Below are 72,089 nucleotides of genomic sequence, written 5' to 3'. Positions count from 1 at the left end.
GAGGTCGCTAAGCGTCAGACATGACTGAGCGACTTCTCTTTCACTTTTCACTTTCCTGCACTGGAGAAGGAAATGGCAACCCACTCCAGTGTTCTTGCCTGGAGAATCCCAGGGATGGGGGAGCCTGGTTGGCTGCCGTCTATGGGGTCGCACAGAGTCGGGCATGACTGAAGTGACTTGGTAGCAGCAGCAGCATGTATACATGGAAGTGTTGGACTATAAAGAAAGCCAAGTGCTGAAGAACTTATGCTTTTCAACTCTGCTGTTGGAGAAGACTCTTGAGAGTCCCCTGGACTGCAAGGAGATAAAACCAGTCCATCCTAAAGGAAATCAGTCCAGAATATTCATTGGAAAGACTGATACTGAAGCTCAAACTCCAATACTTTAGCCATCTGATGTGAAGAACTGACTCATTTGAAAAGACCCTGATGCTGGGAAAGACTGAAGTTCAGAGGAAAAGGGGACGATGGTGGATGAGATGGTTGGATGGCTTCACAAACTTGATGGACATGAGTTTGAGTAAGCTTCGGGAGTTGGTGATGGACAGGGAAGACTGGCGTGCTGTGGCCCATGGGGTCACTAAAGAGTCAGATGTGACTGAGCAACTGAGCTGAACTTACATTTTTAGAGAGAGACAACTTTTTGACTCATCAGTCAGATGACCTAGGTTTCGACCACAGTCTGTCCTGTGAAACTATGGTCATGCCTTATAACCTTGATGTACTTCAGTTTCCACCACCACAAAAAGAAGGGCTGGTTTAGAATATTGCCACAGTACATTTTAAGTGTAAAGTTATAGGAATCTAAATCTGTCTCTTTGCTAATGCACAGTTGAAGATACTGTGACACTAATTTAAAACCCAGTTGAAGCTGGATATCCAGCTATTTACTGACACATATTAAAGATCAGGTATTCTCTGGTGACTCAGCGGTAAAGAGTCTGTTTGGCAATGTCTGAGATGCAGGTTCAGTCCCTGGGTCAGGAAGATCCCCTGGACAAGGAAATGGCAACCCACTTCAGTATTCTTCCCTAGAAAATGCCACGGACAGAGGAACCTGGAAGGCTACAGACCATGGGGTTGAAAAAGGTGAAAACAAATGTCATAGTAAGCTGTGACATTGTGCATTCATATCAACTGCATTCTGAACCTTTTCTAGTGATTGTTTCCTTGAGAAGGAAAATCAAGTATTAGCTATCAGAATAAGAAAGCATGTTAGAGTAAATTTATACCTTTCATTTCTATTCCCCAATTTTTTTTGCCTTATAGTCTACATAATTCATTGTTTATTGTCTTAAGAAAACGTATTATTTTTTATTTTCTCTTCATTATTTCTTAGTTATCTCTTTCATATATTTCTTTTATTGCTCTACTATCTGGGTAAGTCTTATATCATCCTACAGAATATTTTTGTTCAAGTAATTGTTAATATCTTTATGAACTATGACATATATTTTTTCAAAATATTTTCATTTCAAATAGAATTTTAGCATATGAATCACTATATATTGCTATCTATTTATATATATTATCTTTTTAAATAAGGTATAAAATTACATAGATTTTCAGTACTTATTTAGAAAACAAAAAACTGAATTATCAACATTTGATTATCTCAGGAATATTTGTCATTTAATAGAAACATGACATATTCCGGGTTGCTTTTTAGTTTCTTTGTGAAATGTGTTGATTTTATTTATTTATTTTTTTTGGTAAGTATACAGTAAAGTACTAATAAATTGTGTTTCATTTTTGAAAAGCACCTTGAGGAAGTGTTGTCAATTTTTTATATGTGAAGCATTAAATGAAATTTCAGTTATTATCTAATCATAATATTCATCTTAGTGAAAATAGATAGTCAATGCTCAATTTAACATGGCTTTACAGCTGACCTCTCATAAGAGTATTATGGCATAACTCCTAATTCTTTTTAAACCCAATATTTATTTTCAAAGATTATTCATTAGGAGCGGTAGAGAATATAGCCTTTCCTTGGCAAAGGGTAATGACTGAAAGGCTATCACAAATGAGAAGACTATTAAATGTGTGTTGTTCTTCTTTTTTGCCATTTACCTTATTCTTTAGTAAGTGAAATCATTAAAACATCATTTACATTTCCCAATTCAGATGCAAATTGTATGGCAGACATATGGTATGGCAGCAAATTTAGCAGTTAGTAGAGAGATGAAGTGTTATGGATTTCAGTTTAAGAGATTAAATATGTCTGGAAGGTCAAGTTATATTATATTTTCATAAAACAAGTGGATAGTACCATTTAGTAAAATCTAAACAGGTATGCTTCTAAAGAAAAAAATAAATAAAAGTTACAGAAATGTCTTCTCCCCTCTTCATGAAAATGGAAATAATTTCTTTGTGTATAAAATGTAAATAGCTGTCACATTTTTTTCTGTTAATTTTGATTTAAAAACTTCTTTTAGCAAGCTAAAGGAGATTTTACAATTTTTTTTGTTAGAAAAAGTTATTTCCTATCTTAGCAAATTGAAGGGTAGGGTATAAACTTAAAGCAATTTTGAATTAATTAGCTTGAAAATAATGGCTTAGAAATCTTTCTTACACATTAAGTAATTTCAGGCTTTCTTAAGCTGAGAAATTAGGGAATCAAAGTCAAAGTGAACATTTTTCAAATAACAGTTTCATACAATCTTTTCCATTTCATATAATATATTACAGCCTTTTAAGCCATTTTAAAACTCACTAGAAATTTAATATAATCACTGTGAATTATAATTAGAACTTTAAAAGTTAAATGAATATTTTAATGACTTCAACATTTATTAATTTAAAATAACAACTACAATGTCAACAGGCAGGCAGTTATATAAACAACACTTTCTAATGATCTGGAACAAGAGAGCCCTTTTGGTTAATCAACTCCTTACGGCTCATATCTTGGTATGATATGAAGATTTTAGACAAACAGGTTTGTATTTGGAAATCTTCTTGTTTTCAGTCCCCCAAAATATTCTAGTTAAATAACAGTTTACAAATTTACAATTTTGGGGACAATTCAAAACCTAGGTCATTTAACTGATGAGTCAAAAAGTTGCCTCTCTCTAAATGTAAGTTCAGCTCAATTGCTCAGTCACATCTGACTCTTTGTGACCCCATGGTCCACAGCACGCCAGTCTTCCCTGTCCATCACCAACTCCCGAAGCTTACTCAAACTCATGTCCATCGAGCTGGTGATGCCATCCAACCATCTCATCCAGCATCGTCCCCTTCAAGATGTCTTCAAGATGACAAAGCAAAGAAAAGGCAGAGGAGGAAAAACCATAATACAGATAGATTTAATAGGAAACATCTAGCAAAATATAGGACATAAAATTTAGCATAACTAACACAAATGGAAAGTGAGAAAAAATATGAAAATATTAGATGCTCAGTCATGTCCAATTCTTTGTGACCCCATGGACTATGGCCTGCAGGCTGCTCTGTCCATGAGATTCTCCAGGCAAGAATAGTGGAGTGGGTTGCCATTTTCTCCTTCAGAAGATCTTCCTGACCCTAAAAAAATGGACTAATTGCTCAAATCATAAGGCAACTTTCAAATTATATACACAAATAAGTCATGCATAATCTGCTTAGAAGAGATATACCTTAAAAATAAAGAAACAGACAATTCCTAATAAGAACACGTGCAAGATGTACATGGTTTACTAAATTTCATTGTTTTTTAGGTATGCTTTTACAACAAAATGAAAGAATGACTTTTCATCAATTATTCTAATAACTATTGTTTTTTATAGGTGACAGTTTCAAATATTCAAATGGGATATTTAGTAGTTTTATAAGCTTAATTTAAGAGGTCAAGAATAAAATCTTAAAATAAATATCACATTTATTATGCAATTATGTTTTGTGTTAGTATTCAAAAGAAAGAATGAACCAAGTATTAGTGTGCTATTTCAATGGGAGCAATGGGCACTGAAGGTTATTTTTTTGTATAATTGTTCTTAGAGGTGTTGTAATATAAACTCATTTCTTTTGGCACCAATACAGAAGAAAAGGAGTCTTGTTTAGGGAGATAATGATATGAAGATATGAATAGCTCATGAGTGTATAAAAAGCTGGAGTCTGGGTAAAGAGGGTATAACAGGAGGACACAGTAAAGAATCAAAAGGTAGACAGAGGATGAGATCAACTTTATTGTGCTAAGAACAGTGAAGTGAAAATCATAAGAAACTGTGAAAAATTCTTAAAGAGATGGGAATATCAGACCACCTTACCTATCTCCTGAGAAGCCTGTATGCCAGTCAAGAAGCAATTGTTAGAACTGGACATGGGACAACTAATAGTTCAAAGCTGAGAAAGGAGTATGACAAGGCTGTTTATTGCCACCCTGCTTATTATCTTATATGCAGAGGACATTATACAAAATGCTAGACTGGATGAATCACAAGGTGGAATCAAGATTACCAGAAGAAATATCAACAGTATCAGATATGCAGATGATACCACTCTAATGACAGAAAGTGAAGAGGAACTAAAGAGCCCAAGAATCTGGCTTAAAACTCAACATTCAAAAAGCTAATACCATAGCATCCAGTCCCATCACTTCATGGCAAATAGGAAGGGAAAAAGTGGAAGCGGTGGCAGTAACAGATTTTATTTTCTTGGACTCCAGAATCCTGTGGATGGTAACTGCAGCCACAAAATTAAAAGATGCTTGCTTGTTGGAAGGAAAGTTATGACAAACCTAGACAGTGTATTAAAAAGCAGAGATATCACTTTGCAGGCAAAGTTCTGTATACTCAAAGCTTCGGTTTTTCCCATAGTCATGTACAGATGTGAGAGTTGGGCCATAAAGAAGGCTGAGCACCAAAGAATTGATACTTTCAAACTGTGGTGCTGGAAAAGAGTCTTGAGAGTCCCTTGGACTACAAGGAGATCAAATAGGTTGATCCTAAAGGAAATCAACCCTCAATATTAATTGAAAGAACTGGTGCTGAAGCTGAAGCTCTGATACTTTGGCCACCTGATGTAAAGAGTCGATTCATTGGAAAAAGACTGATGCCAGGAAAGATTGAAGGCGAAAAGGAGTAGGGGGCAGAAGAGGATGAGATGGTTATATAGTATCAGTGACTCAATGGACATGAATCTGAGCAAATCAGGGAGGTAGTGAAGGTCAGGGAAGCCTGGTGTGCTGCAGTGCATGGGGTTGCAAAGAGTCAGACACCACTTAGCAACTGAACAACAGCATTAAAGGATGGCTGAATTAACTTTAAGATATATAGAGTTTTCTAATTCAAATTTAAGTTGCCAGTTTTTCTATGTTATGATTATCTTGAGAAACCTTCAGTGAATTCTGGTATACATATGGAAACCTTGAGTGAGAGAGAGTATGTATTTGTGTGTCTGTGTGTGTGTGGTGGGGTGTGGTAGTTTAATGTATGTATGAATGTATGTGGGAATATCTGCATATTTATTATATAAATAGGTTACATTATGTGTTTGCTTCTGGACACACACACACACACAAGAAAATACAGATGATTAATGCATTGAAGCAAGTTAACAGAAGCATGAATGGAAGGTTATCAATGAGCTTGGAAGTCACCAAAGTGACGTAAGACCCTTAGATTTTGAAGAAATCTTAGAATGCTATACAATTATTTGCAAGAATAATGGAAACTTCAGCCAGGTTTATCAAGCTATTAATGAATACAGTGATTTCCGTTGATATACAAGTGTTTGACTCATTGTTAGCAATTTATTTGCACTGTTTTGTTTTTCTGTTCATAATTTATTGATATTGAATCTCAAAACTATCAAAGAAAATTTAAACATGCAAATAAATGAAAAAACGTTTCACATTTGAGAGCAGATATGTCTTTAAGCAACTTTATCTTGGTATCTTTAGATCTCAGTTATCAAGACAATGGAAGTTTGCCTCTTGCTAACAGATTACTCTGTATGTGATGGGTTATGTTCATTGTGCTCATGGTGGCATGCATGGTCATTCAGAACCCCAGGCTAGTGGAAATATAATCTTCAACATTTAACTTCAAAGTTAATCAATGCCCAGGCAGCAGAAGCAGGAAGAACGGAATCATTAGATAATGTCTCTTATGGACTAGACCTGGGATGCTCTGAGAGTATATCTACCCATCATCAGGTATATATTACACCTAATTGTGAAGAGGCTAAACAATTTAGTGTAGTGCAGAAGAGAAAGAGAAAGCAGGGAGGAGAATTTTGTCAGCTATAATCTGCCCTGTGTTATCTAGACAATTACTTTACTTCTTTCGAACTGAAAAATGCATCCCCTCCCAGAGACTGTCCAGTGTTTCAAAAGTTCACTGTTACTTGTGGAGGGGGACAGCAAGGGTAATTTTTATATACTATTCACATAATAAAGGGATTCCCAGGTGGCACTAGTGATAAAGAATACACCTGCCAATTCAGGAGGGCCAAGGGATGTGGGTTTGATTCCTGGGCTGCGAAGATCCTCTGGAGTAAGAAATGGCAAGCTGCTCCAGTATTCTTGCCTGGAAAATTCTATGGATAGAGGTGCCTGGTGAGCTACCATCCATTAGGTCTCAAAGACTCAGACATTATGGAGTGACTGAGCATACACACACACATACGTTCATATCATAGAGGTTTTTGAAAAATGTACAAGTAAGACAACTCACCAAAAAAGATATACAGATGACAAATGAAAACGATGCTCCACATCATAATCATTAGGAAAATGCCAAATTGTTAGATTTTAGGTTAAAATATAAAACACTGACAGCACCAATTGCTGTGAAGCATGTGGAACATCAGAAACATTTATTCATTGCTGGTAAGAATACAAAATGCTAGAGTTATATGGACAGACAGTTTGGTAGTTTCTTACAAAGCTGAATTAAATATAGGCTTACCGTAAGATCCAGCAGTAGAACTTCTAGGTTACTCAAATGAGTTGAAAGCTTATGTTTACACAAAAGCCTTCATATGAATGTTTATAGCAGTGTTTTAAGTAATTGGAAAGCAAGAATATTTTCCTTCAGTAGGTAAATGGATAAACAAACTGTAGTGCTTCTATGCAATGCAATATTATTAAACACTTTAAAAGAGAGAGAGAGAGAGAGAGAGAGAGAGAGAGGAGAGAGAGAGAGAGCTATCAAGCTACATACACACACACTCTGAAGAAACCTTAAATGCATATTGAGAAGTCAAAGAAACCAGCCTGAAAGGACTATAAGTTGCGTTACTCCAACTATATGATATTCTGGAAAAGGCAAAAGTATAAACAAAGTGCACAGATAAGGGTAGCCAAAGGTTAAGGAGAATATTGGAGGAAGGAATAGATGGAGCACAGGACAATTTTAGGGAGGCAAAGTGATTTTGCATGGGATATATACATAGTATTAATAATTTGTTAAACCCCACAGACTTGTAGAACAAAGAACCCTAATGTCAATTATGTATTTTGATTTAATAATAGATGTCACAGTATTGGTTTATCACCTGTAACATGTGTTGTGTGGGTGCATGCTCAGTTGCTTTAGTCATGTCCAACTTTTTGCAGCCCTATAGACTGTAGCCCACTAAGCTCCTGTGTCCATGAGATTCTCTCAGGCAAGGATATTGGAGTGGGTTGCCATGCTCTCCTCCAGGGGAACTTCCTGACCCAAGGATCCAACCCATGTCTCCTGTGGCTGCTGCATTGCAGGTGGATTCTTTAGAGCTGAGCCACTGGAGAAGCACCACATGTGTTTCACTAATGCAAGATGTTATAAAAGAAATTATGTGCAGTGAGAGATACAGGAGGTCTGGAAATTTTCTCTACTATTATCTATTCAATTGTAAAACTACAGCTGCTCTAAAAAATAAACATCATTAAAATTTGCAAACATTCAAGACTACCCAGACTTTCTGACAGTTTACCCATGGACATTTCAAAATCTTTCTTGATAAAGGAGAATCTATAACTAAAGGTAGGAAATGGGAGATATATTCCAGGGAATTCTTGGTTGAGTTTGAAACAAGAGTCTCCCAGTTATGCTATATGAAAACAACTTTCTGGGAAAAACAAACAAACAAACAAGGAAAATCCATTCACAAGTTGTTCAACAGAAACTGCTTCATTCGTCCATAAATCAACAGATGTTCTAACAGCTTCTGCATTGTTGAGGAATCCTCAACAGTTCACCCACTTTAAATTAAGATTTCACCATCCTCAGTCTCAAAGCTTTTTTTTTCCTCCCTCAACTCTCTTATCTTCAATTGTAAAGAACACATAAAAATACAATGAAAATACAGTTAAGCAAACTAAACTATTACCAAATAAAAGAGACACCCTCTGGATTTCCATTTCAGGGGTATTTTTGTGGGAATGAGAATTACTTGATGGCCTCATAGGAAACAAACCTGTTATAAATGAGAGACATCCCTAATGGCCTTAGAAATTTCTAGGCAATAAGACGATCAATTAAATAAACTTAGATTTTAGCCCTCAATTGGGCTTCCCAGATGGTGCTAGTGGTAAAGAACCTGCCTGCCACTGCAGTAGACATGGGTTCGATCCCTGGATCTGGAAGATCCCCTGGAGGAAGGCCTGGCAACCCACTCCATTATTCTTGCCCAGAAAGACCCATGAACAGAGGAGCCCAGTGGGCGACAGTCCATGGGGTCACGCATGACTGAAGCAACTTAGAACAGCACACATGGCCCTCAATTATTTTCAGTGAAGCTTCTAATCCAAGGTCCTAGATAGATTAGTCAGTTGTCTTTTGTGTGATAACTCCAGGTCTTAACTATTCACAGATTTATCCTTACACCTAACACAGTACTTGAAACAGAGTAAGATTTTGGTGTAAGTTAAAAAAAAAAAAAAAAATTAGTCTCTCAGTTGTGTCCAACTCTTCATGACCCCATGGACTGTAGCTGCCTGGCGCTCTGTCCATGGCATTCTCCAGGCAAGAATATTGGAGAGGGTTGGCATTTTCTTCTCCAAAGGATCAGATTAAAGACTGCCCCGATTACATTTACTTCTTTCTTTGAAATGTTCATTTTAGAATTTGATTACTCTTGACACCAGTTTGTGAATAAGTGCCTGAGCATCAGCTCTCCAATCAGTGTGTTCATTATCTTCCCTCCTAAAGGGAAATCCTGACTCTGCATTTGAAGAACTGCAACAGTCATATTCCAGATTAGCAGTAATTCCCATCAGTTTCCATGTCATGAAATACGTAAGGATGTAAAGAGTTAAAGTTTCTTTTATCTAGGTATACTGTGTAATTTATTTGCTTTGCAAAGTCATTACTGTACAAAATAAAAAGTTAAATAACATGGTCTCTGCTACAAATCAGTGAATATGGGTATTTTTCTGTTCCTTGTAGTTATATAAGAGACCTTGAAAAATATGACTCAGTCCTCTGTCTTTAAGTAAATTAATAAATTAAATCAAGGTTTTTAATTTCAGCTTAAATTGATTTGGGAAATAAAAGATAACACTATGGGGATTATAAATTTTTCATACTTCATGCTTTCCTTGGTTTTGGGGCTATGTAAACAAACTTGCTCTAAATTTCTTCAAATCTGATTTTATCTATAGAGGTCATGAATACTGATAAAATAATAGCTCTTTTATTAATTCTAGCAATAATTTTAAATTTTTTTCTTGCGATGAATAATTAAATAAACAATATATGTAGTGATCAACCTGAGTGAAATATAATTTATTTCAGGTGTCGTATAATCGACATGTAATGTTATATTAGTTTCAAGTGTACAACATGATGATTCACTATATATATATATTACCAAATGATCATCATAATAAGTCTAATTAACAGTTAACATCCTAGATTTTTTTTTTTTCTTGTGGTGAGAACTTGACTGTCTTAGTAATTTTCAAATATACAAAACAGCAATATTAACTATAGTCACTACATTTTACTTTACATCCCCAGGACTTATTTATTTTACAATTTGAAGTTTGTACCTTTTGACTACTTCTACCCATTTAACACACCCCCCTGTCTCTGGTAACCACCCATCTGCTCTCTGAACCTATGAGTTTAGATTGTTTTGTTTTTTTGCTTTGAAATTTCTCATAATAGTGAGATCATATGTACCTGCCTTTTTCTAACTTACTTTACTTAGCATAATGTCTTCAAGATACACCCATGTTGTAGCAAATGGTAAGATTTCTTTCTGTTTTATGTCTGAGTAATATTTCATTGCATACATATTTATGTACATATATACACACATCATATGTTAATTCACTTATTCATCAATGGAGATGTAAGTTGCTTCTATGGACTAGAAAAAGAGGGGAGGAGCAATATAGGTGTAGGGAAATAAGAGTACTCACTATTGTGTATAAAATAAGCTACAAAGTTATACTATGCAACAAAGGAAATATAAAGTTCTTCACATCAAGTGGCCAAAGTATTGGAGCTCAGCTTCAGCATCAGTCCCTCCAATGAATATTCAGGACTGATTTCCTTTAGGATTGACTGATTTGATGTCCTTGCAGGCCTCTCAAGAGTCTTCTCCAACACCACAGTTCAAAGGCATCAATTCTTTGGCTCTCAGCTTCCTTTATTGTCCGACTCTCACATGCATACTTGACTAATGGAAAGGCCACAGCTTTCGGTAGATGGATCTTTGTCAGTAAAGTAATGTCTCTGCTTTTTAATATGTTTTTAATAGGTTGGTTATAGCTTTTCTTCCAAGGAGCAAGTATGTTTTAAATTTCATGGATGCTGCCTGCAGTCACCATCTGCAGTGATTTTGGAGCCAAAAAAAATAAGTCTCTCACTGTTTCCATTGTTTCCCCATCTATTTGCTAGGAAGTGATGGGACCAGATGCCATGATCTTCATTTTTTGAGTGTTGAGTTTTAAGCCAGTTTTTTTTTTTTTTTCACTCTCCTCTTTCACTTTCATCAGAGGCTCTTTAGTTCTTCTTCACTTTCTGCCATAAGGGTGGTGTCATCTGTATATCTGACGTTATTGATATTTCTCCTGGCAATCTTGATTCCAGCTTGTGTTTCTTCCAGTCCAGAGTTTCTCATGTAGTACTCTGTATGTAACTTAAATCAGCAGGGTGGCAACATACAGCCTTTACATACTCTTTTCCAATTTAGAACCAGTCTATTGCTGCTGTCTAGTTCTAGCTATTGCTTCTTGACTTGCACACAGATTTCTCAGGAGGCAGGTAAGGTGGTCTGGTAGTCCCAACTCTTGAAAAATTTTCCACAGTTTGTTGTGATTCATACAATCAAAGCCTTTAGCATAGTCAATAAAGCAAAAGTAGATGTTTCCCTGGGACTCTCTTGCTTTTTCTCTGATCCAAACGACGTTGGCAATTTGATCTCTGGCTCCTCTGCCTTTCCTAAATCCAGTGTGAACATCTGGAAGTTCTTGGTTCATGTACTGTTGACAACTCACTTGGAGAATTTTAATCACTACTTTGCAAGTGAGTGAGATGAGTGCAATTGTATAGTAGTTTGAACATTATTTGACATTGCCTTTCTTTGGGATTGGAATGAAAACTGACCTTTTCCAGTCCTGTGTCCACTGCTAAAGTTTTCCAAATTTGCTGGCATATTGAGTATAGCACTTTGACACCATCATCTTTAGGAATTGAAATAGCTCAGCTGGCATTCCATCACCTCCATTAGTTTTAATCCTAACGATTCTTCCTAAGGCCCACTTGACTTCACATTCCAGGATGTCTGGCTCTAGGTGAGTGATCACACCATCATGGCTATGTGGATCATTGAGATCTTTTTTGTACAGTTCTTCTGTGTATTCTTGCCACCTCTTCTTAATATCTTCTGCTTCTGTTAGGTCCTTGCCATTTCTGTCCTTTATTGTGTTCATCTATTGTTAGTAACCAATTGAAAATGTATATAAGGCCTTGATAAGACTAACGAGGGGGACACTCTCCATCCCCCTTATGGTGTCTATGTCAGAATCTTTCTCTGCCCTTTTTCACTTTACTAAATCTCCTGACACACAAAAGCTCTGAATGATTAAGTCTGGTCCCTCAGCCCAAAGCTAAATATTATTGGGAGATCACAGATTTAATATTGTTCACCATAGCTATCAATGCACAAGTTTTCTCCATTCCCCACTTTTTCAACAACGTGTTATTTCTCATCTTTTCCAAAAATAGTTATTCTAAAAGGTGTGAGGTGATATCTCATTGTGTTTTTTTATTTGCATGTCCCTAAAAGTTTAATGATTTTGTTCATCTTTCCATGTACCTATTGGCTGTCTGTATGTCTTTTAGAAATAAATGTCTATTCAAATCTACTGCTCGTTTTTAATCAATTTTTTAGCAATCAAATTGTATGCATTTTTTGTATATTTGGATATAAATTCATTATCTGATGTATGGTTTGCAAATATTTTCTCCCATTTGGTAGGTTGTATTTTCATTTTGTCAGTGGTTTCGTTTACTTTGAAGAAGCTTTTTAGTTTGTTGCAATTCCATTTGTTTACTTTCTCTTTGAATGCCTCTATTTTTGGTGTCAAATTTAAAAAAAAAAATCATCACCAAGACCAATGGAAAGAGCTTTTTGTTTTTTTTATTCCCTAGGAGTTTTATAGTTTTGTTTTATGTTCAAATCTTTAGTATTTTTAAATAATTTTTGTATATGGTCTAAAATAGTGATCTGGTTTTATTATTTTGCTGTCCAGTTTTCCTAACAATATTTATTGAGAGACTGTTATTTCCCCCATTATATATTCTTGGTTTCTTCGCTGTAAATTAATTGGCCATATATGTGTAGGTTTATTTCAGTATTCTCAGTTCTGTCCCATTAATCTGTATGTCTGTTTTTATGCTGATACCATACTGTTTTGATTACTATAGCATTACAATATAGTTTGAAATCAGGAAGTATGATGACTCCAGCTTTGTTCTTCATTTTCAAGTTTTTAAAAAATTTGAAAAAACAAAAACCACTTTTTAAGCATACACTTTACCGTCTGAGCCACCAGGGAAGTCCTTTTTCAAGTTGGCTTCAGATATTCAGGGTCTTTTGTGGTTTCATATGAATTTTAGGATTATTTGCTTTATTTCTTGGAAAAATGCCATTTGAAAGAAAAGCTATAAAAAGTGAGTTATTTATCTTAATATATTGTTTTAAGTGCCTATATTTATCTTAAACATATGGTTTTAATTAAACTGTGATCTAAGAAAGCATTAACAAGATGATGTTATATGGAAATGAATGTATTATATTACAATCTTATGTTTTTATATTAAATTGAATATATTTAACATTCTATAAAATGGAAATAGATGACAATCTTAAGTGAGGCAAGTATAAATAAACTGGAGATTATTGATACTATTACATTTCTCTTAGTTTTATTTTTTAATACCTGATAAACCAAAAGGTGAACATGAACTTCTCATGTCCAAAAAAAAGTGGCTAATGGACCTAAAAAGTTGAAACACAATAGCTTAAGGGAAATTATATTAACAAGTTAAAATTTTGTAAGTATGTTATAATTCAGATATTTCCCCAAATATTGTTACTCTTTATACTTTCCAGTTTAAATGCTGGTCTATTTGTAGTTTAAAATTTGTCATAAATTTGTCTGAAGTGTATATCCTTAAATTATACATAATTAGTAGATTTATCATAAGTGGGAAAAGGATTAATAGCATGTATGGAGAGTACCATATACAGTTTAAAGAAATGTTAGTATATTAAACATTTTAGAAACTGATATTTTCAGAATATTAGTAGATGAGAAGGGTTAGAAAAAGACAAAAATGTGGATATACATATAATGTTTAAATGTAAAAAAGGAAAAAGCAAATTCATCTTTTATTGCTGTTTTAGTGTTGGTGATATTATCATAAATATTATTAAGAAATTTTATGCTGATTTTCTTGCTATTGTCTTAGTTAATATTTTTAAAGAGCCTGTGTCTGGATGTCAATGGAGGACACAAAGTATATATATGCAATGGTGCTACCGATATTTTAACAAAACATTCTAAAATTCAACTATTCAAATGACTGTTTCTTCTAAAAATGCATTTAAATGATGTTGCTATTTCTAGAGAGGTATTTTTTGAATTGCCTTCCAAATCTCTAGCTCATTCTTTTGAACATCCTAAATGGTGCAAATAATTATGCCTTGAGAGAAGATTTTAAATTAGGTAAAAAACAGATTTCATTTTAAACATAGAGAATGAGATGAGTTATCAAACAGGAGAGTATAATTTGCTCAAAAGAAACAAATGTGAATACATAGTTATGAGGGTGTTTTTCTTCATATGCTTTATAAATTGGTTCCAAAAGCAGATATTTTAAAAATGATTTCCAAATATGGCAGGATAGCTAAAGTGAAGTATTTGGCCTTCCATGGCAATTGTTTTAAAGGACAAGACTTGTTTGTAGTGTAAGTTCTGTTTGTGAGTTAAAAATATTCTCCTCTAAAACCAGAATAAATATTTTACAAAAGTAAGAATATAAATTGCATTTTTCTTTAAGTGAAAAAATCTTCCTAGGTTTACCCAAGATGAACTAGATTCACAAAATGTTTTATATGTTACATAAATAATGAAGGTAAGATATTCTTTAGGTTAAGCATCCATTTTTAAATAAATAATTATTAAGTTTCTGACTATTGGAAAATATGTGTTTGGTATATACTAAATAAGAAAAAAAGTGTTACTGTTATTTGATGCATTAGTGGTACTTACATTCTAGTAGAGCAAAAAGAAAAGAAAAAAAGCCCATTGTTTTGAAGAGGAAAAATAAATAAATAAAAGCAAAACTAAGATGTGTATGACAAAAAGCAGGTAAATTTTTAAAATAAGTTATCCAAGTAGACCTCATTAACAAAAAGGTGACTGACCAAAGACCTGAAGGAGGTCATCAGAGTCCATAGGGATATGTTTAGGTAGTCCTTTCAAGGATGATAAAATAGTCCAAATCAAATCACTAAGGTTAGAGTATGTCTATCATATTAATTAACAGAACAAAATGACTACTGTGGCTGAAGAGGAATATACCTTCACTATGAATCTGGGAATCATTGGCATATCTATGGTGGAGAAATAAAGCTTAGATTTTAAGGAAGGACAGTAAAAGTTACACATAAACCATTATATGTTAACCAGTGTCCCTCAAAGATGGGAGCACCTGCTCAACCATAAAGATAATATTCTCCCCCCGCCCCCATTCTTCTGATGCTATCAGTGTAACTTAACAGAATAATGTTCTTTCTCCGTTGTGTAGTGGGTCATGTTGCTGCTCTTCACTTTACATGTTCTTACCTACACTATGTATCCTTGGTGAACTTTATGAAAGATATCAGTATCTCATTTTGATGTAAGATCCTTTGCTTCAAAAATGTATATGACTGCACCTTTGATTTCTAAAAGAATAGTTCTTAAAGTTTTCTGAGAATCTGCTTCCCAGGTTATAGTGCTCAGTTTGGCTCAAGCTTTCCTTTTTTTTTTTTTCTTTTTAACTTCATAGTTAATTGAATTTTTGTCAATAAAGGCATTGAAATAATGATGAGTAAGATTGATAAGGGAAGGAGTGTAGATAGGAAAGTTGGTCCAGAAGTCTGCCAAGTGGCAGTAAAAATTCAAGCCTGAGATAAGGAAGATGAGATGATATCAACTACATGAGTTGAAAACGAAGTGAGGAGTCAAGTAGGAGCAGGTCAGGGAGAGGTGTTATTCTGCAAGCTATGTAGAAAGTGTATCAAGCGGGAAAGATTAACTAACTCTGTGAAAAGCTGTTGAAGATATATTTGTTTTTCCAAGCCATTCTTGGTTTATGTTTGTGTCTTTTTATAAGTGATTATGGTGCTCCTTTACACTCTCAAAAAAGTTTCCATTTGGATGGTGAATTATGTGAACGGCTATTGACAGATTGAGTAAAATGAAGACAATAACAGAGCAATGGATTTAATAATATGAAACCTAACGATGTCATTGACAAAAACAATTAAGTAGTCTAGTGGGGCAAACACCTGATTAGAGTGTATAAAAGAAATTAGAGATAACATGGACCAATTATTTTTTTAAAATAGGATAAGTAATAACATGCTATAATTTCACAAAGAGTGAATAACAAATGCTATCAGAGATAATAAGGAATTCCTTGAGAGATGTGTTTAAGAAATAGAGAATAAAATATTCAAAATAAGTGAAGGATCTGGCTTTATAAAGGAACATAGATAGTACATATGTTGTAAAATAAGGAGTATATGGCAGCACAAGATGAAAAATAAGTTGATGTAATTGAGAGTAAATTCCTAGGTAGATTGATAAGAAGTCTTGGGTCCCTGAGGAGGAGGAAGGGGTCTGGATTCTTGAGGAGAAGATAGAGTTCTGGAATTCTCAAGGAGGAGGAAAGGACAAACTCTTTTTTTTTTTCCTCTACATTTCTTAGTCTTAGTCACATAAAATGTTTTTTTCTTTAAGCCTCAAACTGATGATTGTACAATAAACAGCTCAGTTTAATTTGTACTAAGGGTTATATAACCATCCTGCTTGAGGACAGTTTCTCTTTCCTGAAAACCTTCTGATTAATCCTGTTATATTAAAATGTAAATTATGGGAGTGGATCTAGTCAGATCTTTACAACCATGAGACATTCTTTTGATTTATTGTAATAACTAATTAAAAAGTATATAACGCCCTTGCTAACCCTAGCAAGAGGGCTCTTCTCTGTCCCCCTTCTGATGTCTATGCTGGAAACTTTCTCTGTCCCTCTTTATACTTTAGTAAATCTCTGCTATACAAAAGCTAGTAAAGTAATGCTCAAAATTCTCCAAGTCAGGCTTCAGCAATAACTGAACCATGAAATTCAAGATGTTCAAGCTGGTTTTAGAAAAGGCGGAGGAACTAGAGATCAAATTGCCAACATCTGCTGGATCATGGAAAAAGCAAGAGAGTTCCAGAAAAACATCTGTTTCTGCTTTATTGACAATGCCAAAGCCTTTGACTGTGTGGATCACAATAAACTGTGGAAAATTCTGAAAGAGATGGGAATACCAGACCACCTGATCAGCCTCTTGAGAAACCTGTATGCAGGTCAGGAAGCAACAGATAGAACTGGACATGGAACAACAGGCTGGTTTCAAATAGGAAAAGGAGTATGTCAAGGCTGTATATTGTCACCCTGCTTATTTAACTTATATGTAGAATACATCACGAGAAATGCTGGGCTGGAGGAAGTACAAGGTGGAATCAAGATTGCCAGGAGAAATATCAATAACCTCAGATATGCAGATGACACCACCCTTTATGGCAGAAAGTGAAGAAGAACTAAAGAGCCTCTTGGTGAAAGTGAAAGAGGAGAGTGAAAAAGTTCGCTTAAAGGTTAACACTCAGAAAACTAAGATCATGGTATCTGGTCCCATCACTTCATGGCAAATAGATGGGGAAACATTGGAAACAGTGGCTGAATTTATATTTGGCAGCTCCAAAATCACTGCAGATGGTGACTGCAGCCATGAAATTTAAAAATGCTTACTCCTTGGAAGGAAAGTTATGACCAACCTAGATAGCATATTAAAAAGCAGAGACATTACTTTGTCAACAAAGGTCTGTCTAGTCAAGGATATGGTTATCCAGGAGTCAAGTATGGATGTGAAAGTTGGATTATAAAGAGGGCTGAGCACAGAAGAATTGATGCTTTTGAACTGTGGTGTTGGAGAAAACTCTAGAGAGTCTTTTGGACTGCAAGGAGATCCAACCAGTCCATCCTAAAGAATATCAGTCCTGGGTGTTCATTGGAAGGACTGATGTTGAAGCTGAAACTCCAATATTTCGGCCACCTGATGTGAAGAGCTGACTCATTTGAAAAGACTCTAATGTTGGGAAAGATTGAAGGCAGGAAGAGAAGGGGACAACAGAGGATGAGATACTTAGATGGCATCACCGATTCAATGGACATGAGTTTGGGTAAACTCCGGGAGTTGGTGATGGACAGAGAGGCCTGGTGTGCTGCGGTTCATGGTGTCCCAAAGAGTCGGACATGACTGAGCAACTGAACTGTACTGATACAAAAGCTCTTGAGTGATCAAGCCTGGTCCCTGGTCCCAAAGTTAAATCTTCCTCTTCAGAAATCACAAATCTGACACGGTTCACCATAAGCTATCATAATGATGATGTTTTATGGAAGTTCATTTCTGATTGCTTCCATTTTCTCAGTGAGATTAAAAGCAAAACCTTCCATTGAGTGAGAAGGTAGAGCAGGTGTTGCACATTTGAAGAGAGAGAGAAGATATCTGTGACATTGTCTTTTTGGTACAGGGGTTGGAAATCTACGGTCCATAGACAACTGTCCAGTTCAATTTTTACTAAAATGTAGCCTCACCCATTTCTTTTCGCATTGTGTATGACTCTGTCAAGCTACAATGGTAGAATTGAGTAGTTACAACAGAATATGTATGGTCTGAAAGCCAAAAATATTTATTATCTGGCCCTTTAAGAAAACATTTAGTAACTGCTGTCATAGAAAATTGGGCTTCCCAGGTGGTGCTAGTGGCAAAAACCCTCTTATCAGTTCAGGAGACATGAGACACAGGTGTGACCCCTGGATCAGGAATAACCCCTGGAAAAGGGCATGGCAACCCACTCCAGTATTTTTGCCTGGAAAAATCCCATGAACAGAGGTACCTGGTAGGCTATGGTCCATAGGGTGGCAAAGAGTCAGATAAGACTCAAGCAAATTAGCCCCCATGCATGCATGTCATAGAAAATGAAAGGAATGCCCGAGAGAGAGATTTCATGTGAATGGATAGCAGAACTGTGATTCATTAGGGTTAACTGATAAAAGTAAAGTGAAGCCACTTATGTGGTTGCAGCCATATTCATCTGCCTAGGTACAGATGTGGAGTAGTTCAAGCATTAAATTACTTGGATGTGGTTTTGTCAACTGAGAACAGCCAAGAGGAAAAAGAATTTAGGGCATGTGTAAGGGAATGATTATAATGATTAGTATTAAATTCAGCTTCAGTTCAGTTCAGTTCAGCTACTCACTCGTGTCCAACTCTTTGTGACCCCATGGTTTGCAGCATGCCAGACTTCCCTGCCCATCACCAACTCTCAAAGCTTGCTCAAATTCATGTGCATTGTGTCAGTGATGCCATCCAAATACAGCTTAATTCAATATAAGTGTGTGTGTGCTAAGCCCCTTCAGTCATGTCCAACTCTTTGTGACCCTATGCACTGTGGCTCACCAGGCTCCTCTGTCCATGGGATTCTTCAAGTAAGAATACTGGAGTGGGTTGCTATGCCCTTCTCCATGGGATCTTCCTGACCCAAGGATCAAACCCACGTCTCTTGCATTTCCTTCATTGACAAGTGTGTTCTTTACCACTAGTGCCACCTGTGAAGCCCAGAAACAGTACAAGGAGGGAAGAGGCATGGTTGAAAAATTAATTAATGTGCTTAGCTTGAATGAAAAGTGCTGGAAACAGGTGCAAATGAATTTTCTTGAAAGATTGGAAGCTGATGGTCTCTGAGATATGTGGAATTAACTTTTTAAACCAGATGTGCTTATCATTAATGAGGAGTTCTAGGGGATGACCTAGGGGAACAGAAGCTGAGGAAGGGTAAAAAAGTAAATGAAGGAGAAAATTTGAAGGAATCGAGACGTTAAAGTATGGAAGGCATCATCTGTTTGTTTATTTGAAGCACCAACAAAGAAAATGGAATGTCAGGAATTTGAGTAATTGAGAACTGGGAGTAGTTTCACAGATACCAGGCTCAGATCCTGAACTCCTTATTGCCAAAATCAGATTAAAACTGAAGAAAGTAGGGAAAACCACTAGACCATTCAGGTATGACCTAAATCAAATCCCTTATAATTATACAGTGGAAGCGACAGATAGATTCAAGAGATTAGATCTGATAGACAGAGTGCCTGAAGAACTATGGATGAATATTTCTGACATTGTATAGGAGACAGTGATCAAGACCATACCCAAGAAACAGAAATGCAAAAAAGAAAAAAATGGTTGTCTGAGAAGGCCTTACAAATAGCTGAGAAAAGGAGAGAAGCTAAAGGCAAAGGAGCAAAGGTAAAATACACCTGTCTGAATGCAGAGGTCCAAAGAAGAGCAAGGAGAGATAAGAAAGCCTCCCTAAGTGATCAATGCAAGAAATAGAGGAAAACAATAGAGTGGGGAGGGATTAGAGGTCTCTTAAAGAACATTAAAGACATCAAGGGAATATTTCTTGCAAAGATGGGCACAATAAAGGACAGAAATGGTATGGACCTAACAGAAGCAGAAGATATTAAGAAAAGGGTGCAAGAATACACAGAAGAACTGTACAAAAAAGATCTTCATGACCCAGATAATCATGATGGTGTGATCATTCATCTAGAGCCAGACATCCTGGAGTCTGAAGTCAAGCGGGCCTTAGGAAGCATCACTACGCACAAAGCTAGTGGAGGTGATGGAATTCCAGCTGAGCTATTTCAAGTCCTGAATAATGATGCTGTGAAAGTGCTACACTCAATATAGCAGCAAATTTGGAAAACTCAGCAGTGGCCACAAGACTGGAAAAGGTCAGTTTTCATTCCAATCCCAAAGAAAGGCAATGCCAAAGAATGCTCAAACTGCTACACAGTCATCTCACACGTTTGCAAAGTAATGCTCCAAATTCTCTAAACCAGGCTTCCACAGTACCTGAACCGAGAACTTCCAGATGTTCAAGCTGGGTTTAGAAAAGGCAGAGGAATCAGAGATCAAATTGCCAACATCCTTGGATCATAGGCAATGCAAGAGAATTCCATATAAACATCTCCTTTATTGACTATGCCAAAGCCTTTGACTGTGTGGATCACAACAAATTGTGGAAAATTCTTGATGAGATGGAAATACCAGACCATCTTACCTGCCTCCTGAGAAATCTGTATGCAGATCAAGAAGCAACAGTTAGAAATGGACATGGAACAATGGACTGATTCCACATTAGGAAAGGAATAGATCAAGACTGTGCTCTATATTGTCACCCTGCTTATTTATTTTTTGGCGGAGTACATCATGTGAAATGCTGGGCTGGAATAAGCACTAGCTGGAATCAACATTGCCAGGAGAAGTATCAATAGCTTCAGATATATAGATGACACCACCCTTATGGGAGAAAGTGAGGAGGAGATGAAGAGCCTCTTGATGACAGTGAAGGAGGAGAATGACAATGCTTGCTTAAAACTCAACATTCAAAAAACTAAGATCATGGCATCCAGTCCAATCACTTCATTGCAAATAGATGGGAAAACAATGGAAACAGTGACAGACTTTATTTTCTTGGCATCTCAAATCACTGCAAATGGTGACTACAGCCATGAAATTAAAAGACTCTTGCTCCTTGGAAGAAAAGCTATGACAGACTTATACAGCATATTAAAAAGCAGAGACATTACTTTGCAAACAAAGGTCCTCCGAGTCAAAGGTTTTTTTTTTTTTTTCCAGTAGTCATGTATTGATGTGAGAGCTAGACCATAAAGAAGGCTGAGTATCAAAAAATTGATGCTTTTGAACTGTGGTGTTGGAGAAGACTCTTGAGTGTGCCTTGGACAGTAGGATATCCAACCACTCAATCCTAAAGGAAATCAGTCCTGAATATTCATAGGAGGGACTGTTACTGAAGCTGAAGCTCCATTACTTTGGCCACCTGAATTGAAGAACTGACTCATTGGACAGGACCGTGATGATGGGAAAGATTGAGAGTAGGAGGAGAAGGGGACGACAGAGGCTGAGATAGTTGGATGGAATCACCGACTCGATGGACATTAGTTTGAGCAAGTTCTGGGAGTTGTTGATGGACAGGGAGGCCTGTCGTTCTGCAATCTATGGGGTCACAAACAGTAAGATGACTGAGCAAATGAACTGAACCAAACTGATGTGAGGAGGTTGATTATGTTAGATTGCAGCTGAAAGTTTTTAGAGAGAAGGAAGAGAGACGGTTTGAACGAAAAGCTAGTATAATGGTATAGAAGCTGTGGGAGAAATATCTGTCAAGACTAAGAGCAAAGAGAAACCAGTGTCCTCAGAGAGAACCAGGTTTCACTAAAGCAAGAAAGTAAAGGAAAGAATAGAAATGAGTCAGATCAAGTGTACTGGATGTAACTACACCAATGAAGGAAAAGATTTTAAACAAGGTTTTGGATAATCAGCAATCCCTTTCCTACTCCATATAATGAGAATTTTAAAATGCATATTAGGCTCTTGAGCAATTGCTGACACATGTAATGATTTGAAATAAATTTTTCATTTAAAGTTTTATAAATCTCTAAACTCTTTGTTTCCTTCAGGAAATTATAAATGAAATCTTTATCAGGTAAAGAATTTACTCAAAATCTATTTGTAGGGGATATTAAAAATGTTTTTTGCATTTTCCAAGTGTTTAAATGGGTAAACACTTAGCTCAGTTGGTAAAGAATCTGCCTGCAATGCAGGAGATCCTGGTTCGATTCCTGGGTTAGGAAGATCTGCTGGAGAAGAGATAGGCTACCCACTCCAGTATTCTTGGGTTTCCCTTGTGGCTCAGCGGTAAAGAATCTGCCTGTAATGTGGGAGACCTGGGTTTGATCCCTGGTTTGGGAAGATCCCCTGAAGAATGGAACAGGAAGGGAACAGCTACCCACTCCAGTATTCAGGCCTGGAGAATTCCATGGACTGTAGAGTTCATGGTATTACAAAGAGTCAGACACGACTGAGTGACTTTCACTTTCACGTTCAAGAGTTTAAATACATGATTCCTAAGAAACTTTTGAAATATTCTGATGACCAGTGTCATTCATTCAATACACCTACATATTTAACTGAAGTTTTTTCTAGGTGTTTATTACTGAGTCTATAGATTTATGGGTTATTTTTAAAGTGGTGCAACGTTTTATGTTTGTTGTCATCACTCAGAAGTATTTATTTGGGCAAATATATTCAAATTCATCATTTCCCCCAAATAGATTTGTCCTTTCTGGTTCTCCTGGCAACTCTGGTTTCTATATTCTCACACATCAATTTCCTATGCCAAAAAAGTTTAAAATGGATTGTCAAAATTTACATCTCAGGCTACAAATTGACTTTTTATCTGGGATCATTAGTCAAATCTGCTAAATTAACTCATATATCGATACTTGGTTAGGATAAGAACTTTATTCTGTGTCAAACTGATCTTGGAAGAAAAGCAATGAGTGGTCCTGAAGACAGATCTTAGCTTTCTGCCCAGAAACTGATCCTGGGTAACCTGGATAAAGCCAAGAATCCTAGCCACTAAATCACCAGGGCCTCAAGGCTAGAAGCAAAGTGTCCTGGCTCTTTCCTCCATTTGAAAGCAAGAATGTTTCCAGGAGGAAAAACTATAAAAGCAGGTACACAGTTTATTATTAGAGATACAGCATAATATATAGGAGAGTAGGCAGAAAAACTGTTTGATTATTTAGGGCAGAAGCAGGGCAGAGATACACACCAGAGAGAAAGGTATGCACATCCTCTCTAATGAGGAGGAGTGCAGTAAGTCAGAAACTAGGCAGAGAGCCACACCCCAAGAGGAGTGTCCTGAATAATGAGGGGTGCAGTGAAGAGGCGTTTACATTACTTTTATAAGACAGTCCATCTGGGACTTTATTTACATTTAGTCAATTACCTTGTTTCTTTCTCCACACCTGACTGATTCTTGGATGCTCCCATAGATGTGTGTGCAATTTTTTCCATAATGGATTCCACTATAGAGGTCTATGGGTGCATGTCTACAACTATTATGTGGTGGGGCCCTTTCCATTTTTGACCTTCAAGAAGGCTTCTTGTATGTGTGCAGGTAGAGAAGTCTTCCTTGACCTCAGGACCTTATCTCTTTAGCTGCTGCTGCTGCTGTGAAGCCGCTTCAGTCGTGTCCGAATCTGTGCAACTCCATAGATGGCAGCCCACTAGGCTCCTCTGTCCCTGGGATTCTCCAGGCAAGAAAACTGGAATGGGTTACCATTTCCTTCTCCAATGCATGCATACATGCTAAGTCGCTTCAAACATGTCTGATTCTGTGTAACCCTATGGACAGCAGCCCGCTAGGCTCCTCTGTCCATGGGATTCTCTAGGCAAGAATACTGGAGAGGGTTGCCATCTCCTACTTCTATCTCTTTAGCAGGGCTCAGCTTTTTCCACTAGCATTGTCCTTGCAGTGTCTGAGTGACAACAAGGCTTGAATTTTATTACACTGGCCATATACCAGGTGTTCAGCCCAGAGGCCCATCTATCTCCTACCTCAAAATCAGAGAACTAAATCTCTCAGCCAGAACTCAATCATTAAAGTATACCAAGTAAACTTATAGGTCAAAATGGAAGCAAAAATGAGAAAATACACTATGAAAGACATTTGGAGTTTTGCTATAACTCACTGAAGTTAAAATTATTTTGTGATATTAATTTTGTTTAAAAAAAAAAAAGAAAAAATATTCAAGCTATGCTCTCATGATGGCTCTGAGAGGTAACCTATCTTTTCAAAGCAATAAAAGTGCTGAAGCATCAGGGACAGACTCTCAGTGAAGAGATAAAATTTATGAATCAGGTAGATGATGTGATTGTTAAGGCTTGAAGGGAAAATTCTCCTGAAGGGCTTTTAAAGTTTAGTTTGGCTGCTAAATATGGAAAACCAAAAGTAGCTTTGCTTATTTCAGTTACAGAGGTAATAGCAGAATGAAATATGTCTATGTTCTATGGATATTATGGGCTAGACAATTGGAGAAATACCTACTGGATGCATAGAAGTGTAGGAATAAATGTTCTAGAGGATTAAGGCCTTTTTATATCCTGGGAAACCAGTCCCTCAAGTCAGTGTAATTTTATAAGAGAAAAATCTCAGACTTTAAGGGAAATGCTCAAGGTTATGTCTTTCATGATGCTGCTTAATGATTTGTTTCATGTCAATAGCTCATTGTAATCCCATACCCAGAGGCAAAACTAGAAATTTCTCCTCCTTACAACATCAATATTTTCAATTTTTAATTATTAACACTCCCAAATTTTGCACTCATAAAATAAATTACTGATCACAGCACACGAAAATGATGGTATTTGTCTGACATTGGCAAAAGGTACAGGTCAAGACTTCTAACTTGATATTTTGAAACTTGCCTTTGAAAAAAGAGAAAGAGTTATTTCTAGGACATATATTTACTTCTACGGGAGTTTTCAGAGAACTGCTAGTTGATTATATGGTCCTCTCAGGTATTACAGATGAGAAGTCCCAATGTAAAATCCTGAAACAGATATATACTTGATCTCTATTTCACTTATTCAAAATGTGTTCTCTCAAACATGTGACTTGTCCCATGCATGGTTATAGAAATGGATAAATATATAATAACTTTTAAATTTTGATATGAAATATTCTTATGGAAAGAGAAATATAATGCCATGCAAATTACACCCGAATCATTGTACTACTTAAAAGAAGAAACCACTTTTTATTGTTTTGATCATTCACAATTATTGCAGTTTGTTAATTATTTTCATCTAATACCTGTCTTTGATATTCTCATAGTTATTTGTCCCTTCATTTATATATTTTTGTTGTTGTTGTCATTGACATAGCATTTCACTAGGTTTCTATAAATTATTTGTTCTCTTCTGTAATATTTCATTAGCACAAACTTTATAGACTTCATAGTACTTCCATATGACTCAGACCTTTCCTCACAATCTATAACATGTCCCTTCTGACCTATTGTCTATTAATGTCAAACAACCTTTATGGATGAACAGATGAAGGACACTTGGTTTAATAGATAATTTCATCTTCCTTGATTTAACCATATGAAAATCATACCCAGTTGAAACTTTATGAAACATAGGAAAATACATGTGTGTATATATATATATATATATAAATCTATGAATTCTAATATTGTCTTAAAGTATATTATTTACCATTAACCTTCTGAAAAAATACTATTAGATTACCAAATCCTCATCCAAATACTCATAGCTAACTCAAGTCCACCACAAAAATATAGAAAACATATGTTCAAAAAAATTCACAGGTTTTTTATTAGTAGCAAAATTTTTATATTTAAAACACATTTTGTTTCCAGCCCATTAATTATGCTGTATCTCAAGCACCTAATATAATGACACACATAGTAGGAATTCAATGAATTTTTTTATGTAGAAAAATGTGAATGGCCACTCACTTTTAAGATTGTTAGTATTTTTTGAATAGCTGGATTAATGGAAGCTCTAACTGTTCTATATCCACCCGGTTTTGATTAGATATTTTAAGGGCTAGATTGCTTCTTCTCAAGGGGATATTTCATCACATCAGCTATATGGAGAAACTACTCACACTAATCTAAAATAAATTATCCTATTTAAAAGTTCTTTCATTAAAAGATCTGTAGTCAGAACCAACAGTGAGACTCAATTATAGAAACCAGTGGTATATCTCCACTGGGAGATATACTGAGTTGGAGGTAGACTTGAGCTCAATAAGAGATTTAGAATGTGTTGTTATAGCCATGACGACATTTTAATCAATCTCTCTAGGTTGCAGGATATGTATCCTTCTTTTGTCTACCCTTAGGGCCATGCAGAGTTCTAAGAAAAACTAATGAAATATAATACAAACTCAACAGGTGTTAAATGTCCTGTGACAGTAATTATCCTATATGTCATCCATTCTAAGATGCGATATACTTAACATTTTATTGTCTTCAGAACTGAATTGCTATTTACCATTAACAGCATTGTATACTTTCTATTGACCAGAAGATAGTCATGACTTAAATACCATCTATGCAGGCATCAATTTGGTCAGAGTTCACACTGTAGCCACTGCTATTGGCTTGCATGCATTATTGGCATTTGCGATGTTGAGTGTAATTTCCATTAAAATTATTCAAATAATTATTTAAAAAATGAAAAGTGTATTCACTGAATTTGCATTGAAACAAAAAGCTATTGAGAATGCAAACAGTTATGGAAAATAATAGAAGGTGATAAATTTTATTAATGAAACAAGTCAATTACAGTGATTTATGACACCCAAAAGAGGGAGATACAAGTACTTGAAACTATGTATATTTTGTTATTGAAATGAAATAAATGAGTTTGTAAGAAATTTCCAGTATCTCAGAATAGAGAGGAGGCATTTCAAAGCAAGTAGAAGTTAATTAGTTCAAAACATATGCCATACTGGACTACTTTTATATTTTAGAATCATTATTTACTTGCTTTTAATAATTGGAATATAAAGTGTGTCTTACAAGTGCATAGCTTGGATTCAGTGAAATCAAATTTAAAATTTAGTTAAAATTTATTGAGCATCCTGCCTATGCTAAACAAACTATGGCATTATTTATTTGTTTCAAGACAAATTTAAGGCATCTGTAAACATTGTATTTAATCTCCAAAACATAATTCAAATTAGGTGCTATCCTGCCCATTTTATATTTATGTAGAAAGGATTCCATAAATAGACTGTGCAAAGAGTATATACCAGAACTGGGAATGGGATCGAGTCCTTTTTGGCTCATAAACTTGTATAAACGTGAATTTATTTTAATTGAAATTAATGCCAATATGTACTATTCTAGTAGTCAAAATATAATGGTAAATTTAAGTGAAGAGTTTAGATGTTACTTATATACAGAAAGCACAAATACAGTCACACATACACATTCACGTACTTTCGTTGATACAGGCATTCAACATTTTCTGAAATAAAACATACTTTTGTATACTTTAGTATTTGGCATATTGTTTTGAATTTTGTATTTCTTCACTGATTTGGTTATATAGGAACCAACTATTGCCAATTTAATTCCATCAATTTGGTAAATTTTAATAATTTAAAAATTTTCAAAAGACAAGCCCATGACTAAATAGTTGGGGAAAATCTCTAAAACTGTTTTCTTGTATGTTCCTGTATTCTGGAAAAGTCAGAGTATCTTCTAAGGACATTAAAGTGGATCTCATTTAGATTTAGAAATAGAGTACTCATGCTAGATTAAATAACAGTGCCACTCAGATGCCTGGGAAGTTTTGCAGATTCAGCCTTTCCATGAAAGAAAACTGATTTTCATAAATGTTCACTTCTGATTAGAGCCAACTAGAAATCCCTTAGGGCCTCCATCTGAAGTGTACAGAAATTCCACAAAAGCCCAATGCTTACAATGTTCTGATGACAATTATATTCCTTGTGTACAATTCACTTCTTTTTTATCAAGAGTGATGATGTTATCTTGACTGTGTGTGCGGTGGGAAAAAATTATTTAAGGCCAAGGGGTATTTACTGGTTTACAGTTTAGTACTGGTCCTTCAATATAGCATTTGTGGTATTAAAATGAGAGCATTCTCATCCCCAAATAAATGCCATCAAGTTTATTGTGTTGTGTTCTAATTTTATGATTTCATGGTTCCCAAACACACAGGTTTTGTTTTGCATACTAGTTCAGATTTCCAAATCAATTAAACTTTGTGGAGGAAAGAACTGATTTCTTAATGCATAGACATGAAAGAACTGATTAGGTATGTGCAGACTACAATTTGTTCTAATGGTTTATCTTTGTTTCTAACAATTCTTGCTTCTGTATATTTCCACCTGTTAAATTACTCTATAATTTACTGTTTCCTGCTATTTGACAAGAAAACATTACAATCACAATATAAAGTAATTTAAAGCTATTACCAATCAATGAAATATGTCCTGATCTAAAATGAGATTGAAATAATTTATGGGAATTGTACAGTCAAATTAGAATGGAGATTATTCCACAGGGGGGAATCAACTTCTGCAAAACTGCAAGCATCATATATTTCCTAATAAGTTCTCACAGCTGAAACGTGTCATTATTGGAAGGCAGCACAGGAAATTTGATGCAATCAGAAGAATCTTACAAATAAATGCTGGCAAAAAAAGGATACTGTGGACCCATAATTCAGTAATGACTTTGCAGTTAATGTGAGATGAAGTTAATGCAACATTAAACCTAGGAGGCACATCAGCTTTAATACTGGTGGTAACTCACCACAAATAATGTTTTTTGACTGACTTATTATACTTTTAACCCTAGGAAACCTTTCCTAACAGTAGTTAGCAACTTAACAGTGGTGTCACCTCTGCCCACTGTGCATCAACACACAAAACTGAAATGTCCTAGAGAGGAAGCATTTTATTTCATTGTTGAAAAGCAATTAGTCAGTTCCTCTTTTTTCTGGCAAATGTAACCTCTGAGTTTGAAGGCTTCATGTGCAATGACAAGATTTGAATACATTTGCTCATTATTTTATGTTGAGAGCTCATGCATTGAATTTTACTTATTTATAAAGCAACACACATTCATCAAAAATATGACAATAATTGGGAAAGACAAAAATTTTAAGGAAATAAATTCTTAGGAACAGTTGGGTCTGATAGACATGTATTGTAACCTTCTTTTGTTTTCTTTATTCTCTACTCTCATTCTCCTTTCCCTCTGTTACTTGTTTTCACCTCCCACTTTAAGTGCCTGATGTTTTATCAGTCACCTTGTTAAAAGTAAAGAATTGAATTCCCCTACTAATTCTGACAAATGGACACTACACTATTGTGGATAAGAGATCAAGATTGTTAACTAGTCATATTCCTTGAATGTGGAGTTACTTAATTCACTAATTCTTTTTTTTTTTTTTTCAGCTTAGAACTGGACTCTTCCTACTTTCTATGAGATCTGTTAAATACAAGAAATGATCATGAGAGAATTAGTGGAATAAGGTGAGGGACAATACTTCAGTTCAGTTCAGTTCAGTCACTCAGTCATGTCCGACTCTCTGCGACCCCATGGATTGCAGCAAGTCGGGCCTCCCTGTCCATCACCAACTCCCGGAGTTCACTAAGACTCACGTCCATCAAGTCAGTAATGCCATCCAGCCATCTCATCCTGTCTTCCCCTTCTCCTCCTGCCCCCAATCCCTCCCAAGACAATACTTAAATAGGAACAAAAGGAGCCAAGGAGCTTCTTAGGAGAATGCAAGTTGTACCAAGTATGAAATTATTTTAAGCAATTACTTTCAAACTAATCTTAACTCCCTTGAAGAAATATTGTGACTTGGCTATTTCTATTTAAATTCAGATATAAAACTCTTTCTCCCATAAAATCTAGAATTAGAGTTAAATCAGAATATATATAATAGATATTACTTTATATTCCTGCACATTATCCTGGATTTTTTTTTTTCATTTAAAATTAAAACAAACAAAAAAACCCCCAAAACTTCAAGATATCCACTGGGAAAAGTGTACACTAATTTATTCCTCCTTTAACTGAGAAGACACTTATTGTGCTGCTAAAATATAGTTGGAAATAAAGACAAAGTGTGGCCTCTACATACAAGGAAATGCCACATGATAAGAATACAATGATATAACAAGCATAAAATCTGTTGTACATCTTCTTACAGAGTAATTTGAACTCTCATTTGCTTCATGTTTGAATAGACATATGTATGGTAGGTTATACCTTTATATCTTCTGATTTGTACATTAGCAGTGGAACTGTTGAGTAATGCCTTTGAATAATCACATAGGCACAGACTATTAGAAAACATTATATTTGTCATAAGTTTCTTCAGCTCAGTAAAGTTATTCATGCAATTATTAGAAGATGAAGATGGCCTGAGTGGACATAGCTCAAAGCCACTTTCAGTCTGCCACTGAATAAGCAAATAAACCCCTACCTAAATGACTCTAAGTCCTTCTAACTCATTGATTGTGAGGAAAATTAACAAAACTTACAAGTTCAGAACTATAGAGGAAAACAAAATTTATAGACTTCCATCCTCCTTTCTTATGATATAAATGTCAAGAAATTAATTTCCTTCATGGTAAATATCTCAGTCCCACTAGCCACAAAATTTATTTGCATATAAAGAATATTTAAATGTCTATATTGATTTCTGACCATAATGTTTGTAAAATAACACTGAAATGTTCTATTATTCTTTATTATTTGCCAAAGAATTACATCTATTTTTCTTTATCTTCCCAAGAACACTATCAAGCATATATTAATGTCATTCCCAATTAATACATGAAAAAAATAGGATATAGAATTAGAAAATTGCCCATACTCATGTATTCAATATTGGATGAATTAGGGCTGAGTTACAGATGTTACCAAAAGAATGTTTATGCCTCCCCTATTCACTGGGCTTCCCTTGTGGCTCAGACAGTAAAGAATCTGCAGAAACCCAGGTTCAATCGCTGGGTCAGGATGATCCCCTGGAGAAGGGGATGGCTACCCACTCCAGTATTCTTGCCTGGAAAATTCCATGGACAGAAGAGCCTGGCAAGCTACAGTCCATAAGGTCACAAAATATTGGACATGACTGAGCAACTAAAACTTGTGTTCATATGTTGAAATCCTAACCTCCAATGTCACAGTAGTAGGAGGCAGAACCTTTAGGAGATAATTGTAGCTGACCTTGGACAACACAACAGTTGTTGAGTGAACAACAACAACAACAAAAACACAAGTTTGTTTGTTTGTTTTTAATAACTACATACAGTGCTACATATCTGTGATTGTTTGAGTCTGAGATGCAGAACCATATGGAAGGCCTGCTGTAAAGCTACACTCAGCTTTTCCAACATGGAAAGGGTCAAAACCCCTAACTCAGCTGTTCAAGGGTCAATTGTATATTATGAAGATGGAGCTCTGATGAGCAAAATGTATATCCTGTAAGAGACATGACCACATTCCAGGATGTCTGGCTCTAGGTGAGTGCTCAAACCATTGTGATTATCTTGGTCATGAAGATTATTTTTGTACAGTTCTTCTGTGTATTCTTGCCACCTCTTCTTAACATCTTCTGCTTCTGTTAGGTCCATACCACTTCTGTCCTTTATCGAGCCCATCTTTGCATGAAATGTTCCCTTGGTATCTCTAACTTTCTTGAAGAGGTCTCTAGTCTTTCCCATTTTGTTGTTTTCCTCTATTTCTTTGCATTTATTGCTGAGGAAGGCTTTCTTATCCCTTCTTACTATTCTTTGGAACTCTGCATTCAGATGCTTATATCTTTCATTTTCTCTTTTGCTTTTCACTTCTCTTCTTTTCACATTTATTTGTAACACCTCCCCAGACAGCCATTTTGCTTTTTTGCATTTCTTTTCCATGGGGATGGTCTTGATCCCTGTCTCCTGTACAATATCATGAACCTCCATCCATAGTTCATCAGACATTCTATCTATCAGATCTAGTCCCTTAAATCTATTTCCCACTTCCACTGTATAATCATAAGGGGTTTGATTTAGGTCTTACCTGAATGGTCTAGCAGTTTTCCCTACTATCTTCAATTTAAGTCTGAATTTGGCAATAAGGAGTTCATGATCTGAGCCACAGTCAGCTCCTGGTCTTGTTTTTGCTGACTGGATAGAGCTTCTTCATCTTTGGCTGCAAAGAATATAATCAATCTGACTTTGGTGTTGACCATCTGATGATGTTCATGGGTAGAGTCTTCTCTTGTGTTGTTGGAAGAGGGTGTTTGCTATGACCAGTGCATTAGAGTCAGACCTCCTGGAATGTGAAGTCAAGTAGGCCTTAGAAAGCATCACTATGAACAAAGCTAGTGGAGGTAATGGAGTTCCAGTTGAGCTATTTCAAATCCTGAAAGATGATGCCGTGAAAGTGCTGCACTCAATATGCCAGCAAATTTGGAAAAATCAGCAGTGGCCACAGGACTGGAAAAAGTCAGTTTTCATTCCAATCCCAAAGAAAGGCAAGCCAAAGAATGCTCAAACTACTGCACAATTGCACTCATCTCACACGCTAATAAAGTAATGCTCAAAATTCTCCAAGCCAGGCTTCAGCAATCTGTGAACCGTGAAATTACAGATGATCAAGCTGAATTTAGAAAAGGCAGAGGAACCAGAGATCTAATTGTCAACATCCGCTGGATCATGGAAAAATTAAAAGAGTTCCAGAAAAACATCTCTTTCTGCTTTATTGAGTATACCAAAGCCTTTGACTGTGTGGATCATGATAAACTGTGGAAAATTCTGAAAGAGATGGGAATACAAGACCACCTGACCTGCCTCTTGAGAACCCTGTATGCAGGTCAGAAAGCAACAGTTAGAACTGGACATGGAACAACAGACTGGTTCCAAATAGGAAAAGGAGTACATCAAGGCTGTATATTGTCACCCTGCTTATTTAACTTATATGCAAAATACATCATGAGAAATGCTGGGCTGGAGGAAGCACAAGCTGGAATCAAGATTGCTGGGAGAAATATCAATAACTTCAGATATGTAGATGAATCCACCCTTATGGCAGAAAGTGAAGAAGAACTAAAGAGCCTCTTGATGAAAGTGAAAGAGGAGAGTGAAAGGGTTGGCTTAAAGCTCAACATTCAGAAAATTAAGATCATGGCATCTGGTCCCATCACTTCATGGGAAATAGATGGGGAAACAGTGGAAACAGTGTTAGGCTTTATTTTGCGGGGCTCCAAAATCACTGCAGATGATGATTGCAGCCATGAAATTAAAAGATACTTACTCCTTGGAAGGAAAGTTATGACCAACCTAGAGAGCATGTTAAAAAGCAGAGACATTACTTTGCCAACAAAGTTTCTTCTAGTCAAGGCTATGGTTTTTCCAGTGGTCAGGTATGATTGTGAGATTTGAACTGTGAAGAAAGCTGAGCGCCGAAGAATTAATGCTTTTGAACTGTGGTGTTGGAGAAGACTCTTGAGAGTTCCTTGGACTGCAAGGAGATCTAACCAGTCCATTTTAAAGGCGATCAGCCCTGGGTGTTCTTTGGAAGGAGTGATGCTGAAGCTGAAACTTCAGTACTTTGGCCACCTCATGTGAAGAGTTCACTCATTGGAAGACTCTGATGCTGGGAGAGATTGGAGGCAGGAGGAGCAGGGGATGACAGTGGATGAGATGGCTGGATGGCATCACCGACTCAATGGACGTAAGCTTGAGTGAACTCTGGGAGATGGTGATGGACAGGGAGGCCTGGCGTGCTGCAATTCATGGGTTGCAAAGAGTCGGACACGACTGAGCGACTGAACTGAACTGAACTGAACTGAACTGAACTGAAGAGACATGACGGATGATTTTTCAGTTGACCATGTGAAGATACTCCTAAAAGAAAGCCATGAGCAAACCTGGAGGTGTGTTCACATCATGCACCATGTCTGCCAGTACCTTGATGTTGGAGTTCCCAGTTCCCACTGTTCTTCAGAACAGTGATGAGAAAAATATTTTATTTATGTCATACAGTCTATGGTATTCTATCTTAGCAGCCCATACTAAGACAAGGACTGAGCTCCAAAAGTAATTTTGAATGTTGCCTATGTTAAACTTGTGATTATCTCATGTGTAAAGTAGGTAACACTTACATAGACTAAAATTTTACTTTAAAAGTTTGTAATATTTTCCAACTTCCTAGAGCATTTTATTTATTTATTTTTTTACCTATATTTACAACTATTTTCTCAGGAATACACTACTTATGCATAAAAGTGGAAATTACATTATAAAGACTCTATAGGCTCTAAAAAAAAAGCTGTCCATTCAATACTTCTATTTGGGTTTTGTTTACCTTCTGATATATAAGATAGAAGGGTAACACAAAATCAAGAAAAAATACTAGATCAAATCACAAATTTTCTTGGACAGAGAAAACATTTACTAAATTATTCTAGGTTGAACTATGCTTCATAATTTTCAGTGTAATCATGAGCATTTAAAAAGCATGTGAGAGAACATAATTCAATTCATTGTTTTTGAAAAGTTTACAGTATAATGCTGCTGCTACTAGTCACGTCCATCTCTTTGCTACTCTATGGATTGTAGCCCACCAGGCTCCTCTGTCCCTAGATTCTCCAGGCAAGAATGCTGGAATGGTTTCCCAGGTCCTCCTCCAGGGGATCTTTCCAATCCAGGGATCAAACCCACATCTCTTGAGTCTCCTGCTTTGGAAGATAGGTTCTTTACCACTAGTGCCTCTGGGGAAGCTCAAAAGTATAATGCACTCAAGTAAATGTTGTTATGATTGGAGGAAAATCCAAGCATTGTATCTGCATTCCATAATGGTTTCCTGCCTGTGTCTAGATTCAGTCTGCCATTTACTCACTGTGATCTTGGGCAAGATTCTTAACCTTTCTCTAATTACATCTTCTCATCTATTAAATGAAAAAAAAAAGGTATCATATGTTTTATAGCAATATTCTAGTAATTAAATAAGAAAATGCGTTTAAATTACTTAGGACTCTGTCACATGAAAGACATTAAGTATTCAGGGCAACAATTTCTACATCTATTATTACTAGAGTGCTACTTACTCTGTGTAATCCAAACCCTATTGAGTAATTCTCTGTTTTTCAAAATAGCCATGTAAAGTTGAAAGTGATTCTTGGAATATTTAAGATATTTATGCAGTATTAAATACTCATAGTTCCATTAAATTTTTTAATGAATGTGTAATCATGTTTTGAATATTTAATATTTTGCAGTTTTTTTTTCCACATATACATTATATATTTTTTATTTGACAAAATATGATTCTGAGAAGATATCTGAATAAAAAAGACCAGTGTATATTGGAAATAGTTTACATTTTTCATTGCTTAATACTCACCATTATTTCTTTTTTTTTTTTAATGCACAGATGGCACTTCCAATTATGTTGAGGTATTTATGTCTTACCACAAAAAATTCCTTGCTTGAGGTCAAGAGAAAGCATATATTCTGGCTTATACCTTTATGAATTCCATAATATCCTAATTTATAATGGACTACCTATTGATTTTTAAATATATCATTTCCCATTATAAAGCCTTAGCAATTTTAAGTTTAGCATATTATAAAAATTTAATGGGCATATTACCATTTCATCTACCAAATAAAGATAGAAATATTGAGTATTCTTATTGTATCTAAAGTCATTCCAAATACCTGCATAATTTGTTCAATGATAACTGCTTTATAGATCCAGTTCAGTTCAGTTCAGTTCAGTTGCTCAGTTATGTCTGACTCTTTGTGACCCCATGGACTGCAGCACGTCAGGCCTCTCACCAACTCCCGGAGTTCACCCAAACTCATGTGCATCGAGTTGGTGATGCCATCCAGCCATCTCATCCTCTGTCGCTCCCTTCTCATTCTGCCCCCCATTCCCTCCCAGCATCAGGGTCTTTTCCAATGAGTCAACTCTTTGCATGAGGTGGCCAAAGTACTGGAGTTTCAGCCTCAGCATCAGTCCTTCCAATGAACATCCAGGACTGGTCTCCTTTAGGATGGACTGGTTGGATTTCCTTGCAGTCCAAGGGACTTGCAAGAGTCCTCTCCAGCATCACAGTTCAAAAGCATCAATTCTTCACTGCTCAGCTTTCTTCACAGTCTAACTCTCACATCCATACATGACCACTGGGAAAACCATGGCCTTGACTAGACAGACCTTTATAGATTAGATAATATTTAAAACTAAGATCACACCTTTCTAGTTTAATAGGGATATTATATTTTAAAATTAAACTTCACATAACCAAACTGTGTCTTTTATATACATATATATATTTCATAATATTTCATATTATAAAGCACATAAAGTGGTGTGAATTAGCTTTCTATTATATGTTATGTTGATAGACTTAAATTCTAAATGTGACCTTAAAGTGCCAACAAAGTATAGGATTCCTTCAGTATCTGCAAGAGAATTGGTTCTAGGACAAGCCCATGGATATCAAAATCTGTATATGCTTAAGTTCATTACATAAAATGGCATCAGATTTGCATACAGCCTACCCACATCCTTCTGCATACTTTAGATCATGTCTTGATTACTTACATAATGTGATATAAATGTTACATAAATAGTTGCCAGGGTGCATCAAACTCAAATTTTACTCTTTAGAACTGTTTTTTTCTAGATATTTTCAGACCACAGTTAGCTGCATCTGCAGATTCGGAAACCACAGATATGGAAGACCAACTGTATTAGCTGTTACAGTGATATTCTAGCAATGATCATTTATATTCCTAGTTCTAGAATTTGCGTTTAAATTAACTTTTAGTGTAATTATAATAGAATATCATGTTTCAGTTCAGTCGCATCTGACTCTTTGCAACCCCATGGACTGCAGCACTCCAGGCCTCCCTGTCCATCACCAACTTCCAGAGTTTACTCAAACTCATGTCCATTGAGTCGGTGTTGCCATCCAACCATCTCATCTGCTGATCATGTTTAAAAATTGCATTTAAACTTTAAATTGTCTTACTATATATGTACCCCTGTGTATAATGAAAACTTACAACTGTCATTGTTATTTCCTGGTTATATTTCTCCTTTTATTTGACATTGTTAAGATTTTTTTTCTTTATAATTAATGTTTGGTAGTCCAACTGTGACCTATCTTGGTCTGGTTTTCATTATGTTCATTCTATATAAAGTTTGCTGAGATTCTTGGACCAGTTTGATATTTTTAATACAATTTGGAAAATTTCATCCAATATCTCTGTAGTTTTTGACCCCCACTTTTGTCTCTCATTTCCTTCTGGAATTCTAATTTCATATATGATTGCCCATTCAATACCCACAGATCATCGAGCTTTGTTTATCAACTAAGTTTTAGATAATTAGTATTGACTTATCTCCAAATTCACTTATTTTTTCTTCTATTGTTGGCAATATGGATATTCCCATACAATTAATGTTAATTTTAGATGGTGCAGTTATTAGTTTTAGAATTTCCATTTGGTTTAAGAGACTTTGTATCTTCCTCCAGTTTCCCCAAGTCCTCAATCCATTTTCTTTTTCATTTTTCCTGGAGGTTCTTTATTTATTATAATTACTTTAAAGTCTGTTTATGTTAATTATGCCATCTGGATTATCTGTTAGTCTGTTTCTACTGTTTTTTTTTTTTTTTTTACTATACATTATTATTTTACTTTTTAAAAAATATCTAGTATCTTTTTGTTGTGTATTGCACATTACAGATGATATATGTTGCAATTCTGGATTCTCTTAACTCTCTGTAGAATGTTGAGTTGAATTAAAACTAACCTTGACCTTGCAGAAGCTTGGTTTTAAATTTTCCTAGAGTGGATAGATTTCAACTTTGCTCATATTCCTAGGGTGAAAACTTAAGTCTTAGAATATGGTTCTTATCACTAAATTGTGGTCATATCCAGAGTTTAATGGAATTATTAAGTCAAACTCCTTTTACTTCTCAAGAACTGAACTTTAAAAAATCTGGACTTCCACTGTTGAGTAGCTGCTTAAATCATTTCACAACTTTAAAATCATTTATCCCTTTTTTTTTTTCCTCTGAGTGGGACTCTCACTTTATTCTTAGTTCAAACTGAGTGTAGTATGTACATAAATGTGAAAGGTCTTACTCTTTGGTTCCTACTTTGATTGAATATAAGCTCCTTTTTAGCTTTTGGCATCCTGAAATTCTGACTTCTGATCTCCCACATCAATAAGACTATGTCTTTCTTATTAAACTTTCTTTTCTCTATGCCTTAGGCTAAGTAGTTCCCTTATGGTGGAAACTGAATTAATAGATTAACATCATCCAGTGTGTTTCTTTCCTTTCTTGGGTTGAAGTTTCCCTAGTTTCTGTTTCTGATTTTTTCAAGTACCTGAAATATTGGCTCCTTCAGATTTCTTCTCTCTTCACTACTTCTGGAAATATACTTTAAATCTTCTGCATTTCCCATTTATTTATCTTTCAATATTAAATTCTGAGTAACTTCTTCAGATATATGCTTTGTCTCACTTTGATGTATCTAAACATTTATTTTTTAGGTTTCTTGCCTGTTATTAATCATTTTATGTGCATGCTAAGTCACTTCAGTCATGTTCGACTCTTCGTGATATTATGGGCTGTAGCCGTCCAGTCTCCTCTGTCCATGAGATTCTACAGGCAAGAATACTGGGATGGGTTGCCATGCCCTCCTCTAGGGAATCTTCCAGACCCAGGGATGGAATTCACATTTGCTATGTCTCCTGCATTGCAAGCAGATTCTTTACATCTAGTGCCACTTGGGAAACCCACTAATTATTTTAACCTCATTTATTTTAAAGTATTTTACACATAATTATTATATATCCTAAATCTAGTCATTCAGATACCTACAATGTTTATTCATCTGATTTTGTTTCATGTTTCTGGATCTCATTAATGATCTACTGTAAATGTGTGTGTGCAGTTTTTTGTTTTGTTTTGTTTTTATTTGCAACAGTATGCTCATGATTATTGAAATTATTTCTGTGCAAATATTTTAAAACTATAGTTGGAAAAAAGTTTTGCATTTATATTGTAGCTTGGGATTCTTAACACACCCAAATCATGTGAATTTACATTTATAAATTGATAGTGAATTTTTTTTTCCTGCTTAATCTAATGCCAGGTTTCAAGGCATACATATGGTGTATGTGTTTGGTCTCCACAGGTTCTTAACTTTTTACTGGATCATAAATACATTTATTTACTTTTTATGTAAACTATTTACTTGTTTTCATCTAGGTATCTGTTAAACAGAATATGTAGTTTATACAGTCAAGTGTTAGAAAGAAAAGTTTTTCATTATTTGTTGAATAGTTCCATGCTCCAAATTCATCCACATTCCATGTAGCTAAGTCAACAACAACAAAAAAAGGCAGAAATATTTTCAAATGTTAAAACGTCCTTTTTCCAGTAATAGCATCATCCTACAAAGTTACAAATTATACTAATCTTACGATAAAGATTTTTAAAGCACATTTAAACCAAAAATGTTAGACCAGGTAAAGAGAGGTAAAATGATATATATATATATATATATATTTTCATGAATAGAGTATATGTTGTGTACTTGTTGACTGGGCTTCTCAACTGGCTCAGTGGTTAAGAATTCATCTTCAATGCAGGAGACCTAGTTTCAATCCCTGGGTCTCAAGAGTCCCTGGAGAAGAAAATGACAACTCGCTGTAGTATTCTTCCTGGGAAATCCCATGGACAGAGGAGTCATTTTTAGTGACTAAACAAAACAAACAAACAAAAAACTAGTTGATTAGCATCAGTGCATACAGGGTAATATGGAGTAGGATTGGAAAATTTGGTATTAACTAAAAATAAGGCGATGGCACCCCACTCCAGTACTCTTGCCTGGAAAATCCCATGGACGGAGGAGCCTGGTGGGGACGCTAAGAGTCAGACACGACTGAGCGACTTCACTTTCACTTTTCATTTTCATGAATTGGAGAAGGAAATGGCAACCCACTCCAGTGTTCTTGCTTGGAGAATCCCATGGGGTCGCTAAGAGTCAGACACGACTGAGCGACTTCACTTTCACTTTTCACTTTCATGAATTGGAGAAGGAAATGGCAACCCACTCCAGTGTTCTTGCTTAGAGAATCCCAAGGACTGGGGAGCTTGATGGGCTGCCGTCTATGGGGTCGCACAGAATCGGACACGACTGAAGCAACTTAGCAGCAGCAGCAAAATAATATTAATTTATGGCCAAATCTCTAAATTTTTAAAGTTACAAATAAGACCAGTTGTAAATAAAAGCCCCAAAGTTCTGCTTCATCTAAATGTTGGAGAAATATTAGTTCTATATAAGAGTTACAGTGTGATTGGCCTAAAATTAAGATTAAAAAAATATTGTATATCTTGAGACCAGAAAGCATAGCTATTTTGTGATATTATCAGCCTTGTAGAAATTCCTGTTCATCATATCCTCTGTTTTCTTCACTGAAATGTTGGAAAGAACCAGAAACTTCAGTTATCAAACAAAAGAAATAATAGAGATGCCAAAGAAGGATTTCTACTTCTAGACAGGATGAAGAAAGTATTGAAAGATGGTTAATACCTTGATAATAATAAGAAAAATATGAAATATTTAAAATTGTATTTTTTTACAGAGTTAATAAAGAATGGTACATGCCAGGGAATTTCAATAACCTGAATTACAGACAAAAAGGAGTCCTTATAAGAAGACAGTGAGCTCTGGCAGCTTTTACACTTTATGTGGGTTTTTAGCCTGGGCAAAGTTAGGCAGAGAAGCAGACCTGTCATAAATAGAAAGACTTTGCAGGTATGAGTAAACATCTGCCAAGTCATGAGAACTCCAGGCAATGACTCTTCTCTAACTCAAATAGTGACATTCTAAAAATGATGATAGTACCAATAATTGGATGTTGCTCATGGATAAATTTAACACATTTATAGCTGAAGGCCAAGAATCAGTTCAGTTTCATTCTTAGAGCAATCTGAATGATGATTACTGTCCCCAGTAGAGGAGAGGATAGAAAGTTTACTTGTTAGACCTAATGATTGTGAGTTATTTCCTACTGTCCTTTGACAGAGTGTATGGAATATAATATAAAAATATAAGAAAAAATTCCAGGAACCAAAGAAATTGGAACCATTAGAATCAAGAGAAAATCAACAGAAGCAGGTATTCAGATCATTCAATAACATAATTAACATGTGTGTATGTGCGCATTCTGAAATAAGCCCAAAATATTTCAAATTTGAATTCAGACTAACCACAGATATCCAGGAAGCTCAGTAGAGCCCAAGCATTAGAAATAGCTAGAAAACTATAAATTAAGCTCACTATATTGAAAATATTGGAAAACAAATGAACCACAAACCCTCACAGAATCAAGAATAAAAATACATAATATATGCAGGGGAAATAGACCCAGATGTGAATATCTTCTCAGATATCTTGCATTAGAAAATATTGAAATGGTATCTTTAAAGATCTAAGAGGAAAATGACCAATTCAGAACTTCGTTTTCTTCAAATTTTCTTTTTTTAATATATAAATACAGGCTAAATCAAGACAGTTTTAGTTTAAATAAAACTTAGATCATTTGTTACTAGTACACTTTCATTACAAAAAATGTAAAAGAGATTTTTTTCATACTGAAGAGAACAGGTACAGCTCGGAAGGTCTACAGGAAGGAATCAAGATTTTCACAAAGGGTAAAAATGTGTCAAAACCTGTTTTTTTCTATATTAAAAAATTGTCTACTTAATGATTAAATAATGACATGTACCAAGTTGTTTGTAATTTATGTAAAAGTTAAATACATGACAAAAATAAGACTAAAGAGTGGAAAGAGTTAAATAAATAAAACAAATAATTGAAGCTGAAAAATGGATAGACATATTGAAAAACTAAAAAATTGCTTGGTTAATCAAGAATAATGCAGGAAAAATGGAACAATAAAACAAAAACCAGATGAGACAAACAGTAAAGAATAATAAGACGATTAACTTAAACCTAAATACATTAATAAATATGGAAATGTAAATTGACTAAACATTCCATAGGATTATATGTTTGGATTAAAAAGCAAGACCAATCTATGTGCTTATTATTAGAGAAAGACTTTAAATATAAAATTACAGGTAGAATAAAATGATAAAGATGGAAAATATCTTACAGAAGTCCTATTCATAAGAATGATTCTATGTGAACATCAGATAAAGTAGATTTCAAGACAAAGAAAGTTAGCAGGGTAAAAGAATGAAACTTCACAAAGATAAAGTATCAATTCATTCAGAAAATATTAATATAATAATCTTTAATGTTTATTCACTGAACTGTTCAGTGCACTCAGTTGTGTCCGACTCTTTGCCACCCCATGGATGGCAGCATACTAACCTTCCCTGTCCATCAACAACTGGAGATGGCTCAACTCACGTCCATGGAGTCAGTGATGCCATCCAACAATGTCTTCCTCTGTCATCCCCTTCTCCTCTTGCCTTTGATCTTTCCCAGTATCAGGGTCTTTTCCAATGAGTCAGTTCTTTGCATCAGGTGGTCAAAGTATTGGATTTCAGCTTCAGCATCCATCCTTTAAATGAATATTCAGGACTAATTTCCTTTCAATTCTGTTCAGTTCAGTCACTCAGTTGTGTCTTGACTCTTTGCAACCCCATGAACTGCAGCATGCCAGGCCTCCCTGTCCATAACCAACAATCAGAGTCCATCCAAACCCATGTCCATTGGGTCCATGATGCCATCCAACCATCTCATACTCTATCTTCCCCTTCCCCTCCTGCCCTCAATCTTGCCCAGCATCAGATTATTTTCCAATGAGTCAGCTCTTCCATCAGGTGGCCAAAGTATTGGAGTTTGAGTTTCAACATCAGTCCTTCCAATGAACACCCAGGACTGATCTCCTTTAGGATGGACTGGTTGGATCTCCTTGCAGTCCAAGGGACTCTCAAGAGTCTTCTCCAACACCACAGTTCAAAAGCATCAATTCTTCTGTGCTCAGCTTTCTTTATAGTCCAACTCTAACATCCATACATGACCACTGGAAAAACCATAGCCTTGACTAGACGGACCTTTGTTGGCAAAGTAATGTCTCTGCTGTTTAAAATGTTGTCTAGGTTGGTCATAACTTTCCTGCCAAGGAATAAGAATCTTTTAATTTCATGGTTGCAATAACCATCTGCAGTGATTTTGGAGCCCCCCAAAATAAAGTCAGTCACTGTTTCGATTGTTTCCCCATCTATTTGCCATGAAGTGATAGGACCAGATGCCATGATCTTCGTTTTATGAATGTTGAGCTTTAAGCCAACTTTTTCACTCTCCTCTTTCACTTTCATCAAGAGGCTCTTTAGTTCTTCTTCACTTTCTGCCATAAGGGTGGTGTCATCTGCATATCTGAGGTTATTGATATTTCTCCTGGCAATCTTGATTCCAGATTGTGCTTCCTCCAGCCCAGCGTTTCTCATAAGGTATTTTGCATATAAGTTAAATAAGCAAGGTGACAATACTTGACGTACTACTTTCTTATTTGGAACCAGTCTGTTATTCTATGTCCAGTTCTAACTGTTGCTTTCTGACCTGCATACAGGTTTCTCAAAAGGCAGTTCAGGTGGTCTGGTATTCCCATCTCTCTCAGAATTTTTGACAGTATTGTGATCCACAGAGTCAAAGGCTTTGGCATAGTCAATAAAGCAGAAATAGATGTTTTTCTAGAACTTGCTTGCTTTTTCCATGATCCATCAGATGTTGGCAACTTGATCTCTGGTTCCTCTGCCTTTTCTAAATCCATCTTGAACATCTGGAAGTTCATGGTTCACGTATTGCTGAAGCCTGGCCTGGAGAATTTTGAGCATTACGTTACTAGCATGTGAGATAAGTGCAATTGTGCAGTAGTTTGAGCATTCTTTGGTTTTGCCTTTCTTTGGGATTGGAATGAAAACTGACCTTTTCCAGTCCTGTGGCCAGTGCTGAGTTTTCCAAATTGGGTGGCATATTGTGTGCAGCACTGTCACAGCATCATCATTCAGGATTTGAAATAGCCCAACTGGAATTCCATTACCTCTACTAGCTTTGTTCGTTGTGATGCTTCCTAAGGCCCACTTGACTTCACATTTCAGGATGTCTGGCTGTAGGTGTGTGATCACACCATCGTCATTATCCGGGTCGTGGAGATCTTTTTTGTACTGTTCTTCTGTTTATTCTTGCCACCTCTTCTTCATATCTTCTGCTTCTGTTAGGTCCTTTATTGAGCCCATCTTTGCATGAAAATTTCCCTTGGTATCTCTAATTTTCTTGAAGAGATCTCTAGTCTTTCTCATTCTATTGTTTTCCTCGATTTCCTTTAGGATGCACTTAAAGGGTCTCCTCTCAGTCCAAGGGACTCTCAATTCTTCTTCAAACCCACAGTTCAAAAGTATAATTTCTTTGGCACTCAGCTTTCTTTATAGTCCAACTCTTATATCCATACATGACTACTGGAAAAACCATAGCTCTTACTAGACACACCTTTTTTGGCAAAGTAATGTCTCTGCTTTTTAATATGCTATCTAGTTTTGTCATAGCTTTCCCTTCCAAGGAGTAAGCATCTTTTAATTTTGTGGCTGCTGTCACCATCAGCAGTGATTTTGGAGCCCAAGAAAATAAAGTCTCTCACTGTTTCCCTTGTTTCCCCATCTATTTGCCATGAAGCAATGGGACTTGATGCCATGATCTTTGTTTTTTTTACTGTTGGGTTTGTAAGCCAACTTATTCACTCTCCTCTTTCATTTTCATCAATATTTCTTCAACCTGTTATTCACTGATATCATAGATTAAATATGTGTAAAGGAAATGTTCCCTTGGTATCTCTAATTTCTTGGAAGAGATCTCTAGTCTTTCCCATTCTGTTGTTTTCCTCTATTTCTTTGCATTGATGGCTGAAGAAGGCTTTCTTATCTCTTCTTGCTATTCTTTGGAACTCTGCATTCAGATGCTTTTATATTCCCTTTTCTCCTTTGCTTTCTGCCTCTCTTCTTTTCACAGCTATTTGTAAGGCCTCCCCAGATAGCCATTTTGCTTTTTTGCATTTCTTTTCCATGGGGATGGTCTTGATCCCTGTCTCCTGTACAATGTCACAAACCTCATTCCATAGTTCATCAGGCACTCTATCTATCAGATCTAGATCCTTAAATCTCTTTCTCACTTCCACTGTATAATCATAAGGGATTTGATTTAGGTAATACCTGAATGGTCTAGCAGTTTTCCATATTTTCTTCAATTTAAGTCTGAATTTGGCAATAAGGAGTTCATGATCTGAGCCACAGTCAGCTCCCGGTCTTGTTTTTGTTGACTGTATAGAGCTTCTCCATCTTTGGCTGCAAAGAATATAACCAATCTGATTTCGGTGTTGACCATCTGGTGATGTCCATGTGTAAAGTCTTCTTTTGTGTTGTTGGAAGAGGGTGTTTGCTATGACCAGTGCATTTTCTTGGCAAAACTCTATTAGTCTTTGCCCTGCTTCATTCCGCATTCCAAGGCCAAATTTGCCTGTTACTCCAATCTAGATAGTATATTCAAAAGCAGAGACATTACTTTGCCGACTAAGGTCCGTTTAGTCAAGGCTATGGTTTTTCCTGTGGTCATGTATGGATGTGAGAGTTGGACTGTGAAGCAGGCTGAGCGCTGAAGAATTGATGCTTTTGAACTATGGTGTTGGAGAAGACTCTTGAGAGTCCCTTGGACTGCAAGGAGATCCAATCAGTCCATTCTGAAGGAGATCATCCCTGGGATTTCTTTGGAAGGAATGATGCTAAAGCTGAAGCTCCAGCACTTTGGCCACCTCATGTGAAGAGTTGACTCTTTGAAAAAGACTCTGATGCTGGGAGGAATTGGGGTCAGTAGGAGAAGGGGACGACCGAGGATGAGATGGCTGGATGGCATCACTGACTCGATGGACGTGAGTCTGAGTGAACTCCGGGAGACGGTGATGGACAGGGAGGCCTGGCGTGCTACGATTCATGGGGTCACAAAGAGTCGGACACGACTGAGCGACTGAACTGAACTGAACTGAACTGAAAGGAAATGTTGCCAGAAGAAATGAAACAAAAGTAGAAGTAAAATTGTTACCTAACTCGGGCCCAGCTGCTTGCCACTGGAAAATCAATACAAGTGAAAAAGAAATGTTGGTAGAAAAGAAAGTTGTTTTTAATGAGTACTGACAATCTGGGGAGTTAGTAGAGTCAGTATTCTCCAGAAACTACCTCCAAAAATTCTGCTCAGCCAAGAAAATTTTTAAAGTGAAAAAGAGGGAGAAAACTCAGTTAATCATTGAGACAGGGGTTCAGAGTTATCAGTATCCCTCGCTGGGTGCAGACCTGTTTGTAAGCTTTTGCAATTCTTGTGATTTGTTATTTACATACTATCTTGTTCACACAGTTTGTTTTGAGATTACTAAAGCGGAAACTATGGAAGAGATCTGGTCATGTGTTAATTACTTATTCTTCATTTATTCTTCTTTGATCTATGGGAAGAAACAGCACATTAGGCGTGGTATTGTGTGGTCAGAATACTTGAAAGCTGTGGTATGGCTGGAGATGAGTGGAGTAAAAGATGCCTGGTTTAAGGTTAGTAACAAGACAAAGGGGCCTCCTGAGAAAAGCTGCTTGCAAAATTAAGTTTTAAACACTCCTGTTTCAGGAACTAAATAAGGAGACATATATGAATAAAGCTGTAAAAATTCTGATATTATCAACTGCTTGACCTAATTGGCCATCTAAATATAGCTATGTGACACCATACTCAGCTTATGCAAATAAACTCTGTTTTCTTAACATAAATGGGAAACTAAATGACATAGATAGTATGAAAGACCCTAAAACAAATCTATTTAGACATTTCAAAGTATTTAAACCATACAGAATATATTCTTTGACCATAACTGAATTAAATTCAAAGCAATACAAAAGCTACCTAAAGCTTTTAAATTATATGGAAATTAAGTTCATTTTAAATAATCCATAGCTCCAGTAAGAAATAATAAGGCAAATTAGAAAACAATTCAAATTGACTTATAAATATAGCATTAGAAAATATATCTATCTACAAATGTATTTAGCTATGCGTTTATCCATACATCTATCTATATCAATGTTTAGAAAAAATATATATATTTTAGCTTTAAATCTTACAAGTTAAAATGCTAATACTAGAATATAAGGATTTAATATTTCAAATTAAGGTGCTAGAAATGAAAGATGAAATTAAGCTTAAAATAAGTAGAAAGGAGGAAATAATAAATTATGAATGGAAATCAATAAATTGTGCAAATTATATTCAAAAATTTAAAAAAAAATCTGTTTTAAAGATTAATGAACTTGATCCTGGACCAAAGCTAATTAAGATGAAAGAAGCATCAGAGTGAGAAAACTAGAAGCATCCAAAATGACTCCTTTTCCTAGGGCAATTACCTGGCTGTTGCAGGCCTTAGATCACTGAGGTGAGAATCTACACTTTAAATTCATGAATTAATTAATTTCGGGGGCTGATATTTTCAACTACAAATTGGCACTTGCCATAGGCACTTGAATCATGTGCTGCTGCAGCTGCTGACCTTCAACACCGCCTGAAAGGGGTTCAGGGTGGAGAGCACAAGTGAGTCAGTCACTCTGTGCTGGGGAAGGGGGAGGTGGCGAATTCAGATAGATAGTTTCAGGAACCCAATTTTATGAACCCAGTTCTTGTGGCCTCGGCTTTCCTGGTGGCTCAGAGGTTAAAGCATCTGCCCGCAATGCGGGAGACAGTGGTTTGATCCCTGTGTCGGGAAGATCTCCTGGAGAAGGAAATGGCAACCCACTCCAGTGTTCTTGCCTGGAGAATCCCATGGAGAGAGGAGCCTGGTAGGCTACAGTCCACGGGGTCACAAAGAGTCGGACACGACTGAGCGACTTCACTTTCACTTTTCTTATATATCCATATATCTGTGCTCTATGCTCAGTTGTTCGGTCGTGTCTGACTCTCTGTGACCCCATGGGCTGTAGCTCGCAGGCTCCTCTCTCTATGGGATTTCCTAGGCGAGAATGGGTTGGAGTGGATTTCCAATTCCAGTATAGATTTCTGAATCCAGTATTGCTTTCCCATACTGGAGTAGGTTGCCATGTCCTCCTCCAGGGGATCTCCCCAACCCAAGGATCGAACTCAGGACTCCCGCAGTGCAGGCAGATTCTTTACTGTCGGAATCACGAGGGAAGCCCAAGAGTATTGGTATGAGTAGCATATCCCTTCTCCAAGCGATCTTCTTGACCCATGATCTCCTGGATTGTAGATGGATTCTTTACCAGCTGAGAAACCAGGGAAGCCCTCCTGAAAGACATTTTCAGAAGCAAATTTTATGAACCCAATTCTCGTATCTCCTCATATCTAGAAAAGTACCAAAATCCTTCATGCTGATGGCTGTTCCACATGACTAACAAACATCAGGAGACCAGCAGAAACCTTCTGGAAAAATATGTGCTTGAGTGCAAGTATCCCCTCTCGTAAAATCACATATCTACTGACCTTCTCCTCAGCCTCCTTGGAGCAGTTTTTCAGAGCTATCTGGGGATGCAGTCCTCATTTTGCCCCACATAAAACTTAACTTGCAATTCTCACATTGTACATTTTATTTTAAATCAGCTGCATTTTAATTATTATGACTTTCCAAATGACCCAGTGGTAAAGAATTTGCCTGCCAATGCAGGATACCCAGGAGACATGGGTTCAAGCCCTAGGTTGGGAAGATCACCTGGAGAAGGAAATAACAACCCACTTAAGTATTCTTGCCTGGGAAATCCCCTGGACAGAGAAGCCTAATGAGTTACATTCCATGGGGTCTCAAAGGAGTCAGACACAACTTAGTGACTAAACAACAGCAAAATTTTAATTATTAAGGCTGTGTTTATGATTTAAGTTGACATAGAACTTTTAGTTTTCTCAAGAGGCAGGTTAGGTGGTCTGGTATTCCCATCTCTTTCAGAATTTTCCACAGTTTATTGTGATCCACACAGTCAAAGGCTTTGGCATAGTTAATAAAGCAGAAATACATGTTTTTCTGGAACTCTCTTGCTTTTTCCATGATCCAGCAGATGTTGGCAATTTGATCTCTGTTTCCTCTGCCTTTTCTAAAACCAGCTTGAACATCAGGAAGTTCACAGTTCACATATTGCTGAAGCCTGGATTGCAAAATTTTGAGCATTACTTTACTAGCATGTGAAATGAGTGCAATTGTGTGGTAGTTTGAGCATTCTTTGGTGTTGCCTATCTTTGGGATTGGAATGAAAACTGACCTTTTCCAGTCCTGTGGCCACTGCTGAGTTTTCCAAATTTGCTGGTATACTGAGTGCAGCACTTTCACAGCATCATCATTCAGGATTTGAAATAGCTCAACTGCAATTCCATCACCTCCAAATCTGTATGCAGGTCAGGAAGCAACAGTTAGAACTGGACATGGAACAACAGACTGGTTCCAAATAGGAAAGGGTGTACGTCAAGGCTGTATATTGTCATCCTGCTTATTTAACATCTATGCAGAGTACATCATGAGAAACACAAGCTGGAATCAAGATTGCCGGGAGAAATATCAATAACCTCAGATATGCAGATGACACCACCCTTATGGCAGAAAGTGAAGAGGAGCTAAAAAGCCTCTTGATGAAAGTGAAAGAGGAGAGTGAAAAAGTTGGCTTAAAGCTCAACATTCAGAAAACGAAGATCATGGCATCCGGTCCCATCACTTCATGGGAAATAGACGGGGAAACAGTGGAAACAGTGTCAAACTTTATATTTTTGGGCTCCAAAATCACTGCAAATGGTGACTGCAGCCATGAAATTAATATACGCTTACTCCTTGGAAGAAAAGTTATGACCCAACGTAGATAGCATATCAAAAGCAGAAACATTACTTTGCCGACTAAGGTCCATCTAGTCAAGACTATGGTTTTTCCTGTGGTCATGTATGGATGTGAGACTTGGACTGTGAAGCAGGCTGAGCATCGAAGAATTGATGCTTTTGAACTGCGGTGTTGGAGAAGACTCTTGAGAGTCCCTTGGACTGCAAGAAGATCCAACCAGTCCATTCTGAAGGAGATCAGCCCTGGGATTTCTTTGGAGGGAATGATGCTAAAGCTGAAACTCCAGTACTTTGGCTACCTCATGCAAAGAGTTGACTCATTGGAAAAGACTCTGATGCTGGGAGGGATTGGGGGCAGGAGGAGAAGGGGACAACAGAGGATGAGATGGCTGGATGGCATCACTGACTCGATGGACATGAGTCTGAGTGAACTCCGGGAGATGGTGATGAACAGGGAGGCCTGGCGTGCTGTGATTCATGGGGTCGCAAAGAGTTGGACATGACTGAGCAACTGAACTGAACTGACTGAGAACTTTTAGTTACCCAAAAAAAAAAAAAAAAAGAAAAGAAAACTCTACTAAAGTAATCTTGGAAATTTCTCCAGTTCTCTTCCAGTGTCAGGGTACATATTCCATAAGCAGGTTGAATGAGACAGCAAGAAACTCAAAGTTTCTTTTATTTTGCATCCTGTTGATTGCAAAAAAAAACAAAAAAGCTCAAACTAAAAGTTAAGAGTTAAACTTTATTCAGGAGGCTCAGAGAGAACTTAGCCTGAAAGACCTCTTCTCAGCTCTGAAGGACTGCTCAGAATAAGTAAAGGAGGAGACAGGATATATAGTCACTTTTCAGAACAAGCAAACAATATCAACAAAACAGGAAGTAGAAAATCAAAATATTACTGCTAATTAAAGAAAAAACAGACATCTGAAATTAAATTTAGCACTTTTCTATGTTTAGGAAGGTAAAAGAATCTGAGCCCATTGGGAACTCATGCACACCCGTGGTGGATTCATGTTGATGTATGGCAAAACCAATACAGTATTGTAAAGTAAAATATAAAAATAAATAAATAAATAATAGATGAAACCATTCCTTTGATATGCACCTTAAATATCTAGGGCCAGTATTCTGGTTTTTTGTTTTTTTTTTTTTTTAATTCTTTTAAAAATTTATTTATTTTAATTGGAGGCCAATTACTTTACAATATTGTAGCATTTTTTGCCATACATTGACATGAATCAGCCATGAGTGTACATGTGTCCCCCATCCTGAACCCCGGTCCCACCTCCCTCCCCATCCCATCCCTCTGGGTCATCCCAATGCACCAGGCCTGAGCACCCTGTCTCATGCATCAAACCTGGACTGGAGATCTGTTTCACATATGATAATATACATATTCCAGTGCTATTGTCTCAGATCATCCCACCCTCGCCTTCTCCCACAGACTCCAAAAGACTGTTTTATACATCTGTATCTCTTTTGCTGTCTCGCATACAGGGTTATCATTACCATCTTTCTAAATTCCATATATATGTGTTAGTATACTGTATTGGTGTTTTTCTTTCTGGCTTACTTCACTCTGTATAATCGGCTCCAGTTTCATCCACCTCATTAGAACTGATTCCAATGTATTCTTTTTAATGACTGAGTAATACTCCACTGTGTATATGTACCACTGCTTTCTCATCCACTCGTCTGCTGATGGACATCTAGGTTGCTTCCATGTCCTGGCTATTATAAACAGTGCTTGGATGAACATTGGGTACACGTGTCTCTTTCAATTCTGGTTTCCTTGGTTTGTATGCCCAGCAGTGGGGTTTCTGGGTCATGTGGCAGTTCTGTTTCCAGTATTGTGTTTTTCTCCCTTCTGAATCCCCTCAGGAGGCACAGTTGGGGGGTGACTGCTGCATCTTTTGTTTACTGATGTGGCAGGTGACATTTTCCATCTGCAGTCACACATGAGTCCTTAGGATTTAGTTTCAAGTAACAGTATTTTTCAGAGTGATATTCATATACACCAGGAATTTAGAATCTTCCACATAGAAAAATTTGAAGTTAAAAACAGAACTTTAAAATAATAAAGTCTCAGGTTGATGACTAATGTTTATGATTGATGAGAAAATAAATTTAGTATTTTATTTTTAACTAATAATTATTTTCAATGCTGTATTCAGTAAATTTTAATTTTAATCCAAAGCTTCAGTTCAATTTTTTTGATAAGTTAAACTGTTTCTCCTAGATAAGATGTCCAGAACATTTTGTATAGATTTCTTACCGTTTCATAGGCTACTGAGCTGAAATTGTTTAGCTGCAAATACCTTTATTATCCTGGACTATTTTTCTTTCCATAGCTACTTCCAGTCACCAGAAGTGGAGATTTCTTCTGACTTTTACACTCTTTAGTAGTTCTTTTAGATTTTTCCTTCCCTAGAGCTGACATTTTTGCTTGAGTTTAAGCTTTCTCACACATTCAGGCATTTCTAGAGAAGGAAATGTAGAACTTCTAGTGAAAGTATGATGATAGGTTCAAAAATTGGTTGCTGCTCAAAGACTAGAACAAGAGGAATGATTCTAAATCAGAACTAAGTCATTCAGAGATTCTTTCTCTGATCCCCTTCAGGTTTGTGTCTTAAAAGCCTGTAATTAACAACTGAATTAAAGTGCAAACATCTACTTGGGACTTTGAGAGCAGATAGCAGCCATGGTACTGGTGCCAGCAACTTTTGCAGTAACAGCATCGCCAGCAACTTTGGCTGCAGCATTAAACATGGCAAGCATTAGCACCCTCCACATTAAGCATTGTTGGTCAATGAGTTTGGCAGGTGTTCCCAGGATGCCCAGGAGGAAAGATTAACAGTGTGTTAAGAACATAAGCTTGGGAGTAGAGGTGGCTGGCATGCCAACAGGATTTCAATAAGACTCTACCAATTAAGAAATCTTAGCATTCTCTACACTCAAGTTACAATTTATCAGGAAGTCTTGAGCCAAGGAAATGTTTCCTGTTAACATTTGTGAACTTTATTTTTACTCTGTTAATGCTTGTGTTTTCACTACTTTGATGTGGTAACTCAGAAGCCAGAATATTCCAGTTCTCTATCCAGTGAACCTAGCCACCAAAACTTCTTTCTAGTCTCAAGGATAAAATTGCCCGGTCATCTTTGAAGAACTCTTGCCCACCAATAATTGAGATGCTTGCTAATTAATGGATTATGATTAATGAAAATACTTTTCTAAGAAAAGAATGTTGGCCTAAGGTTTCATTCCTATTAAGTAACACAATTCACACTTACTGTGGGTTTAGAATTATTAACGTAATTTTAAAACCTCATATGCTAGTTTTTAAAAAAGTTTATTTTTCAACCAAAATAAAGCTTTAAAAAAGATAATACATAGTGAAGTAAGCCAGAGAGAAAAACACCAATACAGTATACAAACACATATATATGGAATTTAGAAAGATGGCAATGATGACCCTGTATGCAAGACAGCAAAAAAGACACAGATGTGTATAGCGGACTTTTGGACTCAGAGGGAGAGGGTGGGATGATTTGGGAGAATGGCATTGAAACATGTATACTATTATGCAAGAATCGAATCGCCAGTCTATGTCGGATGCAGGATACAGCATGTTTGGGGCTGGTGCACAGGGATGACCCAGAGGGATGTTATGGGGAGGGAGGTGGGAGGGGGGTTCATGTTTGGGAATGCATGTACACCCGTGGTGGATTCATGTCAATGTATGGCAAAACCAATACAGTGTTGTAAAGTAAAATAAAGTAAAAATAAAAATTAAAAAAAATAAAAAAGATAATACAAAATATTTTAAAAGAAAACCTCAGGAGATTTTCAACAGTTTCATGGCAGCTAGAAAGTTTACTCCTATTACAAATCAGAGTCTGAATGATCTTACAATGAGTACTTGTGTCTAATTCATGAGCAAAAGCAGGATATGGTTGCAGGAGTCTGTGTGTGTGTGTTAGTTGCTCAGTTAGTTGACTCTTTGGGACCCCATGGGCTGTAGCTTGCCAGGCTCCTCCATCCATGGAATTTTCCAGGCAAGAATACTGGAATGGATTGACATTTCCTTCTTCAGGGGATCTTCCTTACCCAGGGATCAAACCCAGGTCTCCCACATTGCAGGTAGACTCTTTACTATCTGAGCCACCAGGAAAGCAGTAATTATGAGCTGAGTTTTCCATTTAGACCAGTATTCATATATTTGGATATGATCACTAAATAGTTTAAGAATATATAACACAAATTTTAATGATTTCAATGATTTCCAGGCTAGCCATTTGACTGTGGAAACAGAGTGTGTGCAAATGTATTTGAAATATTTTCACTAAAAGGTGGGTTGTGCAACTACCTTATGACATATACATCTGAAAGACAATTTTAATATCTGTTTCCACCACCATCCCCCAAGATTTAAGGGATGAAAATAGAATGGGTTAAGAATTTTATAGTTGATTCTTATGTTTCAAAGTCATCTAATACAAATTATGCAGGAATTTAGCAGTACATTCATTTTAAACATTAGGCCCCTCCAAGAATACATACAAGAATAAGGTACAAGATTCACATATTTCCTGAGGAAACAAATGGACAATTCTTCAGCTGTTATGAAGGTAAAGGACAATGTGTTTACATAAAAGCTGAAAGACCCTTACATTACTTTACATTAACTTTCAGCCATATTGAAGATCTTAAATAAGTACCTACTTTAAAATAAAGAAATTCAGATAAATGAAATGTATATGGCTGAGACAATTTGTTCTGTGTGAATTTTGAATACATTCCAAAGGACTATTTTTCACCTTCTTTTTTCAAATCTTACCCCTAGTGTGTTTGGAGTGTTCCTTTCATTTTATGCTTCTTTTCTATGGCATTCCAAGGCAGATGATCCTGTTTTTCCCACTGTCTTCAGTAGGACCTCTGTCCTTTGTAAATGATTCTTAACTTGATTCCTGAGATTTGTCAGCCTCTTCATTTTTGCTATGGTGATTCAGTAGAGCACAGGTATTTCGGTTTCCTCTTAGGTTAACTCCAGTGTAGTGGTCCAGATTCTTCATACTCCCCTCATTTTAGCATAGTTTCCTGAACAAAAGCTTTTATTATGTATTATCCAGAGAAACACCTTGTCTTGGGGGAGTGAAGGATTATAGTCAACAATCATTATTTATCCAGGTAATGATTCACATTGTTGTTGCTGAAGTTTGAGAAAAATCTTGAAGTCTGCACAGCAGATATGATCTTAGCTTGAGGCAGTATTTTGACTTCAAACATACTGCCCACTCCTGTGGAAAACTGGGCTACTCCTCTCAAATAAAGCTTGTTTCCACAGATGGAATATAAATGCATATGATTTACTAGTTTAGATTTGATGATGCTATTAAGATGTTCAGTTCTGTTCACAATTTAAGAATTTACAAGTATGTTGCATGCTGCATATTTTTCATAATAATAAATTGTAGATGTCTTTATTAATTATTCCTGTAAATTTTACATATTTCAGAGCCAAATCATTTTCTTGTTAGTCTTTACATCCCAGTCAATTAATAATTATGTACATGAAAGATGTTTAAATGAAAGCCAGAGGATCTGAATGCTAATCCTTGTTCTGCCATGACTAGTTAACTGTCTTGGGATAAGTCACTTCACCTCTTTGGAATTTGTTTTCCTCGTGTATAAATTGAATATCAGATTTGGATTCAATCTATTATGCCTTCCCATCTAAAAAATATTTTTTTTTCCATGAAAAAATAGGTAACCAGAGTCATAGATTTGCTAATCAAAGTTGTCTTTTCTCTCAGTGTTACATACAACCCCACACACATACCCTGTGTGTGTATGTGAATACTATGAACATTGAGCTAAGGCATCACTCAGATAATTATGAATACATATGAAATAGCTCGTAAATATATGAATGCACACTTATAAACTTAGAATTTTATAAATGGTCTTATATTGACCTAGCCTGCTCTGTTTTGGACCTCTGATTTGAATAATCTCTTTCTTATTCAGATATCCCAGCCACACTGAATTCCTGGCTGTTATTCCTTCACACTGAGCCCATATTAACCTGAAGAATTTTGAATTTCCCACTTCCTGAAATGTTCTTTTTCTAGATATCTATATTTTTGTTCCTTGTTTTTCTTTAGATCCCTGCTCTAATTTCACCTTATCCAAAAAGGCATCCTAATTAATCCTGTATAAAAATACATCCACCACATATATACATATACATGTTATGAATACACAGACAGAAGAAAGTAGGTAGTGACTTGAAAAACGTTATTTGGGTATCTTGAGGTAACGCACACAGAATCAATGATCGGCTTTTTCTTCTGTGTTTTAACTGCAGAACCATTGCACCAACTATGCATATTGTTCTTGGTAGAAGGAGCATTTATGTGAAACATCATTACTGTGCTGAGTTCAACTCTACAAATTCATTATATTTTAATTTCTCCGTCTGCTAAACCATGAAGTGATAGAAAATATATAAGTGGCAACTGCAGCAAGGGAGGGCTAGAACAAACCACCAGGGAGAGCTCAGAATGACATAAGTCTCCAGGAGGTTTTAGAGGCCAAGAATATGCAGCTTTCAGTAGAAAAACTCTGAGAGGCAAGAACTCCCCATGAACTCCCTAGGGTGAATGGGGGTCAGCATCCCTGGTGCCTGGACTCTTATCTTTAGAGAAGCTATTTCAAGTTCCAATTTAAAATACTAATAGAAAACCAGTGCAAAGGGTTACAAATATTAACATCAAAGGAAAGGAAAAAAGATTACTGAGAGAAGAAAGTTGATCTCTTTAACAAAAGCACTTTTCAATAAACTTTATTGGAAAGTTGAAGACAGTGTGTCTACTTGGAAATGAATCACATCTCAGCTGTGGCATCTCACACATCATGTTGATGTATCCAGGTTGCAGGCTATCTGAAAGCACATCAGTTGAAATCATGACATAAAAACAATCTCTCCCAAAAGTCACAGTAAGATTGCCTGTTTTTTAAGCAGAAACTTGTAAGGTTTAAAGAGTCTCCTCCTTTTTCATATTTCCTTTTGAATATTAAAAGACTGTCAATATAAAGAACAGAATTACTCAAAAGTACATATGCATTCAAGACAAACATATATAAATAAATAAATATTCTTAATTTAAAATGTAAGATTTTAGGAAATATCAGAGACATACGTAAAAAAAAAAAAAAAGATCCAAGTCACAAATCATATTTACCCTAATATTTATGTTTAATTAAAAGATAGAAGGAAAAGAATTGTGAGTTTAATCAAGAGATATGTATTTTTATATATGCATATGTTTATGTATATTTATGTGAATGTGTACTTAATCTAAATTAGGCTACTAATTAAATCTTCAGATAAAAAGGTGTATTCTAATTAATATCTTTGACATTAATAAGCAAGAAATTTGAGAGTGAAAGAGGTCTTTTACATTTATCCTTCCTAATATGCCTTCTAATTTGGTAAACCTTTTGCAAATGTGTGCATGAATATTCCTTTACACATTCATATCCAGAGCTAATCTTTTCTTTTCCACCTTTCCCTATAGTAACATAGTCTAAGTCATGATCATGGGTCGATGTCTTAGAATAGCTTCCTATATAATGTGTGTGTGTTATTAATATTAACCCACAGAGGAGGCATTCCTCACAGAGAGATCCTTTTAAATTGTCAGTTAGGTCAAGATTACCCTCCTCAGGGGCTCCCTCATAGCTCAGTTGGTAAAGAATCTGCCTGCATTGCAGGAGACCTCAGTTCGATCCCTGAGTTAGGAAGATTCCCTGGAGAAGGGAAAGGCTACCCACTCCAGTATTCCGGCCTGGAGAATTCCATGGACTGTATAGTCCATGGGGTCTCAAAGAGCTGGGCATGACTGAGGTACTTTCGCTTTCACTTTACCCTCCTCAGAATCTCAAAATCTCTAGTAGCTTCTCATTTCACTCATAATAATACTCATGAGCTTAGGATTTTATAAATGGTCCTAAACTCATCCCCCTCCCTGTTTGTTTTAGAACCTATGTCTCAATACTCTCCTCCTCATTAAGATACTCCAGCCACACTGGCCTCCAGTTATTAATCCTTAGCACTGGGCCTGTTTCCATACCAAGAACTGAACTTGAATTTCTCATTTCCTGAAATGTTTTTTCCCCAGATATTCGTATTATTTTCCCCCTCTTTTCTTCTAGATCTCTGCTCTAATCTCACCTTTTCTGATAAGCAACTCTTTTTCATCCACATAAAAAGACATCCATCTCCCTCAGACCTTATCTGCATATCCTGTTGCTTTTTCTTGTAACACAAATTTCTACCTTTCTTATTGTCACATATTTTTATGTATTTTTTTTAATAACAAGGACAAGTGACCTATCAGTTTATGTTTATGGTGACAGATTGAATATTCAGCAGCATCAGTTCTGGGGTAAGCTTTGATTAGAAGTACCCCATGCTGTTGAACCAAACCATATATTTTATCCCTTCTACAATCGATTCACTTTTTTAATGGCTTATCACACAAGTAGTGGTAAGGATGAGATGTAATGATCCTTTCTTTAAAGAAAAGATTCTCTAGTCCCCTGGTTGGTTAAGTGCTTTTTGTGCAGTGAATGATCTTCCATGGGCATTAACATGAGATACAAAAATACACATGAATTTTCTATGTCATTCATATTTCTCTTGTCTCCTTTTATCAGATCTCCCAAGACCTCAACCATTCAAGATATTCATTACTGACAAGACAGTTATATATACAGTGGGATAATCTTTCCTCTATATTATATGCATATATTATATATACAACAAATTATATATATGTATATAGGCAGACGCTTTAACCTCTGAGCCACCAGGAAAGCCCTATATATACAATATACGTATACACAACTCATGACTCAGAATATTCCTGCTGCTGCTGCTAAGTCACTTCAGTTGTGTCCAACTCTGTGCAACCCCATAGATGGCAGCCCACCAGGCTCTCCCGTCCCTGAGATTCTCCAGGCAAGATGAGGAAGATTGTAAAGCAGCAGCAATCCACTTTCAGACACAAAAGTGAGAGGCTGTGTCCCAGTCTAAGCCAAATCATTGAGATAATGGTCTTTTTTAAACACTGCCTTGCAGAAATTCTGGATTTCACAGCATTTCCTAAGTTGATACTTGATTGAACTGAACTTGTTATTTCTCCTTATTCTTGACTTCTGAAAGAAATTAACAAAGCAGTTAATAGTTAACAAAGCAATGAATGAAGTTACCAAAGGAGTTACAGAAGAAAGCAAATAAAACATTTTCAAGTGCATAATCCACCTGTACTTTATCCCAAATTCATTATAGAGAGTGTCTTAATGATTATGAAGGGGTTATCATTATCTTGCTCCCCACCATCTGGGAAGTCTTCCTTTACTGTTTTATCAATGAGTAAAACAGTTATAGAATCCTGAGCATCTGTTGTAAGGTTACTGCTATTAATAATATCATAGCTTATGTTCCTCTGAATGAAAATCTTGAAACAGGGAGTTGGGTGAAATTAGTTCATTATGTTACCCCAAGAGAATAAGAGTTGGAGAGAATAGAGAGTGAGATGGAGAAGGAAACAGTTCCATATAAAGGCAAATTATTCAGGTCATTGTCATGTAAGCCTTGTTTTAGCTGGGACCTTCTGAGAAGCACACAGAATGACTCCCAATGCTATTTGCCTCTCCCATCAGCTCTTGTTTTCTATAGGTTGAGAATTGCCCCCAAATGACTCCTTCCCCATGTTTTGGAGGCCCTCCTGCTGCTATAAGGGTCCACTGTGTAGGAGGAGACTCAAGGCTGAAAATGAAGTGTTGTCGGCACATGAAGGAAGGCCCTGCCAGCTTAAAGTGAATCTTGGACTCAAAGGTCTGTACTGGTACCATTTACCCTGAAGTAAGGAATCAGAGATAAGGTCAATATGATGTGGCTGAACAACTGTTATCCTGGGCCCCATAAATCAACTATTTAACAATTTGGGCACATTTTGTCTGTGTTGCTCAGTTGTGTCCAACTCTTGGCGAACCCATGGACTGTAGTCTGCCAAGCTCCTCTGTCCATGGGATTTTCCAGACAAGAATACTGGAGTGGGTTGCCATTTTCTTTAGGAGATCTTCCCAACCCAGGGATTGAACCCCGATCTCTTATACTGTGAGCAGATTCTTTACTGTCTGAGTCACCAGGGGAGACAGTCACCTTTTGTATGACATTAAATTCCGACATGTAAATGTAATTTTCAAAATTTACTTTCATTCCTGCTTTAATAAAAAATGTGTAGACAACACAGCCTCTCTCCAGGCATTCTGCAAGCCAGTATTTCTAAATGATGACAATAAAACTTAACAGATTGTGGAAAAAAAACAAGGTAGAAGATTTTAAGTCATAGTCTTCACATTAAAGAAAAGGAAGGCTTTCCAGATGTTAGCAGAGGTGTGGATAGCACACTCCACATTCTCAGCTCCACAAGTAGACTTCTCCAAAACTGAATCAAGCTACTAGCTGTTGATCTCCACCTCTCCTTCCATGGCCATGCTTCTGGTTTGCAGAGGAAAGGCATTCTTCTCACTGGCATTTTATTATTGTGTGTTATGTCAGGTATGCAACACTCCAGGTGAATAACCGAAAGCACAGTCAGGAATGCACTGTTCCTAAATCCAAGATCCTCTGAAGTAAAGTCAGACAGATTTGCCAAGATATTCTGAGCAGGTTGGCATTTTTTTCTCTTTTGAAACTTGAATTTAGAAAAGGGAAGTTTTCACAGGATACTTATTAACCTATTTATTAGACTCAAAAAATGGATTATTCTAAGATAAATTATTTCTGATTTGGTTGAATGGTTTTATCATGTAAATGAACTTTGTCAACTCCTTTCTATAGCACATACTTTCCAGAAATGAAATGAAATATATATCCAGGTTCAAAGTTTAATAAATATATATTTAATGACGTGTTACCACATATTATTGAGATACAAGATACGAAACTAAACTCTTCAAACTTAGGTTAAATTTCTATATTCTGATGTTTAACTGTGTGAAGGATAAATTATTTACAAAATGAGAGATTAAATAGATACCATTTTGAGTGTAACTAAGGTTAGAAGAGGATTACTGTTTATTACATTTATGTTTATTAGCATATCATTAATAAATACTTTAATATTATAATACTGGAAGAAATACTTCTAAGTCAACCAACATAAGCAGGTTAAAATGAAATATACTAGAATATCAGAGACTTAAACGGGAAGTGAGTTGAATTTGAAGCCTGGCTTGATTACTGTGATAACTCAGGAAAACAGGCTATGGATCAAACGAAACAACTTATTGATTGAGGATGTGCCCCCTCCCCCACAAAGGAGCAGATGGTTGAAGCTAAGCATTTATTCTCATCAGTGGCTTTGTTGATAACTTCATACCATGGCGCACAATTTTAATTGAATGCTTAGATGGCAATCAGTGCCTCGCTTGGATTTCTTTGTTTTCTTGAATCTTGTCCATGGAAACAATGTCAACAAAAAGAACAGCTTCTTTCAGCTTTGTTCACTTTTTTTGACCTATCTTATGACAGTTGAACCCTTAAGCTTTAGCTGACTTTATATCCATATGTCTGAAAATAAATTTGTGGGAAACAGTACAGTATATATTGCCATTATAACTTCATTAAAATTTGCTATATAGATCTTTTTCTCTTTCTCTTTGGCTAGAATATAATAATCATGTATAAGACATTAAAATTATTGATTCAAGTCTTAAATAAAGTGAAATTAATTTGTTCTTTTGTTGTGGTTATAAAAGAACCCTGTCAAGTAGCAACCTTAAAGACATTCAGGCAGTGAAGTCTATGGATGATAGACATGGACCTTAAACAAAATAAACCAAACAAAGAAAATTGAGACTGCCAAGAAAAATAACTTAAAAAAAATGCTTCTCTTTTTCATCATTTTAATAAAGGTATTTGGTCATGTAATCTAGTGTGTACTTATGGGCATCTCTGCATACATACTTCTGGTAAATTTCTATATGCAAATAATTACACCTATGTTAAAGTACGGTTTATTGGCATATATGTGCATGGAAGTGAAACATTCATTTCACAAAGCATAATATATAGTTCTTTGTGACAATAAAATTTTAGAGGAGATAGTGCATTTTTATATTGATCAATGATATAGAAATGACTTCCTGTGACATAGCTCTTACCATGTGCTAAGTTATGTGCTACACTCTGTGCACATTGTTTTATTTATCTTACACTAACTTAATGAGGTGTGATGTGTTAGAATTATTCTGCACTTGAAGAAACTGAGGTTGCTAAGTGAAATCATCTTTCCATATCTTACAATAAATGAGAGAAGCAGAATTTGAATGCTGTGCTGCATGATGTCCAAGCTCAACCACAACATTTTACAGGGATTTCCTCGGCTGTCTTTTACCTTATACCCAAGTTTCATCCATAAAAACAGTCACTATTACCACATTTCCTTGCTAATAAGAATTCGAAGAATCACTGGGGATGGTCTTTTGCTGTAAAACTTTGGTCTGAGAAAAGACAAAAGTAATCAGTTTTTATTCTTCTTAAGCACTGTTGATTCTGGCCAGAGTTTTCTAAGTTCAGTTTCTAAGAACAAAACTAGAAGAAACATACATGAGAATCATAACTATACCAATCTTATATTGTTCAAGTATTCAAGTGTTTGTGTTGACTAGAAACCTTCCTCTGTTTAGGTAATCTACTTTGAGTACCTGGCTTCACTCTGACTTAAACCCTAACCCTCACTTAACAGATCAACTTCCTTCTTTTCTAGCTATGCATTTGATACCTGCTCACTTCTTACTTCCTGGGAACAATCTAGTAAAGCTCCTTTCCAGAGTCCTAACCTTTCTCCTGCACATTCCCCTAAGTTTTGTTTCTCCTTCCAGGAGCATAAGGAGTCTACCATCAGTGACTAGCCTGACACTAGCCTGCCTATATTCTTAGGTTAGACTTCATCCAATTTCTTAGGGTTAGTGTGAGGTGAAAGAATGTCAGAGGTTTCTTTATGTGACTAAATATATGAATACTTTAATGAAAATTAAAAAATAATTTTCATAAATGGGTTACTTGGATATAAGATGGAACTGAAGAAACTTCTGTGCAGTAACTTGGCTGCTCAATTATGCAGAGGCTAGAGCAAAAACATAAGCACAAGTCAATGCTTTATCCTGAAATTGTATTCTTTTAGCACTGATGAGCAAGGGAAGACTTACTATGAATCTGCTGAGGCTGAAGCTGTGCAATTAACTAGACATTGGTTTGATACTGTTCTCTAAAGCTTGCTGGCTGTAATTTTTATATTTTTAGGTTTGATTCAGGTTGTTTCCTCTTTTATTCCATCTCATTCCAAACTCATTACCAAAGTTTATTTGTGTGCATATGTGTGATACATATAGGTGCTTAGAGATAAAATAATACATTTGTTAATTTATTCATTAAATCAAGAAATATACTATTGAGTGTATACTATGAACTAAACACTGTTCAGGGTACTGGATCTATTCCAGTGCTGAAGACTGATGAAGTCTGTGCCCTTGGCAGTATATATTCTCCTAGGAAATATATTTGACAAGGTAAAAAATAAAATGTAAAGCAATTTAAATGAACTAATAAATGAGATACACAATAAAGCAGGATAAAGGATGGAATGTGATATAAATTGGTGATGAATAGTTTAGATAACAGTTATATGATGGTTAGTTTTATGGGTCAAATCTGACTGGGTCACAAGTGATGAAATATGTGATTAAACTTTATTCTGAATCTATATGAAGGTGTTTTCAGAAGAGATTAGCATTTGAATCAGTATACTAAGTAAAGCAAGTTGCACAATTTACTATGGGTACACATAATATATATACTTGTTTCTCGTTGTCTAAAGAACACTTATTTGAACACTCATGATCAAGGAAGCCTCTGCAAAGCTCCTGAGGAGAGAATAAGATGGGTGTGTGAGGAACAGTAAGAACAGTGGGGCTGAAGCTAATCTTGTGGAAGGTGGAGAGTAGGAGAATATTGAGGCCAGATCAGAGGGCAAGGTTTACTTCATTCAGGATAAAATCATTAGGCTTTTATGTTCAATGTTCTGAAAGTCCAACAGATATCTATTTTAAACATTTCTGTGATGACTGTGTGACAAATGAACTCCTGAGAGGCAAAACTGGAAGAACTGTGATAAACGCTCCGTGAGTTATAATGGTGGGTTGAACTTGAGAGACAGTAAAAAGGGGACAGATTAGGGATATAAATTTGAAGGTATAATGGATAGATGTGGGTAAAGGATTTAAGAAGGTGTATGAATAAAAAGGGGATTAAAGACAATTTGTAAAATCATTGTAGTCAATCTCTAAAGCTTCCCTGGTAGCTCAGCTGGTAATGAGTCTGCCTGCAATCAATGCAGGAAACCTGGGTTCGATCTGTGGGTCGGGAAGATTGCCTGGAGAAGGAAATGGCAACCCACTCCAGTATTCTTGCCAGGAGAACCCCATGGACAGAGGAGCCTGGCAGGCTATAGTTCATGGGATCACAAGAGTCAGACATGACTTAGCAACTAAACCACCACCAATCTCTAAGGCAGGAAGGAACACCACTCAAAATTATCCCGACTGGTAATGCCAGATACATACTTAGAAAATAGGAAACATTTCCTTACTCATGTAATTGAGGACACTAGCGAGAGTAGGGCGGGCCTCTCAAGCAAGTCCAACATGTCTTGAGAACTCCAGGAAAAGAGACTGGCTTAGGATTTTATTGCAGGTAGGCTCTTGTTGGTCTTCCCTGTTGGCTCAAGCAGTAAAGAATCTGCCTCTGATGTGGGAGACCAAGTTTGATTCCTGAGTCGGGAAGATCCCCTGGAGAAAGGAATGTCTACCTACTCCAGTATTCTCCAATATGTTTACCTACTCCTGGAGAATCACCTGGACAGAGAAGCCTAGAGGGCTACTGTCAGTTGGATCACAAATAGTAGGACATGGCTGGTCAACCAAGACACACACAGGCATGGGGCTGGAGAAAGAAATCTCACATGTAGTGCAAATCTCTTGTTTGTGCCAAAGAGGGAACAGTTGGGGTTTCTCATCAGGTTGCTCAGAAGTGGGACACAATGGAAAAAGAGAAAGTTGATCATCACTCAAGCATCAAAAATAGAGACAAACTCCTAGTTATAATAATCCAGATCTAGACAAATGAATGAAAGATTATGCCATTTCAGGGGCCAAAAATATATGAGGGAGGAACACTATTGATATGACTTGGAGAGTCAAGTGATCTGCTGTGTGCTTAGTATGTCTGAGATTTCTGTTTATTACCTACCACTCTCTATCTCTCAGCTCTCCTTTCTTGATGCCTTTTGCCTCCATTTGTTATATATTCAGTTCAGTTCAGTCTTTCAGTGGTATCCAACTCTTTGTGACTCCATGGACTGCAGCATGCCAAGCTTCACTGTCCATCAGCAACTCCTAGAGCATGCTAAAACTCATGTTCATCAAGTTGGTGATGTCATCCAACCATCACATCATCTCCATCCAGTTTTCTTCCCACCTTAAATCTTTCCCAGCATCAGGGTCTTTTCAAGTGAGTCAGTTCTTCCTATCTGGTGACAAAAGTATTGGAGTTTTAACTTCAGCATCAATCCTTCCAATGAATATTCAGGACTGATCTCCTTTAGGATGGATCTCCTTGTAGTCCAGGGGACTCTAAGAGTCTTCTTCAACACCACAGTTCAAAAGCATCACTTATTTGGCACTCAGCTTTCTCTATACTTCAATTCTCATATCCATACATGACTACTGGAAAAAACATAGCTTTGACTAGATGGTCCTTTGTTGGCAAAGTAATGACTCTGCTTTTTAATATGCTGTCTAGGTTGGCCATAGCTTTTCTTCCAAAGAGCAAGCATCTTTTAATTTCATGGCTACAGTCACCATGAAATAGCTTAGCTGGAATTCCATCACCTCCACTAGCTTTGTGCTTACTGATGCTTCCTAAGGCCCACTTGACTTCACATTCCAGGATGTCTGACTCTAGGTGAGTGATCACATCATCATGGTTATCTGGGTCATGGGGATCTTTTTGTAGAATTCTGCTGTATATTTTTACCACCTCTTTTCAATAACTTCTTCTTCTGTTAGGTCCATGCCACTTATGTCCTTTATTGTGCCCATCTTTGCATGAAATGTTCCCTTGGTATCTCTAATTTTCTTGAGGATATCTCTAGTCTTTCCCATTCTATTATTTTCATCCATTTCTTCACATAGATCACTGAGAAATGCTTTGTTATCTCTCCTTGCTATTCTCTGGAACTCTGCATTCAGATGGGTATATATTAACTTTCTTCCTTTGCCTTTAGCTTCTCTTCTTTCTCAGCTATTTGTAAGGCCTCCTCAGACAACCATTTGGCCTTTTTGTGTTTCTTTTTCTTGGGGATTGTCTTGATCCCTGCCTTCTGTACAATGTCACGAACCTCCATCCAAGGTTTTTCAGGCACTCTGTCTATCAAATCTAATCCCTTGAATCTTTGTGCCACTTCTACTGTATTATCATAAGGGATTTGACTTAGGTCATAACTGAATGGTCTAGTGGTTTTCCCTACTTCATTCAATTTAAGTCTGACTTTGGCAATAAGGAGTTCATGATCTGAAACACAGTCAGCTCCTGGTTTTGTTTTTGCTGACTGTATAGAGCTTCTCCATCTTTGGTTGCAATGAATTTAATCAATCTCATTTCTGCATTGACAAGTTTGTGGTGCCCATGTGTAGAGTCTTCTCTTGTGTTGTTGGAAGAGGGTGTTTGCTATAACCAGTGTGTTCACTTGGCAAAACTCTGTTAGCCTTTGACCTGCTTTGTTTTGTATTCCAAGGCCAAATTTCACTGTTACTGCAGGTATCTCTTGACTTCCTACTTTTGCATCCAGTCCTCTATAATGAAAAGGACATCTTTTTTGTGTGTTTGTTCTAGAAGGTCTTGTAGGTCTTCATAGAACCATTCAACTTCAGCTTCTTCGGCATTACTGGTTGGGGCATAGACTTGGATTACTGTGATATTAAATGGTTTGCCTTGGAAACAAACAGATCATTCTGTCATTTTTGAGATTGCATCCACGTACTGCATTTCAGACTCTTTTGTTGACTATGATGGCTACTTCAATTCTTTAAAGGAATTCTTTCTCATAATGTAGATATAATGGTCATCTGAGTTAAATTCACCCATTCTAGTCCATTTTAGTTCACTGATTCCTAAAACGGTGATGTTCACTCTTGCCATCTCCTGTTTGACCACTTCCAATTCACTTGATTTGTGCGCCTAACATTTCAAGTTCCTATGAACTAGTGCTCTTTACAACATCAGACTTTACTTCCATAACATGTCACATCCACAACTGACTGTTGTTTTTGTTTGGCTCCATCTCTTCATTCTTTCTGGAGTTAGTTCTCCACTGATATCCAGTAGCACACTGGGCACCTATGTTGGGGAGTTCAACTTTCAGTGTCCTATCTTTTTGCTTTTTCATACTGTTCATGGGGTTCTCAAGGCAAGAATACTGAAGTGGTTTGCCATTCCCTTCTCCAGTGGACCACATTTGTCAGAAATCTCCACTGTGACCCATCCATCTTGGGTGGCCCTACATGGCATGGCTCATAGTTTCATTGGGTTAAACAAGGCTGTGGTCCATGTGATCAGTTTGGTTAGTTTTCTGTGATTGTGCTTTTCAGTCTGTGTGCTGTCTGATGGAGAAGGATAAGAGCCTTATAGAAGCTTCCTAACGGGATAGACTGATTGAGAAAGAAACTGGGTCTTGTCCTGGTGCAACAGCCCATGCTCAGTAAATCTTTAAGCCAATTTTCTGCTGAAGGGTAGGGCTGTGTTCCCTACCTGTTATTTGACCTGAGGCCAAACTATGGTGGAAGTAATGAAGATACTGGCGATCTTCTTCAAAAGACTCCATGCATGCAATCCCACACTCAGTGTCCCCAACCCTTTAGTAGGCTACTGCTGACCCACACCTCCTCTGGGGACTCCTGGACACTCATGGGCAAGTCTGGGTCAGTCTCTTGTGGGATCACTGGTCCTTTCTCCTGGGTCCTGGTGCACACAAGTTTCTGTTTGTGCCCTTGCAGAGTCTGTTTCCCCACTCCTGTGTAAGTTCTTGCGGCTCTATGGTGGGCTAATGCCAACCTCCTCCAAGAGCGCTTATGCCATACCCAGGTCTACAGCACTCAGAGCCCCTCCCCCTGAAGCAGTCCACTGCGGATCCATACCACCTCAGGAGACACCCAGACACAGCTCTGTCTGTCTCTGTGGGGTCTCTAGGTCCTGGTGTGCACAAGGTAAGTTTGAGCTTTCTGAGAATCTCTGGCAGGTATGGGGTTTGAGTCTAAATGCGATTTCACCCATTCTACCACCTTGCTGGGGCTTCTGTGCCTTGGAAGTGAAATATCTCCTCACAGTTGCTCCAGCACCACACAGATGCCACTCCAGTCTATAACCTGATCAATAATGCTGAAGAAGTTGAGGTTGAACGGTTCTGTGAAGACCTACAATAACTTCTAAAGCTAACATCCAAAGTAGATGTTTTCTTTATAGGAGACTACAACACAAAAGTACGAAGTCAAGAGATGGAATAATGGGAAAAATTGGCCTTGGAGTACAGAATGAAGCAGGGCAAAGGCTAACAGAGTTTTGCCAAGAGAACACACTGGTCATAGCAAACACCCTCTTCCAAAAAAAACAAGAGAAGATTCTACACATGGACATCACTGGATAGTCAATGCAGATATCAGATTTATTATATTCTTTGCAACCAAAAATGGAGAAGCTCTATACAGTCAGCAAAAACAAGACTGGGAGCTGACTGTGGCTCAGATCATGAACTCCTTATGCCATGCTATGCTGAGTCACTTCACTCATGTCTGATTCTGTGTGACCCCATGTACAGCAGCCCAGCCCAGCCCAGCTCTGGGCAGCAGCCCTAGACAGCAGCCCAGCCCAGCAGGCTCCTCGATCCACAGGATTCTCCAGGCAAGACTTATGCCAAATTCAAACTCTAATTAATGGAAGTAGGGAAAGCCACCTAGACCATTCAGGTATGACCTAAATAAAATATCTTACAACTACATAGTGGAAGTGACAAATAGCTTCTAATAGAGTGCCTGAAGTACTATGGATGGAGGTTCCTGACATTGTACAGGAGGCAGTGATCAAGACTATCCCCATGAAAAAGAGAAATGCAAAAAGGCAAAATGGCTGTCTGGGGAGGCCGTACAAACAGCTATGAAAAGAAGAGAAGGGAAAGCAAAGGAGGAAAGAAAACATATATCCATTTGAATGCAGAGTTCCAAAGAATAGCAAGAAGAGATAAGAAAGCCTTCCTCAGTGATCAATGAGAAGATAGAGGAAAGCAATAGAATGGGAAAAACTAAATATCTCTTCAAAAACTTAGAGCTACCAAGGGAATTTTTCATTCAAAGATAGGCACAATAAAGGACAGAAATGGTATGGACGTAACAGAAGCAGAAGATATTAAGAGGAGGTGGCAAGGATATACAGAAGAACTATGCAAAAAAAAGATCTTCATAAACTCAATAATCACTATGATGTGTTCACTCACCTAGAGTCAGACATCCTGGAATGTGAAGTCAAATGGGCCTTACGAAGCATCATTATGAACAAAGCTAGTGGAGGTGATGGAATTCCAGTGAAGCTATTTCAAATCCTGAAAGATGATGCTGTGAAAGTGCTGCACTCAATATGCCAGCAAATTTGGAAAACTCAGCAGTGGCCACAGGACTGGAAAAGGTCAGTTTTCATTCCAATTCCAAAGAAAGGCAATGCCAAAGAATGCTCAAACTACTGCACAACTGCACTCATCTCACACACTAATAAAGTAATGCTCAAAATTCTCCAAGCCAGGCTTCAGCAATACATCAACCGTGAACTTCCAGATGTTCAAGTGGGTTTTAGAAAAGGCAGAGGAACCAGAGATCAAATTGCAAACATCTGATGGATCATCAAAAATGCAAGCAAGTTCCAGAAGAACATCTATTTCTGCTTTATTGACTATGCCAAAGCCTATTGACTGTATGGATCACAATAAACTGCTGAAAATTCTGAAAGAGATGGGAATACCAGACCAACTGACCTGCCTCTTGAGAAACCTATATGCAGGTCAGGAAGCAGCAATTAGAACTGGACATGGAACAACAGACTGGTTCCAAATAGGAAAAGGAGTATGTCAAGGCTGTATATTGTCACCCTGCTTATTTAACTTCCAAGCAGAGTATATGATGAAAAACTCTGGGCTGGAGGAAACAGAAGCTGGAATCAAGATTGCTGGGAGAAATATCAATAACCTCAGATATGCAGATGACATCACCCTTATGGCAAAAAGAGAAGAGGAACTAAAAAGCCTCCTGATGAAAGTGAAAGAGGAGAATGAGAAAGTTGGCTTAAAATTCAACATTCAGAAAATGAAGATCATGCATCCGGTCCCATCACTTCATGGGAAATAGATGGGGAAACAGTGGAAACAGTGTCAGACATTATTTTTTGAGGCTCCAAAATCACTGCAGATGGTGACTGCAGCCATGAAATTAAAAGACGCTTACTCCTTGGAAGAAAAGTTATGACCAACCTAGATAGCATATTGAAAAGCAGAGACATTACTTTGCCAACAAACATCCGTCTATTCACTGGAAAAACTGGTCATAGCAAACTATGGTTTTTCCAGTGGTCATGTATGGATGTGAGAGTTGGACTGTGAAGAAATCTGAGTGCCAAATAATTGATGCTTTTGAACTGTGGTGTTGGAGAAGACTCTTGAGAGTCCCTTGGACTGCAAGGAGATCCAACCAGTCCATTCTGAAGGAGATCAACTCTGGGATTTCTTTGGAAGGAATGATGCTGAAACTAAAACTCCAGTACTTTGGCCACCTCATGCAAAGAGTTGACTTATTGTTAAAGACTCTGATGCTGGGAGGGATTGGGGGCAGGAGGAGAAGGGGACGACAGAGGATGAGGTGCCTGGATGGCATCACTGACTGGATGGATGTGAGTCTGAGTGAACTCCGGGAGTTGGTGATGAACAGGGAGGCCTGGCGTGCTGCGATTCATGGGGTCGCAAAGAGTCGGACATGACTGAGCGACTGAACTGAACTGAACTGAACAGTTCATGGGGTTCTCAAGGCAAGAATACTGAAGTGAATTGCTATTCTATTCTCTAGTGGACCACATTTTGTTAGAATTCTCCGCCATGACCCATCCATCTTGGGTGGCCCTACACGGCATGGCTGGTAGTTTTATTGACTCAGACAAGGCTGTGGTCCATGTGATCAGTTTGATTAGTTCTCCATGATTGTGGTTTCCATTCTGTCTCTGGGCTGATGGATAAGGATAAGAGGGCTATCAATGCTTCTAGATGGAAGAGACTGACTAGGCGGGGAGCTGGGTCTTATTCTAATAGGAGGGGCCATGCTCAGTTAGTCTTTAATCCAATTTTCTATTGATTGGTGGAGCTGTGTTCCCTCCCTGTTTTTTGACCTGAGGGCAAACTAAGGTGTAGTTAATGAAGATAATGGTGAAGTGATGTGAAATCGCTCAGTCTTGTCCGACTCTTTGCAACCCTGTGGACTGTAGCCAGCAGGCCTCTCTATCCATGGGGTTCTCCAGGCAAGAATACTGGAGTGAGTTTCCATTTCCTTCTCCAGGGATTCTTCCCGACCCAGGGATCGAACCTGAGTCTCCTGCATTGGAGGCAGAAGCTTTAACCTCTGAGCCACCAGGGATGAAGATAATGGCGACCTCCTTCAAAAGATCTCATGCATGCACTCCTGCACTTGGTGCCCCCGACCCTGCCAGCAGGCCACCGCCAACTCTCGCCTCTGCCAGAGACTCCTGGACACTCATGGGCAAGTCTGGGTCAGTCTCTTGTGGGATCAC

The sequence above is a fragment of the Capricornis sumatraensis genome, chromosome 1, assembly GCF_032405125.1.
Source record: "Capricornis sumatraensis isolate serow.1 chromosome 1, serow.2, whole genome shotgun sequence".
Taxonomy (NCBI): Eukaryota; Metazoa; Chordata; class Mammalia; order Artiodactyla; family Bovidae; genus Capricornis; species Capricornis sumatraensis.
The sequence above is the reverse complement of the archived record's forward strand: the minus strand, read 5'-3'. Positions refer to the sequence as shown.